The sequence below is a fragment of the Apteryx mantelli genome, chromosome 1 (assembly GCF_036417845.1).
Source record: "Apteryx mantelli isolate bAptMan1 chromosome 1, bAptMan1.hap1, whole genome shotgun sequence".
NCBI classification, from domain to species: Eukaryota; Metazoa; Chordata; class Aves; order Apterygiformes; family Apterygidae; genus Apteryx; species Apteryx mantelli.
Window position 1 is genome coordinate 11,445,219 of NC_089978.1, and position 72,089 is coordinate 11,517,307.

The 72,089-nt window shown below is 39.8% G+C and overlaps 1 long non-coding RNA gene across 1 annotated transcript; it reads left to right on the top strand.

Annotated features, from left to right (window-relative positions):
* Positions 1–8,723: 8,723 nt before the first annotated feature.
* LOC106495513 (uncharacterized) lies at positions 8,724–52,168 on the top strand. Its single transcript, XR_001294464.1, has 3 exons — positions 8,724–8,758; positions 36,375–36,425; positions 52,052–52,168. It is a non-coding gene; the product is annotated as an uncharacterized lncRNA (long non-coding RNA).
* Positions 52,169–72,089: the final 19,921 nt, after the last annotated feature.

Here is a 72,089-nt window from a genome sequence, read left to right on the forward strand (position 1 = left end):
ATTCTTTGCATAAGGAGTTGTTTGCCTTAGACTTTATTTGGCTTTTGAATAATATGCTATGAAATTTCACAGAAAAGGAAGACTTGTGTGTCCCATGTAAAACATCAGGTTAGAAACATGAGCCCAGACACTGTGGCAAAACACACTATTGGGGGCAATGTTTGTAGGTCCATGAAATTCCAAAGAACTCAGCAGAACTTTTTGCAGATAATGAACTTTTTGCCTATGGAAAACAGCCAGCAGGAAAAACAGCTAGAAAAACAATAGGTCTGGGAATGGAAAGTGGCCCATTTTTCTTGCCTCCCAGCAAGAGCTAGATTCAGATGTGCCTATTTCATTTCTGGAACTGCAAGTCAAAGCCATATGTCCACTGGCTGCTTTAGAAAGCTTATTCTAGCTGAAACTTTGCCTTTTTTATGTTTAATTTTGAAGACAGAGCTCAATAACAAGTTCTTAAATATGTTAAGGATAGCCTGGGTGTTGAAGAATTAGCAAAGACCAGGCTTTATCATGCCATTTCATTCTGGCAATTCCTATTTGTGTTGCTCATCCTGTCAAACAACAAAGGGTCATCAGTTCAAATAAGACCATGACTTATATTTACATTTATACAGCAGCTCTTAGCCTGTAGGAATTGCAAGCACAACACACACACACACACACACACACACACACACACACACACAGATAGCATGGACTTTTACTATAACATCTTTAGTTGTCAAAGATGTTACAGTCAAACAGATAAAACAAAAGACAATATTTTATACCAGGACAGGGAAGAATTCAGAGAGAAATGGATGTCCTGGAAAAATGGGTTAAAGCTGGGTATCCAAAACAACCAGCTCAAGTAGTCAATCATCTTTGTTTTGCATAGCAGCAAAACAGTTTTAAAGAGTGAAACATCTGCATGACTTTCTTCAAAAACCATGCTTATGAGACTGCCTTATTTACTCTATTCAAACAGAGAGCCTGTGTTTTAAGCATATTTGCTTTGATCTAAAACAAGCAGCTAAAAAGAAAGGGAATTTTTTTGGCCCATTCAGACCCCTCAGCCTTTCATCCAAAATTGCCATTGACTGAAATGAGATTTTACATTAAAATCTATTTGAATATAGTTTTCTTTTAGTATGAATGATTTATCCATTGTATTTCTGGAACACAGCAGTGAAGTGCTGTAAAAGCCATAACTCTTCTCATAGCAAGGGCACTATTATCTTATATACTCATTCTACAACTACAAATCATGACATCAGCTTTATTTAGACAGGTACTGTATGCTCATGAACACCTCAAGGTCTCAGGGTCTCAGGGGGAAATGTAACACTTGCCAGCTGCTGGGCACAAGTACTTCCTTTTCCAGACAGAATCAGCTTGGTTGCAAGATCCTTAACACAGCGAAAAGCCTCTGATACGTGAGAAGCACTTAGCATCCAGTTGACCTTCAAGGTCGCCGAAAAAGCTTCAGTCGGAATCTGCTTGTCTTCTCATCAGTAGAGCGGTTTCTTGACCTAACTGCTTTGGAAATGCAGCCTAAACTTCAGACATCCCCCTGGAAGAAAATGCAATGAAAATATACTACTACTATGAGATAGATGCAAACTCCCACTCATCAACACCGACCACTTAACCAGCCACTGGAGGGCATTAAGTTTTTACACATCCACCACATCCCTATTGCCTTCAAGGTTAAAACGATGTGACTTTTTTTTACTACCTTAGTTTATAGGTAATATAAAACTTAGCATTGCAGTACACTAATTCATAAAAAGCCTCTCCTTTCTTGAACAAAAAGAGGGAAAAAATGCCTGAGTGCTATGTCATCTGAAAAAAAAAAAGTTTTGCTCAGGCAGTTGCAGCTTTTACTAACACAGATACAGTAAGCATAATAAATCCTTGTAAAAATGCAAATTCCCATGCTCTCTCATCCATTGCAGTCCATTTGTTATTACCCTTTTAATCCATAATTTATTCAACTGCGTCTCCCCAATCTCTTCTTTCCCCCTCAAGAAGACCTTCTTCTGCAAAGGATTTGTTATTATATTGTAGTATAAATTTATATAATACATATAACTATTAATTTAAATGTTCATATTAATATATAATAATATTTAAACTAGTTTATATTGGATTAGATTAGATTAGATTAGATTAACAGAAATGTTGAATTCAAAGGTCATTCTCCTGAAAGCACTGGGGTGTCATAGCAATGTCAAGTACAGACACAAAGGATGGGGGCAGATGAAGCAGGTATACTCCATAGGTCCACCATTTTAGCTGGGATAAAACGGGTGTTAAGAGGTGCCTGAAATTCTGTGGAAGCTGAAGAGCTGAGAAGCTGTGTCTGTCCTTGTGCAGATAGGAGAGGTATAAAGAGCTCTGGGCAGAAAAGGAGATGAGCTGCACTAAGTAGATGTAGGCTTGGCCAAAACACAGTGCAGTGAAAGCAAGAGAGCGGAGGAGCCGGAGCAGTGCTGTTGGATTCTGCTTCAAGAAACAGGTGCAGAGCCTCCTCTTACCCAAGCAGTAACAGTGATAAGAGAAAAATCACTGATGCTTGGCCAGAAATACGAATTTTTCTTGGTCGAGACAGGATGCACATCCAAGAAGGCAGCTGCCTACTCAGATCAGCATGCCAGAGTGCAAGTTAAAGACATGTAGTTAGGCATGGTATGGTCACACACTCCTCTCGAGGGTCACCCCATCTTGGAGGGCTCCCGGTTAGGCATGACACTTTTCATAGCCACAGCATGCAGTGCTGCAGCATGGGCAGCACCATGCCCAGGCACCTTTAGGTCCATTCACAGTGAAATGGATACTCAGTTCAGCCGGGGCCTAGAGGCAAATTTAAATTCTTCTCCTTAGACCGATAATAAGGCACCATGCAAGTGCTGCATGTGCTGTGTACCCAAAGTAGATATATTTTCCCTATTACTTTCTGGGCCACTGCCTTTTGGAGTAAACCCTTATCAATGCCAGTGGTTCCTAGACTTTAAAACCAGGCTGTCATTATCTAGTATGACATTTTATATAACACCGGCATAGTTTATCTCTGAATGAATGACTGCCTAAAATATTAGCATACATTGTAAAGTCCAGTCTTATTTTAAAAATGTTTAGCAATGGAAAGTCTCTAGCATGCAAGAACTTTTCCACCTACATAGTATTGGAAATTACTTTTTCTGGACCTTATTTCTAGTCTGAGCTTGCTTAACTTACAATTTTTAAGTACTAGATCTTGTCATATCTCTTTCTGCTGAGCTGAAGAGCTTCTTGTCATCACACTTTTCTTCTATATATAGGTTTTAATAGACAGAAGTCTCCCATCATCTTCTCTTTGTTAAGCTAAAGAAACTGATGTCCTTGAGTAGAGGATTATTTTCCAGAACTGTAATTATTCTTGTGCCTCCTCTCTAAACCTCTCCAACTTAGCCTTGACAAGAATTCATCAACAGCACTGGCATACTTGTTCTCCATGGGCACAGGTGATGCAAGCAAATAGCTTTTTGTAAAATTGCCAGCTGTTTTTTTTTTTTTCCTCTCTCTCTCTGATAATTCCAATTCCTCGCTAGCTGTTATTTCCTCCTTGGCCTATGAATGTTCTCTGTAGCAACCAGCTTCATCTTGTTATTTAACCCACTCGTCTGTGTAGCTTCTTTAGCTTTTGACTGCTTTCCCTTAGTCCAATCTCAAACCAGTGTCTGAGTAGTTTTGTGAAGAATGATATAATGTCCCCCCTCTAAATGTGGATCCCTGAGGTCACACACAGTACTGGCAAACCTCTGTGGATTCACAGGGAATGATGGGATGTGGTGAAATACACACAAAGATACTGGAGCTCCAGGCGCCTTTGCCAATGCCCAGGGAACATCTCCAAGATACACTGGAAGCTTTCTTAGCATGCTCTGGATCCTACCTGTGCCACCTCTTTGGTGGGTTCAGTCAGGGCATGAGAAAGTTTGAAGGTAAATACAGGTGGGCCACAAGAGACAGCTCTAACCATAGCAGCAGAACTGTGTTTACAGTTTATCTATGCTTGCATGGAGGAAGGTTTACTGTCTTAATACAAAAGAATGGTTTTATCATCATAGCAGCATCCACACTAGAAGCGTTTTGCAGTCTGCAATGCAGAGATGCCTCACTTAAGAGCACTGGGCAACCGCAACTCTAAGGAAAGATCATGGTCCTTCAGCCAGGAGTCATGGCTTCTCTTTAGTGTCATCATTTTCCTTCAGAATGACCTTGAATAAAGCACTTCATCCCTTTTTTACCTTTTATCAAAGAAAGTTTTCTTTAAAAGTTCACTGCATTTATGGCTTTGCTTCAGACGGTGCCCTTGATCTAAGTGAAACACTGTTGTCTCAGTATTCTTGATTGTTGCTAATATATCATCAGCTGAGACAGCCTCCAAACGACCACTGCAGAATACAGTGCCTTGAAAGGAGCTCTAAGGTACCTGCCTTGCTGTGCAGAAATTGCTCCTATTTTACACCTGGAAGTATAGAGTGAGTTTGATGAGTTTGATTGACTTTGTAACCTCAATAGCAATCAAGCTATACTGAAGCAATAGCATACCCCAACTGGTGTAAGACGATGTGTATACTCAGCAGGTGTTCAGCTCATGAAAATAATAGCTGTGGATGATTTTCCTCTGGTTTCCTAGATGCAAGGTCTCTCCAAGACAACCAGGGATACATCATATTTGATTCGGATGAGTGTACAAAAAGTTCAACTTCCTGCAATATTCCTTTTCAAATAAAATAGGTCATTAACCTGTCATTATTTCTGAGAACTGTTCTGTGGAAGCTCAGTTCACAGAATTGCTCCCAATCTCATCAAATATCTGTAGCTTACAATGCTTTCAGAATTGGTCTTCATTCAGGGACAATTCTGTGAGTGGTTTTCAATTTCTTTGGCTGAATGTAAGAGGTAAGAAGCACAGAAACTGTCCTTCCTGTGAGAAATGACAATCTTTAAGCCAAACTACAAGTTTAGATGAGATCTAAAACTGTTACCTTTTTATAAGTATTGAAAAAAAAAAAAATCCAGTTTGTTCCACCTGTACTTTGTGAGAAAGTGGAATAGCTTAATACATTGTTCCTTTTATGTTTGGTTATATTTCCACAGCAGGTAGATTCACATCAGTGGGCATCTCTGGCGTTCAACTGTGAAACTGATATCATACAACAGAGGCAGTGACAGAGTAGACATGTCTGACTAGAGGAAGCATTTCCAAAGTCTGGTTTACTGTTTTTACTGATTCAGTGCCAGCTTTGAAACCTAGGTGACTTGTTTCTCTTTGCATGGCAGCTGGTGTCTGACTTTGGAGCTTGTCTCAGAAGCCAAAAGTTTGTCAGGAGGAGGGTATGAATCAAAAGGGCAAATTCGACAATGGTAAGCTACAGCTACACGGCCTCTGGTTTCTACAATATGGTTAGATAATTGCAGATGATTCAGTTATGACCAGTTGATAAATTACTGATGTTCATATCTATCCTTTTAACTCTAGGTTTGTGCAATCACTAGGTTAGCATAAGCCACCTGTAACACTGGAGCCGCTAAAATGAGGAGTCAATGTGAAGGATGGAGGGAGACCAGAAAAAGTCACTTGTCAAATCTGTCTCCTGTATTGTTGATGCATCACGTATGGACTCTGTACCAAAGATCATAAGCTTAGCAAAATAGTAGAATAATTTATTTTACATAGAAGAAACATATGAAATATGGTAAAGCCATAGAAAATTTTAGGAACATGCTATAAACACTGGAACAGTGGGGATATAGGCAGAACTGAAAAAAGAAAACAACCCACCAAAGGACATCTCACAAGGGAAACGAGATATGCAGGAAGTGTCATAAATCCCAGGAAATGCTTTGACTGGCAAAGTAACAACTGTTACTTTTCATATGCTTCAATACCTGATTCACCTTGAAAATAAGTCAGAAGCTCTGCTCATATAATTGAGGGTTCAGCGCTGACAGAAATATTTCAGATCTGGGGGTACGACCCAAAAAGTAGGATTTTTCTAAATCTTATAATGGATTCCTAATAATATTTTAGGATTGAAGGTGAGTGGGGGTGAGGATGAAAATGTGTAATCTATGTCATTGGGTGGAGTAAATCTGAATAACATAGGTAGTAAAGTCTGTCCTAAGGTGGCCTGGAGCCTGGCATACCTTGGTGTGAAATTCCCTCTTCCTGATAAAAGCTAAGACACCTCTTCCTAAAGGAGTAAGCAGAAAAAAGAAACTGCTCTGCTCTTGGCAAACCTCCAGAGGGTCTGAGTATTCAAAAAATACATATTCTTTAAAACTGGGAAAGAGATTGTGATGTGTATCCTGTTAGTTGTCTGATGGCTATTTCCAGTAGGTATGATATATAAATTATCTTGCTCTGCCTTTATTCCAAGAGAAATGTGAAGCAAAGAAACCGCTTTAAACTCTCTTTCTACGATCGTACAAGGGCTGGCACATAACCAGGAGCTCCTGGCTGGGTACTGGATGACATTACCATCTGGGTCAGAAGGTGGGTGATGTTGAGACTTGAACAAGCTCAGCTCAAGTGCCCTGACTTTCAAGCAAAGGTCATCACCTCGATTGCCCTCCCACTATGAGGCTTTCCACTGGTAGGACAACAAAAGTGAGTTCCAAGGAAAGGGTGTTTACGGAAGACAAGAGAGTGACTTTGTACAATTTGACTGCAGTTTCTCCCAAGTAGGGCACACCAGATGGAGAATAACTTTTTCTTCATAAAACAAAACTGTCAAAACAAATGAGATCCATCACTTTCCACATCCATAAAGATAAAACACTACAAGAACTCATCCTTGTTTCCTGAGATTCCCATAACCCGCAGGGGAAAACAATTGTCCTCCCTCAAGCTTCAAGATACTCTTTTTCGTCCCCAAAGATTAAATAACTGCTCCTGTACTTATGTGCTAACTTGTCATTATTTAAGACATCATGTTATATAGTATAATATTGTGGATACATCTTTAATGAACCTAAAAACAAAGAAAACCAGTTTCCCTATTAGAAGAGATTAATTGCCTGAGACATCTTTAAAGATACACTTTTACGGTCCACTTTTTTCCTTTCATTTCCTGGAATGCCAGGTTCATTAAACTTCAGAGGTGACACATACTGTCCCTTACTGTGACTATAAAAATAAAGAAACTATTCATAGGTACTGCACACACATAACACACTGTGCCACTGTCTATCATAAGAAACTCCTGTGTCTTTTTAAACCTGATTTTCTCTTTTGCTGATCCTGTTGCTTTAGAAAATTCTGTTTCCTTTAAAAAAAAAAAAAAAAATCAGATGGCTATGAACTTTAAGTATGAATGACAGCTCAGGTACTGGGTTAGACCAAAGGTGCAAATAGCCTCATGTGGGACAGACAGTAAAGGATGATTAAGAAATGACTTTAAAAACAGATAATGAAATGACTGGAGATTTACTGACTTTCTGAGCCAGAAGCTGCTTCTGGACCATCCTATTTAATAGTCTCTGCTGGACCCATTCTTCAGGAAGATCTCTAATACTTTTTAAAGCCCATTTCTATTTTTGATCTCTGCAACATCCTGTGGCGATGAGTTTCACACTTATTTTTGCTGTATTTGAAAAAAATGCTTCTTTTGTTTTTTTTTAGCCTGATACCTAATAATTTAATAGGGAGTCTCCTAATTCTTTTATCACGAGAAGGGCAAATAAACCCTCTTCATCTTTTTGCTCAAGGGTTCTAGTCTAGTTACCTTTTCCACTGAAGGTGATGTTTCATGCATATCTAGAAATAAAGAGCTCTAAAGCTGAAATGGGGCACCAAGGTTCACTCATGATCTTAAAATTCAGAGCCGTGGCAGACAGAGTCCACCCTGAAACAGTGGTGAGTGAGGGGAGGACCTGCACTAATGCCCTGCAGCTGTGGTCACATCCTATGGTGGGCCAATGTATGGTGCAGGGGCTGATGATAACAGGGAATCAAAGGTTGCCTTCATCCTTTAGGTGATATTGAATCTGCCTCCCACTGGCCCAAACCACTGCTACTACTATTACTACTACTGCTAGTACTACTACTACTACTACTAATAATAATAATGTTCTTCAGGGAGGCAGGATTAAGCAGACACTCATTGATGTTCTTAACCTGGCAGAGATAAAACCTTAACATACAGGACAATCTGATGATCTTTGTGAGACCTTTCATATACAGCCCCTCAGTTAGCATGGCTTGCATAAAATGCACTGCAGGAAAAGACCAGCAGCTGTCTAGCTCAGGGATTAGTATCACGGAAAAAGAAGAGGGCTTGGGGACTGTTGTTCCCTGAACTCCAGATAAATGGTCCCAGGCTGTAGCACCTTAACCTGGGAAAGGTGTTTCAGATACTTGGCCTTTTTTGTTTTGCTTTTCATATTATATTCAACTCATTTCATTATTTATTAAGTAGGTTGTCTAGGTCTTTGAAAATCCTACCACGAAATTCTATTGCCTTTTAAAATACTTGAGGACATCTTGAAATCTTTTCTACTTGGGATCATCTTCCTTTTTTTTTTTTTTTTTTTTTTAAGGTGCTTTGATTATTTTCATCCTGCCAGTTTCGGTTTCCAGAGACCATGCTTTCTTTTGGCAAACCTTGCTCCTGTGTGAGGCCTTTTTACTGCATTCCATTTGTATTACAAAATTGTTGGAAAGACTGAAAGAAGATGAAAGCCATGCCCTTCTCATCTACACATCTCAAAACACTTAACAAAGAAGGTCAGTATCATTTATTCCCTTTTTATAAATAAGAAAGCTGAAATAGAGGGCAAATGATTAATTTCACTCACCAAGGAAATTAATGGCATAGCCAATGCCAGTGCTCAGACCCAGGTGATAGTTCTAGATGCTGAGCTCATGCTGGCTGGGGGAATGTAATCCTGAGTAGCAGCACAGCAATTGCAGACAATGGCTGCTGGGTTTTGCAAAGGATTTTAGGATTTTGGCGTTTGGCTTTCTTCCAAACTGAAACACACTTGAAAGTTTTCCAAGAACAAATAAGGGTTTTTTTGTCCTGTTTTGAAATGTTTCATGTCAACAGAACAGAATTTTTTGTTTTGTTTTGATCATGAGTCTGAAAAGCTACCTTATATTGCAATACATCATAACTGGAAATAATAAAACAAAGGAAAATGAAAAGCAGTAATTTCAAAATGAAAAATAAAATACACTGATCATTTGGATGTCTTGACTATTTTGTCTCCTTTAGAAAAATCTCTATCAAGAGACTTTCCAAAATGAAATTTGCATGAAATGACCTGACTTCACATACTTCTTGGGTTGCAATGGAACCACATGTTGGTTAGGGTATGATCCCACTGTGGTTTATCCCTTTGTCCCCAGTGATTATGCTTATGTACAAAAAAAGGTGTGGAATTACTCTGTGGACAGATATTGTTGCAGATTCTCTTTCCTGCTCTCCTAGCAAGCGACACTGCCATGATCAAGATCAGTAAGGCATTGTTCAGTGGCACTGGACAAATAGGACTTTCTCATTGTAGTCTTTATGGAATGGGAATATGTGCACTTCCCAGGAGTGCAACATGTCAGGAGCTGGCAACACAAATTTCAGTTACAGCTTTCTAAACTGATTTCACAGAAGGGAAGGAGGGCTACTAACTTTCAATAAGTCATACACTATTCATCTACAGCTGCACCTTTGCAGGGCAGATCCAGGATCTGGTAGCTTCTCACGGCTAGGCTGCTTTACTTTGTGCTCATTGCAATTCTGAGTTGGTTTGATATCCACACGCCAGCAAACTCATTTTTTTTGCAATTTCTCTCAAAATACAATTGAAATTGAAGCCAAAGAATGTGCTTCACCTAGTTAATCTAGCTAGTGAGATATTTCATTTTGTAATAAATGAAGAAAGAATCCCTAAGAACATGTGATTTGGTTTAATTTTCACCTGGTATTTATCACTGTGTATGCTCCAAATTTTGTTAGTATCTATAAATGTAACAGCAGGTATTTGGACCTTACACACATTTCTGCAGCCAGATCCAGAGAGAAATGCAGGGTAATGGAATGGCAGAAAACCAAGTTCTAAAATAGATGTAATCTGTCTACTGCTAATGAGAAACAAAACACCAGCTTCAAACTCTTCCAGAGGATGAAACCATCACTTGAATATTTGATCGTATGAAGAACTCGTTAAGTCCTAGCAATTGCATTTGAATATGCTACAACATTTCTGAATGCCATATATTGAAGTGAAGACAATTATAGACTGCTCTCACATGTTTTTATTTGTTTTACACTAGCAAGCAGGAAGCCCAGTGTGATCAGTGCCCTGCCACATGGGTGCCATGCAGACAGTCCTTCCCCTGACAAATATACTTCTAGAAAAAGATTGTAAGAGGAGAAAAAAACAATATTTGATGATGAAACAAATTGATTAAAAGCTTAGTGGCCAGTCAGGATACAAACTAAGAACTCCTGGATCTCAGCATAGTAGATGCTGCTACTTCCTTCAGGATGGTACAATATTTGCATTTAAAATAAGCCTATTTGCTATAATTGGTTCCCTTATTAACGGCCCCTGCTCTTCTGGCCCAATGGGACCAAGAAGCAGAAAGGCAAGGATTAATTTTTCTGTGTTTTGGGAAGAAGTGACATTGGAATCCTCCATACCTTCCCTTTAGAAATTGAAATTGATAATGCAGCCTAGGTTTGGGTTGAAGGAAATCTGAAAGGACAGCATTCCAGGAGGGAATAAACCTCACAAGAAAGAGAGATCCTGACAGCTCGCTTTGTCCATAAAAGGTAGCAGTTTTCCTGCTATGCTCGGTAGCAAGGAGATAAACTTTGAAATGACTTTAAAAGTAAAACAATGCATTTGAGAAGTGTCAGTCTTTTTCTGGATAGGATAGGATAGGATTATATGTGGAACTGATCTTAATCCCAGTGAGGAGCAATTTTGAAGGGATTCAGGCTTAACAGTCAGGCTAAAAGAAGTGTTTATCTGCAAACTATAGAAGGTGCTAACTCACAGCTAAAAGCCTTGACAAAATAGGGAGAAAACAAAGCAACATCTGGTATGGCTGTTATTACCAAAATAGATGTTAATAGGAAAATTGCATTATTATTATTAGAAATTAACATAATCAGGGAGCAATAAAGAAAGGGGAGTATTCTGAGAAATGTGATACTGAACATCCCAGAAATAAGTGTAGTCTGCAAGGGGGAATAATTGTGCAGAGATACACTCTCTATGTCAGGTCTGAATTTGTTGAATTAAAGCATAAATAGATTCAAGCTGTTTTATGATGATTGCATCCTTGACCAAATTCATCCCGCCTCAGTTCAGACACTGAAGAGAATTGCCTAAATTCTGCCTAGAGGAGCCTAAAGGAGTTCATTCCTTTGTCAGTGGGAGACATTAGGCATCTTTAGAGGTCTATTCAGCTCCTGTGAACTCCACTATCCTTTGGAATTTCCTGTCTCCTGATAGGCAATCTTTTGATTGATTTTAGAAAGACACTAGAGCATCCGCAATCCTAACTCAGCTTAGCGTCTGAAGTCAAGAACAGTGGATTATTTTACTTACTTACTAGTAAATGGCAGTAATGGCTCCTCCAGAGAGATAATTGTCTGAACTTTCTCAATGTCTCTCACACCCCAAAACCCTGAGGTTCTCAGACCCTTAGATGACAAGTCCAGACTTAGATGCATAAATTTTAGAGGCTAGAATCAGTCACTTGGTTGAATCTGGTAAATACTAAAAAGTGGTAAAACCTGTACAAATGCAGAGTGAGAAAGCCAGGGCCAAGAGAAAGGGGCTGCCTGTGCTAGAGAGTGCTGCACTGGTTGACCCTAGAACTCATAGTTCATTTCAAGTGGGTGTCTGTGCTACTTGATTTCATAATTACTTGCATCATTGACTACAAAACACACACTCTGGGGTCATAAACCCCCAGAGAGTCTATTTCTCTGTGCTAAGTGTAAGAGAAGCCTGAGTTACTGCCTCAGATGTAGATGTCTCCATTGTAGAAACATGTACTTGGTTAGATGAATCCCATTCAAACATAGTTGCAGACCTGGACCCTATTTTTCCCAAGTGCTGTGCAAATACATAAAAAACACAAAGTCCCCATTGAAAAGCACTTGCAAACAAAGATTAGACCAGATGAGAGAGGCAGCTCAGGAGAAAGGAGTGACAGCAAGACTGCATGGTTAACCATAATGCTTAGTGTACCTGAGGACTAATTCTTGTCCTGTTTGGAGGTGTTTTGTAGGCCCCATAGCAAAGATAAATTTAAGGAAGAATTTGAAACCTGGTAATGAAACACCTATGTAGCTACTTTATATATTCTTCCCAGGTGTGCTAGGCAGCATGGGAGAAAGTTTGGAGTTTCTTACTTGAGAGCTTAACTTGTGAGTAACGGAAGTTTTATTTGTCATCCAATGAAAGGTCCATATCTTACTAGGAGAGATTATGGAGAACACAGAAACAGGCACTGGAAAGCTCTAAAAGTAACCTGCAGTTATAATTGATGCCATAGGGAAAAAAGAACAATATCTCTCAGCCTCTAATCAATGTAATCTATTGAAGGAAATCCATGGTAAGCAGGGAGGAAGAGGAAATGTCTGGCTTGATTTTTGGTATATATTTATTGCTTGTTTTTATGTGGCTGCAATTGAATTGCTCGAAGATCTCCGAATGGAGATGGACAACACTGTCCTGTGGCCAGCACTGGCTTTCTTGAAATGCAGAGGAACCCACTGTGCTAGGCACTATATAAACACAGAAGAAAAAGATGATCTCTGACAACCAAGTAACTCATCAAATAAATGCCTCATATGCATTGATTTTTTTGAATGTTATTTGTATATATTATAATAAAGCTGTGACCTTTAACACCAGGTGAAGTTCCGTGTGTACAGTATAAGCAAGCTGTCAGATGTCTTCATTACTTTTTCCTATCCTCTATGATTTTATTGCAATCTAGCTGTCTTCCTTTAAATTAAACAAATTTTAACAGATGGCTAAGCAGATACCACACTTTGTGATTTCATGAAGAATATAGTTACAGAAATGTTGTCCACAGGCATGTCTATGTTAAAATGAGGCAAACTCATTAAAACTCATTCTATTAAGCTAGTCTGATTCTCACAATAAGCCAATGTGAGAAAAAAAATCTTAAGTGATGAAGTGATACTGTGTGGATCTTGAAATGATGTGTCCTTCAGGAGGCGGTCAAAACACACAGAAAAGCAGGGAAAATTGAGGGTTACTATATTCAGGTCTCTCAGCTGCAGAAAAAAATACCCTGGTCTGTATTTATTTAGATTAGGGAATCTAAAGCACTCATCCTTACCCTTCATGTTCCCTTTAATACTATATTTAATACTCATGTTCCCTTTAATACTTATATTCAGGGTGCAGTTTTCAAAGGCAGTGACATAATTGTGCTCATACAAAAATAAGTATCTTGAGAAAGGAGTTGGCTGTGTGCTGAACAGTGGAAGTGGAATCCTTCTCTGTCAAGTAAATAGAGAGATCTACACACATACAAACATAACCTGCCTATTGTCTGCAATGATATCACAGTAAGATATGCAAAATGTGATTTTCAGGTAGCCTCAAACAGATAGGAGTCTACTATTTTAAAAAATAACAGGTCTCAGTCCACTTCCCAAATACTTCTGGTTTCCCTGACATGGATATACAATTTATCTTCCTGGAAGTAGAAAATGTGATTAAGTAAATTGACTAATTATAAGCCAAAAACACGAGCTGGTTAGGCAAACAGAAAATTATTCAAGTGTATACACAAAATCAAATAAAAATAAAAAATAAAATAAAGAAGCTGCTACATTTACCCAGAGCCTTCCCCATCAGCCTGCTTGGTCATTAAATCTGAAGTCAGCCTCCAAATGCAAAAGCAGTGCCTTAACATAAGGAAGGAAAAGGGTTCAAATAAAACGGGAGAACAATATTTGTGAGAGGTTTAGATACATAATTATATATATATATATAAATATATAAATATAAATATATATATATATATATAAACAGCCAGATGCCATTTTTCTCCCACTTCCCAGTTCACCACTGTGCAATATATGGGCTGATTTGCAAACTCTATTGTTGTTGCTCAGTAACCACAATGATTACTGCAAACTGAAGATGTATAACAAGAATTCTTATTTCCTCTATTAAGTTACCTTTAGAAAGAAGAAATCCTAAGCTAATTGTTTGCAAAAAATGTGAAAATAACCAAAAGCTTTTTTATTTTTTTGAGCTTATGAAAGGAATAAACACTGCCACTATTCTTATTCATATGACCTTTTCCCTCTTCTGTTCAGATGGAAAGCTAGTTTGATCAGAGAAAATCTCTTCTAAGGTGTATTTCTAGTCAGAGGAAATATGAAGTTAGTGAAATTCTCACAAATTGACTTGTTCTCCCAGCTGATTGCTCATTAGGAATGAGTTGGGGTCCTGTACACTGCTATTTCATAGAAAGTTGAATTGAAAACCAAGACTTAGCTCCAGCCTTGTGCTGCTGGGCACAAGTTCCATTTTTCTCCTGGGTAGATAGGAATAAGCAATGTTTACACTGCAATCCTGTACCAGGACCACTAGACCTGGTATGGATGTAGCAGCAGCTTCCAGTCTGTCTCATCCCCCGTTTCTCATCATTCCCACTTCTGGGGTTGCTCCCCTCCTTGGAACAGAAACAAATCAGTTTCTTGCCTCCACGCTAAAGTGTGGCACTTAGGGATGAGACCAGTATAGACTCAATTTCACTGGGGCAGGAAAAAGAAACCCATGAAGATACCATTGCATAACAGAAAGCAGTCAGGCTAATTCGGAAAGAACAGACCAGCTGATGGCTATTAAACAACAAGAATTTGGCTACATATTCCAGCTTACAAAGTCTCTAATGAGGTGTTTAGTTTACCTAAAGCATTTATTATTAATCACTGTCTAAAATCGGATATGAGCTAGTTACATCCTGGTCATTGCTACATCATGGTGATGGATGGCTTTAGATGTGAAATTCACTTACTATTTTCTTTAGAAGGGGAGAGAAGCAGGTTTGGACATAGCACATCGGTTACCAACCAGTACCATAAGAAACAGTTTTGATTTTTCACTTGTTACGAAGCCTGTCTGAAAGTGAACCAACTCTTGGCTCCCGGCAAGCTCGCTTTGAGAGAGAGCCTCTGCACAGCTGCAGCTTGGGATGAAAGTGGTCCTCACAGTTCCTCATTTCTCCCATTTCCATGATACAGCCTGGGGCAGGCTAGCTCTATCACTTGCACTGTAAGGGAATCATCCCTCAGTTTCAATCCTTTACATGACTTCTGTGAGCTCTTCTAAGTAGGTCATGTCATATGCAATAATACTTCTCCTTTCTTTAGATCCTGAAAAGAAAACAGGAGAAACAAAGACAGAAGAAGAGTGAGAAAGACATCTGGAAAACATATTAGTGGGCCCTGATGACTCATCCAGCATTAAAACACTGCTAGTGTTATGACTTGCCATAATAGTACTGGTATGTCATTGCATGTTTAGGGAAGGACAACATTGAAGGCTATCTCACAGTGGATTTTCCCACAACAGCCCAATCACAGTAATGAAATCCATACATAAACAGTGAAAGTTCCCAAAGCACTGAAAAGGTTAATTTCTCATTTTCTTAGGGGAAAAAAGATAGTGATGGTCATTCAGAGAAGGGGATTGATGCCAGAGGGGTTAAGGTGTCAGCTTCAGGGGTCCAAGACCAGGCTGTACTCTTGATTTTTGCTGAAAGGTGCCCCAGCAGTCATTTCAGCTGTGAACAGAAGAGTACCTGCTCCTGCAGGTTAGAGCCAGAGGCCATTGAACATAAAAACTGGCCATGCTACCCCCATGTACCACCAGCTACTGAAGTTGGTATGACTTGTCTAGATTGGCCCAGAGAGTCTCCTTGGCTCAGAGAGAACATGATGGGATTTAGTGTAATACAGCACTTCACCATCACTTCTACGGAGGGCTAAAAGAAACTAGCTGCCCCTAGGATGGCTTAGGTTGTTCAGGACAGAGATCATTTGATGTGGTGACTGGAATAGCAAGTTGCTGTACTAAGTGACAGGGAAGTTCATCCCAGTTCTACGCTTCTATCATTATTGTCATAAATAACTACTACTACAACTGCCTAGCCCATATTAATTTATATCTGGTTTTCAACAAGAAAATTCAGAGCAATTTTTTATTCATCCTGTCTGCTAACAGAAGGGGAAACTATTCTCATCTAAAGACAGGACAAAAAGTCAATATACTAACATTTTTCATGAATTATTGATTTAAAAAAGGCAAAGCAGTTTGCTTCTATTTGTTGAATGAAGCTGTAATGCTTTCCTCTGAATCAGTTCAAAAATGAGGCATCATTTCTGATGCCTGTTGTAGAGTAGTGCCTTATAGATGACACAGTTTGGGCACCTTACACTCCCATTCTAGTATGTGGGCTCAGCTGTCCATCCCAAGGTACATCTGAAATCCTGTGGCACCCCCTGTGTATCGCGGATGTTTGCTAGGAGAGAGATCAAGTTGCTTCTTAGTACCAGAGGAAAAGCAGGGAAGAGTAAGAAAACCAGGACAGATCCTCACCAGCAAGCTCATTTTATTGCTAAGCTGACTCGAAACTAAATATTTAGATTTTGGTCAAAGTGACCTTAGTGAAGATATTTTTTTGTCTTTTTGATACCGGCCATGGAAATTTTTGATTTATTGGATCATCTTTTACACTGAAACTTTGGCATGAATTATTTTCTGAGGGAATATGGAAACTCTTTAAACTCTGATTACTTTGTCAAAGGTGGCAAAATGGTAGGCTTTTACAATTCTTTTTTAAATTTTCATTCTTTAATTTTACCCATTGTTTATTTTTGCTTTGTAGCATGTGTTCTGATCAAAGTCAACTGAAATAAATTGGGCAGTTTTTCGTAAGCTTCAGTGGGCTCTGGATCTGTTGAAAGCCACTGCTGTTCAGTGACTGCTCAATGGTCAGCGTGAAGCACAGAGCTGGTCTCAGTCCTTCTCCCAAAAGCTTTGCCTGTTTTTCAGAGAAATCCTGCTGCTTGATAGTGGTAGATCTTAGGAGCACAGCTAGACAGAAAATGTTTAGCAAAACTCTTTTAATAATTTTCTAAATCTATGTCTAAGTGTATTTAGATGCTTTTATAAATATCTAAAAGTTCTTAAAAGAGTGACCTTGAAACATTTTTATGAAAATCAGAAACTTCCTCTTTTCACTTTTTCATGTGGAATTTTGCATTTTGATTCAGGATGACTGGTTAAATTAAAAAATATAAAATATTAAAAAGCTTTAAAAAGTTTAAAATATAAATCAAAATACTTAGCTTTTATTGTGAAAAATATTTTGTTCCTGAAAAGGCCTTTTTATGTTTTTTCTTGATGATTGAATTTTTGCTTCTTTTTTCTTTTTCCATTTTGGATCAAAAGAGAATGTGGAATCACAGGTTTTCTTACAATACTGCTTATTCACATGCACATCAACATACACAAAGTTCATACCTCAAAAGCTGTCTAAAAACCCCATTCCCACCAGTAATGAATTTTAATTAGAAAATGTTTTTTTTTTGAAATGCTATTTTCTCATTCAGTAATGGGCAAGTGCAGTAGAACCACATGCATGAAGAATTCAAAAGATGAGTGTGACTCAGAATCCTTGAATAACCCAGGTATTTATTCCAAGCTGTGCTGCATTTAGTGTTGTGGTTTGTTTCCTCATAAGGTGCGTGCTCAATAACAAGAGTCGGTAGTGCGCAGCAGAATTGGCAAGGGAACTGGTTCAGACTGTATGATTAGTGTGTCTGGGGATCAGAACAGAAAAGGTGAACGAGAGAAGGATGATTGATAGAAGATCTAAAATGTTTTATAATTGGAATTACTTTATAACACTTAATGCAGCTCCATCAATTATAAATGTCCTGATGATCATCCTCTTCCTCCTTGTTTAGGCCCTAATGAGCATTATAGCCAGTTTCAATTATTGGCAGAAAGAAACGCCTTATGACACCACCCCCTCCCCTGCCCAGAAATGCAGGAGCATTAAAAATAGCTTAAGAAACATTTTAAATGGCAGGTTCTGAGCAATTGCTCTGTGTTGCCTTTCCCAGAGTCAACATATATTTCCTTTGGCTTTATTAAGTCTCCTCTGAATGATTTCCAGTCAACGGTGAGAAAGGGAAGAAGGATGATGTAGCCTGGCGATTAGTGATCAATGCTCCAGAGTCAGGCCTTGGACAGCACGTAGGTGCCACACAGCTGAGTCCACACTGATCCCCTTCTCCTCTATCTTGAGACACCTATCGGAGTCCCCCAGAGGCATCCTTGCCCACACACCTTGATTTTTTTCCTATAGGATGGTGCACTCCCTGGCCTTGTTTCACGATGCCGTCCGATGGGGCCGAGGCGCACACCAGAAAGATAGGTCTGCGGAATGTGCCCACCCCATGGCTGTTGAGTGCCACCAAGACTCAGCGCTCCTGCCTCGCAGAGAAGAAAAATACAGCTGACAAAGCAAATGCAGCAGGATCTTTGAGGGGCAGCACCAGCCTGCTCCCACTGATTTTTTTCTGGCATGCTAAGTTCTGTCTTGAGGAAGCAGAGTCTGAAACACAACCCATGAATGCAATACTTTGCTTGCGTTCGACATGGCCTGGTGTATTGGGACCAAGTGACAGCGGGCAAGAAATTTCACCCACTGAATTGCAGCTCCACACCCAGAAAAAGTAGACAGTGTTTCCAACTGCTCTGGGTTGTTGTGAAGGAAGCATTAATTAAGGATCAGGAGACACTTGGCTTTTTAGGAGACAAAAAGAATAAGTTGCTTTTCATCTGCTATCAGTTTTTGAAGATTTAGAAAAGAAAAAAAAGAAAAGGAAAAGCAGCAATTGACCAGCTGAATATCTGATAATTACAATCTTGTGTGCATTTTTCTGTTGAGACTTAAAACGATAATTGCTTTGGACAAGACAAGCAGCATCCAGACAGGGAGTGGAGGACTGCATTCTGAGTTCTGCACTTTGCAGGAAGCCAAAAAAGGATTCAATTCCTACATGCAGTTAAGTCCCCCCACCCACCCCCCCCTTTTTTTTTTTTTTTGCCACTAACAATTACCTTGAAGCAATGGCAAAAAAAGGAGGCTTAACTGTACCTAGAAATCTCACTGAAGTGAAAGATAGCTCTTCTGCCAGATTTAGACCAATTACTTTATCCGTGTGATCTATGAGATGTCTGAAAGTTGGGCACATGCAAAAAAAGGTGACTATTGAAATTGCCTAGTATTAAGGGTGAAAATCGCCTACGTGTCTGACAGCAATGGGAACTGCACTCATCCTCAATTAGTTGTGTTATACTACAGAAGGGGAGTCTGTGGCTATTAGACCCAGCTATGTTTCCTGAGACACAGATTCGGGTCTCTGATACAGATTTACAGTCTTGTGAAGAGAAATAATCTGGTATCTGTGAGACTCCTGGATTGCAAATCTCTTTCACTTCTTTTTTTTTTTTTTTCCATTTGAGTGAATGACCCAACCGGTTGCTGCAGTTTTACAGCTTCCAGCCTGTATAGATGCTCAGCTGATGTGTGTTAGTTCTTTGTGTAGCAGAACACAATTATGTGTCTGTTTTTATTAACTGTCACACTTTTCTTAATGCAGATTTAAGATTGAGCAGCCACAGATTTGGATTTCTTTGATTTTTTTTAAATGGACACATTTTGAATGTTAAAATATATATATATCTGTTGTGGATTTTTTGTGTTTTCCACTTAAGACGTTTCATACAAAAACAAAATAAGATGAATATTGCCAGAGATTAAATAGGGCCATTCTCATGCAGAGGTAAATTGCACTGAAACAGAGAATCTCTGATTATCCCTTTTCATTGGAAACTTAATGCTACTCACAGAAAAGATAAGAGCAAAGGGCTATGATAACTGCTGACAAGAAAATATATTCAGAGGAAATAATATGAAAGAGCGGGGGAAAATATTTAAGGTGCTTAAACCAGGAGTAATGGTCTAAAACAAGGAAAAGAGAAATATTAAAAGCAAGCATTAGGAAAAATGTTCTAACATCTATGCCAATTAGAGAGGACATTAAGTGAGGTCAATGAAGCATTGATGAAGAAGCTGTTAAATGAAGTCTAGGTGGGTGCTCAGAGGACTAAAGTACCTACAGGTTCATCAAAAAAGAGACCATCACGCCCCTGCCTTTCCTTTCCCAGCTAATCTGTCACCTCACATAAGCGGAATTCCTCAATACCAATACCAAGTTTAAATATGGAGAGGTAGAGAGGAAAATATAGATGGCAGCACCTATACTCCTTTTAAGGATTTTTGTCCTCACTTGAGGACACTTCTGAAATGCAGAGTTCTTGTGCACCTTCAGGGCTTTGGGATCATTGAGGGGACTCCAGCGTTAGAGACTGGACAAGGGTTGGCACCTAGTACAGGCTCAGGGGTACGAATACCCCAGTGCAGGTGGGATGCCGTACTGGGACTGCCCTTTCCACCTCTGTGTGTCTCATCTGTCCTTGCAGCAACCTTATTCCCAGATCAGCAGGTCTCAGCTTTGTCCTACCTCAGAAGAGGGTAGGACTTAAGGTCAACCTGAAAGTGGACTGCCTACAGGTAATTCAAACACTGGCAACCCAGTTATGAGCAGCGATCTGGAAATGTAGAGGGGGGGATCAGGGGATGCATTGGGCTTAAGCTACTTTCTGACCTATTGCCTTAAGTTAAGAATAAATACATTATACTGCTCCCCAGCAAAGGAGCATTCTTTGAGGGCAAATAGACAACAACACATCAAAAAGTAAAAAATCATGTAAATCCATCCTCAATGCAATCAATTTGTATTCTCACTTTTCAAAATGCTGGATAACTTTCTGCTAGTGTGTGGGAGTCATTTTTATATAGAAGTAATTAAAAAGCAATTAAATTACATTCCTCTTATTTACAAAGGGTAATACATTAAAGATATTTCTGTTTCTTGGAAACTAAGACTGACTGAGATAACCAGGACATTCCCTCAACTCCAACATCATTTCAATGTTTTTTAGGTTAAAAAAAATATATATATATATATATAAATCTTTTTCCCAAAAATGGAATAATATCTCTTTAAATAAAGGAGGCATCCTGTGGGAAGCCAATTGTGTGCTAATTCATTTTTCAATTTCCCCATCCATGTTTCTCATTTCAAGCTTTTTCATATCTCCTTACCCTTTTATTAATATCAACAAATCCAGCAATGAGAAAAAAAATGTTTCTTTTCTTTAAATATTTGCTGTAGCTTGTGTAATTACTGTGCTTGGCAAGAAACATGAAGCACTATTGAATTTTCCAACCTATTTCTTTTGAAGAGTAAAATACTTCTGCCTCCCTCTTAAGAAACCTTCAGAGAAAGGTAGTGATAAATGTTGTTCAAAAAATAAGGAAAGAAAAAGAAGAGTATATAAACCTGAAAATGCAGCTGAGTTTTTCAGTGTCCAAATTTGAAAGATATTTGCACAAACAAGCCCCTTTAAGGACCACAGTGTCTCAGTTGACCCAGATCCCTCTAGCTCCCAAGCCCACTTGTTTGGAAAATATGCACAGCAAACACAGCCTGTATAAAAGCCTCAGTTTTGTTGGCGGGACTTCTGGCATTGAGGAACAAGAGAGAGGTTATTGAAAATCTTTCTGTTGCTTTCTCTTTCCTACTGAAACTACAAATAGATGACTACAGTAATAAGATTAAACCTCCTGTTTAATCCAGAGCTTGATTAAGATGTGGATGAGTATGCCATGGCTTGTCCTTGTTCTGTCTATCACAATATATAAGATTTTATTCTAGACTGAGGCTTTGGATCTCTCAAGGTATTTTCAGCCAAATATCTGTTAGTGATGTGGAGAAGCTATTTCAGCTAACCGATATGACAAATAAAAGGCAGTTATAGACCAGCTATCTAGTTGTGTTGCTATGTGGTGGAATACGAAATTTTATGGCATTCCTTGCATTACTAATGCTAAGTACTGGTGACACTTGTCCTCATTTTACTGAATGTCTCTGTTCGTGGAACTGACGCGTCCTGGGAAAAATCTTCAGCACAGAAGCACAGAGCAGCCTGAATAACAGCGCTGCAGCCACTGCACATCCAAGGGCCAGCTCAAAAGGAGTGAGAGGTCAGCCAGCTTCCATGCTGTCTCAGGGCTTCACAGCCTCTCCTGTCCAAAGGCTACGGGGCTCTTTCTGGTACACTTATTTCAACCATATATCAGAGATCCTTTGTATTTAAGCAGGTAAATGCACGAAAATCAATTGAATGCCTCTCTCACACAGGCTGGTTTCAAGCTATGTTGAAATTCATTTGTTCTACTGGGAGCAGGTGTGGGCATACCAGTTAAAAAAGTTCAAAAGTGCCCAAATGAATTAGGTATCTACAGCCCAGTGAATTGTTATGAGAATCAAAGGTCTTGTCCCTCCCTTTAAGGAGTCTGACTCTCCCTCCACCCTCACAACAGAGACAACTCAGCCATTTTAAACTGTAGCTATTGGATCACCATAATTTACTGTCCAGGAAACCAGAACTGGGTGGGTGTTATCTTTGCATGTTGTGCTGCAAACCATAGAGCAGTCCAGCAGCTGCTGCGTGAGCAGCTGAGGCGTCCCTGCAGCACAGGCTGGAAGCGGGATCCTGTGGGCAGCCTTGGGACAGCAGGAAGAAACACTGCAGCCTTTCCATGCCAAGTCCTACTGTCCCCTCCATCAGCAGGTGTGACGGTCACCACAGAAAGGCTAACAACAAAATCACATCACTCAGACAGCAGAGCAGAAGAAGCCCCACAGCCTAAAATGCTCTTAGTTATCCTGGGAAAACCCTGGGTGTACATACAACTGTGCTGAGAGAAGCCTGCTTGTGCCTGCTCAAGACATTTCCAGCCATGGTGTAGCTATACTGATGAAAAAGGTTCTGCCGAATCACACAGCTTCTACAGTTAATGGCTCCGCCAAAGTTGTGCTGTACTAAAGAAATGCTTTTCAGACCCTAAGTATAGCAGGAAAAGGGAACTTACTTGCATGTGGTTTTAAAGCTTGCATCCATAGCATATATTCCTATCAATCAATCAATGAGCTGGAGCAAGATTTTCTGACATTTTTTGTCCTCAGTGGAAGAAAGGAGATTGACTGATTTCCTCATTTTCCTAGCCTGGCAAAGTTTACTGTTCTTAATCCACAGAGAGACACCCTCTTCTGAGTCTGGTTGAGCTGGCTGAAGGTTGTGCTCAGATAGCTCAGTTAAAGATGAGGGAGTGCTCAGAGGAGAAGCTGTCATGTTCAGAATGGCATTGTCATTGTCATGTGAGAGTGGCATTGTCAAGTGCCATAGGTAGTTCTGTAAATAACCTTATTGTCCAGGGGCCCCACCAAATTAAGCTTGAACTGTATACATTATCACATAACATACATAATAACTATGTGTAGACAAACTAGCTGCTTCAAAGGTTCCCACTCTGTACTCGAAGGACACATTTTTGTATCATGGCAACAAAGAGAGAGTGTTCACCTGTGACATATTTGAGAGAAAAGAACATGCATTACTGACATTGCCAATCATACTTCATATAAACAACAAAATCTCCAAATATATCATGTGTCATCCTTAAAAAGAATTACAAAGAGAGAATAACTCCCTCCTGCACCTCTCCTGATTCTGATCTAGAAGTACAGGTCAGACCTGAGGAACTGCGATGTGCAGGCCACAATCACTGATTGCTTTGTTAAAATCTGTGTTTAAGACTAGAGCTAGAACTTTCTAAGCTGTTTTTTTTTTTTCCCCATAAATATTTGAAACTGCATGTTCTTATGGGAAAGAGTCATTTTGGTTAAAATTCTCAGCTGTTTGAACACGTTAAGAAATCCTTCTTCAATACTTCCTAATTGAAAATATAATTTGACCCATTTTCTTCAGGCTCAGAATAACTTCTCATGCAGAGAGAGATAATTTTTTATTGAACTGAACTATTGATAACTAATAATAATACAAAAGGGGGTACTGGTTACAAACTCAGGACCCAGGTAGTAGGGTTTGTGCATGAGCACATGGCTGCACATATGCCTGTGTGTGTTGCAGCTGAGGGAAGGATTTTAGGCTGTGCTATTTACTAGTAAGAGCCATGAAATGCCTGGAAGGAAGAGATCACCTGTCTAACACTTGGCTGCACCCAACCGTGTGTCAAACATCAGCTCTATGTCTACTGCATGTATGACTAACTGTGTGTAGCCCTGCAGAAAAATGATGATAAATGTGGGACTTCATTTTAGCTTTAAGCAAGAATGTGCTATGGATGAGTGCCATGTGAGTGACGTGGCACTTTGAAGCACTGCCAACAGTCGTCAGTAATTTTTTGACAAATTTCCTAATGAGGTGTGTAGTTTTCTTTTATGAGAAACAAGAGCTGCAGTGCCCTATTCTTAAAACTGAATGGGATGAACGTTTCCATGAGACTTCAGTGAGCCAAAATATTTTACAGGGGTACATGGATTTTGACAACAGTTTTGACAGTAAGGTTTCTAAGGTCCACTTAGAACCCGGTGTAAAACAAAAGAGAGAGAGAGAGAGAATGAGAAAGAGAAAGGTAAAAAAAGAAAAAAAAAGGCTGCTCCTTTCAACTGAGTCTTTTACACAACTCAGTTAAGAAGTTTTCTTTCATTCCAGTGAAGAAAACAAGTCTCCAATTCAATCACGATTTAAGGATTTCAGAAATTAACAGGCCCATTGCTTTCCTTAGTCATTCATTCACCTTGTTGAAAATATACTTTATTTGCTTGGGAACCGCTTTCTCTTCTAGTAGGGTTTGATATCCCCAAATGCTCTAAAACATGAGTTTACTTGAAGAAATGCGTAGGGGGTATAGATCAATTTTTTGTTTGTTTTGTTTTTGTACAGAATTTGGGCTCGTTTCATGCAGGAATCCTGAGTGACAGTCCCAAGAAATCTGAAAAAGCTATTATTCTAACAAAAAACCCCAGATTTTTGTGAATTAGATTCTACTGGTTTTATTTTATTTTATTTTATTTTATTTTATTTTTTGTATATTTCTGCCTATGATCATGATCCAGATGGTCTGAATCAGTCTGTATATTTATCAGAGAGTTTGGATACCCATTTTCCCTATGAGAAAGCTCTCTTAAGGCAGTTTCTGCCCATGTCCCATGAAACACATGGTGCATTAGGAGCACTATTGGTGGCAGCTAACCCCTGCTACCACCTTTCCCAGGTTGTCCTCACTCAGACAAGGAGCAAGGTGCTTGAAGAGCTACTGCACACAAATAGCAAGTTGTTTGCTTCAAAGGTGTGCCAGACATTTTGCCTATTCCTCCAGCTTCCAACTTCTCCATATGTTTCCTGCAAAGTAGTTAATCAGCAGTAGGTGCTCAGTGTTTGCTGGGAAGAAGAAAGAAGGGCAGAAGGGTTACTGTTGTGTCAAAAGGGGAATAGAGGAAGGGATAGCTATTCAATAGCAGTAGCAATTCACCTGCTTTTCAGGATTCTGGAACAGGCAAAGCACACAGTGCCATTTTACCACATTTGGACATCAGTTATACACTGTGGCTGGATAGACTGATAAACAATGAAGGAGGAGAATGGATGGAAGAGGACATTTTACAGGCCCTGTTTTCTCAGATTCCTTTGGGGCATGGCTATGATCTCTCATTTATTCCATGCATTTGTGCTCATGCCACCAGCAGAATCCAACTTGCTTCTCTAAGTGCATCTTCTGTGCCCTACTCACATGAGCCTAAATGCAGGGGGGCTCCTCCCACAGTCTCGTAAGTTGGATTCGTAACCACAGAAGTACACCTGGACGACTCAGTGTCCTCATGTTCTCCCTGAAACATGTCTCCTAGTAGCTAAATTAAAATTAAAGACCTCTGTCTTCAGCTAAGTATTTCAGTGCTTTCTCACACTACTCAATGCTCTTCTGACTGTTTAATTTGTCATCAATATTCTTGTTCCCTCTCTTTCATTCTCTGGCACTTTGTGATGTGTTTTGCATAGAAAGTGCTTCCTAAACAAAAAAATGACTTGATTGATGTTCATTGTAGAACTGCACATGAACAAAAAGGCCAAAAAGTGACAGCTAGAACCTTGCTCTCATATCTAGATTGAAAGATGCCTTCTTCAGTGTTGCTATGTGTCCACTACCACAAGAGGGATAAATTGAGGACATGGTTCACTGAGTCAGTTGCATTGACATCCAGGATAGTACCATTCAATATTCCTTTTTACTTGTAACTTTATAAACACTTTTGCATTAATGTCCTGCATCATTTCCAATTTTCTTTGCTAAACATACATTTCAGTGGAGTTTGAGCTTTGGTAAAAGGATCATGTACATTTTCTCTGAAAGTAAGTGGTATTTATTTTTCTTTATTGTTCAAATAAGTGTTTCAACAGAGGAAATAAAGAAATTATTTTCAACAGTAGAAAAAATTTTTTTCAACTGTAAAATCAACTTGCATTGTTGATCTAATGAGCTATCAGTCAAGCCGCTCTTGCTTTGAATAGCAAGTATAGGAGATTTCGAATAGCTGATGATATTAAAGAACAGATATTCTTCCCTCAAACTTAAATATATGAGCTGGAGTGGAACACAAACTGCTGGCTAATATCCTTCCATGTAGAGCAAAGGCACTTTTTCGCTCATGAAATTACGTCATGCAATTGATTAAATCATTTAAACCCAAAACAAGCAAATAAACAAAGTAGTTGCTGGGTAGCATGAGTATCATAGATGCGATATGAAGATTGAGTGTCCATGAGTGCCTATCTCTCTCCACTGACTGCAGATGAATACCTTAAGCAAACACTTAGTCTCAGGTGGCAAAGGCAGATGCAATGGATCCCTCACTTCCACAGGTTCTTTTTAAAATCCCAGTCTTACTGCATAGACTGAGAACAGTTAGGCCAGGGTCAAGCGCTTCTGCTAATCTGCTTGTGTTTTAAAAACAAATCAGTTAACACAGCCATTAAATCAACTGAATACATTTGGCACTCTGGCCTCTTTTTCTGGATAGACTTTCTTGTGCTTTTTAGTGAAGTTATGTCCACATTTTAGCTACCTTCTGCATAGACTTCTGGCAAAAATGGCTTGAAAAATGTTGTGATGATTTACTGGTTTTGTGGATAAGGCAACTGCTAAATGGTGTGAAGGCATACCCTGCTGATCCGTGAGCGGCAGGTTGGACTTACTTACAGCTCTGCCATTCTCTTGTGTGAATGACAGAGACCAGCGCACTGGTGCAGTGCAACCAGACTGTGTCATATTCAGTAGTGCTACAGAACTCAGTTTTAACTAGAAATTCAAGCCTTTGAAACCTTGTGGTAACAGCAAAACACAAGCCTTCTGAATGAAAACTTTGAGCACAATCAAAATGTGTTTAAGTGACTTGAGGAACTGACAAGGGAAGAATAAGAAGAGAATAGCTGTACTTTTGACAGGTTTTTCCATTGGACCGTTTTTCTTTTGTACTCCTTTGAAAGAAAAATTTATTGCACTTTGTCCTCCTTGTTAGTTATGTACTCAGTGCTTGAGTAATAGATCCTGGTGATGTCTGAGCAGAGAGTTTTCTGCAACATTCAGATACAAAGGAAAATATATTCTCTAGCTACACCTGTGGAATTTTAATATCATGATAGATCTGCCACTATGCAAAGGACGCCATTCAAATTCGAGGGCAAATCTTGTGTTAGGAAAAAACAAACAAACAAACAAATGCAAAGAGGAAGAAGGAGGCTTTCAGCAAATACTCTTATATTCCACAGAAACAGGAAAGAAGAAAACAGATCTCACTCCTAACTGCTGTTAAAATCCTTATCTATTTTACTGCTATTATTACTGAGTAAGGTCATAAATCTAACACAGAAGGCAGTTTAGAAGGAAGCTAGTGAGCTTAAAATGATATAACAGAGAGTTTGCACAGAGTCAGACCAAGGATTCAGAGCTAACGGGCTAATAAGTCAGACCCCAATTTATCTCCACTTCCATCTTGCTTTTTAGGATAACTACATCAGTTTGGACAATTCAGTTCCCCAGGCTGTGCACATCATACATCCCCCTGAGAGCCAAGAATAGAATTGGGATTCTTTATGATCAGCTCCCCGCTGTGTACTAACAAGCAGCTGTGTAACATGTTGGGAAGGTGTGTGTGTGTGTCAAGCTCTTTCCCCAGCTGGATATAAAAATAGGAAATGAGCACCAAGACAAAATCATAACAAAGGTATCAGCAGTAGCAGAACAGAATAGTTTCTCAAATATGTGGGATACACGACACTTGCAGGACTGCCTTGCCAGTTTGAGGACACAGTGGAAGCTCCAGCACTGGGGAAGTTAGTTAGTCTGATAGCCTGACTGCAGGATACGTGTTAGAAATGGAGTAAAGGCTTACAGGAAATTTGAGTGTGTTATATACTTCATTTCCATCATTGAGGAGTAAGAGTCTCTCCCCTCATTTCTTATTTCCATTCTTTTAGATGAAGGATAGGTGGCACATCTTCTTCCACATTGTTTGCAGCCATTAATTATAGTTTTTTGTTTGCTAACTTTATCCCCTTGCATAGGTTCCCAGCTCTGTCCATATTTATCAGAATGGTCCCAGGAGAAAGATTCTAGTTCTGATGTTCATTTTTGTTTCTTGACACATTGCATAAATATTTGGAAGTGCAGATTGTATCTTATGTTCTTCATGATTTTGAAATAAAGCTCTTATTTTAGTCAGATATAATTGTTAGATAGTTTTTATGATTTTTTTTTAACACATCTGCCAAAAGTTCTTTGTGACTGTTTGATATTCAAGCATTTGTTTGGATAGATGTATGGTTTACAGGGCTTGTTCCCTGATGGAAACAATGTGAGTTTTCCAGTTATGTCTGCCATGAATGCTCATGATTCTGTATTTGAATGCTATTTGCTTTGAATATTCTACAGATAATCTGACACTAAACTTGCTTCTTAGAGCATCAGATAAAACACAGACCAGAAGGACTTCCAATATGGACACAGAGAATTCATTTAAAAGGTCAGCATATATTTAGCATGCTTATTTTGTTATTTTACTTAGCTTTGGGAACTATCAAACATACGAGCTTAAACTGTTCTGGAAATGACAAATTTCTTTTTTTTTTCCTTGAAGATAACCCAACCAAGATAATCTTATCAAAAATTGGTTATCCAACCAATTAATAATTCATTTCTCTATTTTTAAACAGAAGTTGTACCGTATAGCAGTGGGAAAGATCTGTCTGTTCAGTTATTGCTTGTAACCATTCATTTTCAAAAGAAAGAATACTATTTTTGTCTAAAGCATTATTTAGTTAACCCATAATCTACGAACTGCAGAATTTAGCCAACAGTCCTACATAATCTTTCTCACAATATACACAGAAGAGATGTCTAGAGTAGATTTGTACCTGAAAAGAAAGCCCCAGACTATTTTTCACTGAACAGTGCAATCATAGATATTCAGTGACCACTATCTGACCGTTAATTCTCTTTAAAGAAAAAAACTTGGGACACCATTATTATCTCATATCTTTATAAAGAAAAAGATAACAAACATCAGAAAAACTTGTGCCTCTAGAGGAGCAGAATTTCTCCTTCTGAGTTTCAAGCCATTTCCTAGCATCCAAGAGACTGAAAATTCACAACTCTGATGTCTCTGTGACCTTGGTGGACTTTAAAGACATAGATGTCAGACTTTCAGCTATGGAATGTAAAAGCAAACTGTTCAACGAGCCATATGAGTCAATGTCTCTGAACAGTGGCTCAAGAATCAAGACTTGCTGTTTTCCTGTTGAATGATTTATCAAAGTGGTAGAAAATATTGAACTACTGCTTAAGCAATGCCAGAGGACACTGGACCTAGGAAGGATACATGCATAATTCATTAAACTGATCAACAATATTCATAGGGAACAGCAGCTACTTACTTTTCCCACTTGTTCAGTAGACACATTTTATAAAAGGAAATTGCACAGTCACTCATCTTTATTCATAAATTCTCGGCCGACAATTTCTCGAACCCATCAGAAGAAATATACGCAAAGGTATGTTTTCTACGTATCGGTTTCCAAGACCACGTGTACTCTAAATAACTGGGAGACACTAAACAAAGGGAGGAATCTGCCAGTTCACACAGGCATTTTGGGTCTGTACCACCTGCTGTCTGTCACCATAACTCAAAAGTAGGTTTCTGCTCTCAGCTATCAGGCTTGCAATATAAAAAAAAAAGTTCATAACAGTGTCACTTAAAACAAGAAGAAAATTCTAGACGACCGAGTGGTTATTCTCTGTAAGTAAAGCCTTTATTAGTGTGGTCATCATATATTATTTATTTTGTTTGGCAGAGTAAAGGCAGAGGCCAGATTTAGGAAAATAAACCTTGGTATTAGTAGGCTGGATTCGAAGTTCTGGTTTTGACTTCCTTTCTCTCCATAGCTAGTTATAATGGGTGAGCCACTGAGCAGGTTACCATGTTTTAGCTGACTTACGTGAAGTTATTGTGGGGATGACCTTAGCCCCTTAGTTAAGCTGAAATGCCCTCTATGCCTGCTGCAAGGGAACACCATGCATGCATGTGCATGCATGCGCACAGACACACATAGACACACAGACACACACACACACACACACACACGCAAAGTTATTGAACATCAGCTGTTGTCAGGAAAATAACTAAATTCAGTCACTTGACTATGAGGAAGCAATTAATATGTCTAAGCACAGGTATCTAGTGCCACTGCAGAGACAATAGGATAGCTTACCTGACTTCTGTCTTTAGTAGGTCTGGTGTCATGTTTGCCAGTCTTATACTGATGTTTTGGGCATCTGAAGGTGTCTGAGATAGTACTAGATATGTAGGTTTAGGTACCTGAATTGCTCCCTCCTTTTGTCTTTGCATCAGTTCCTTGCTTGTATAATTGGAATAATAGCTGCACCTCAAGGGCATGAAGTACTGAAATATCAGATTACTGAAGAAAATGTATGTACCTTAGATGATGTCATATGCAGCTCTTGGAGAACCATATCTACACTTAAAAAGGTTATCCTACTAATACTCCCCCCCCCCAAAGGATTAATGTTAATGCTTCAATAATGCATCAAAAACAGTTTAAATAAATAATAAACTGTAAAACTAAACAGCTAATCACCCATCTGCTGATTCCTGTGACTCACTGTTTATTACCTTTTCAAAAAATTCATTTGCGTGACTTACCCAGCTAAATGCTTAAGAATAAAAAGGTTAATTGAAGAGTGGAGTAGGATACATTATTGACTAGTTGACATATTGCCTTGACGTTATGAATAATCTGGAAGTAGTTCAATAGAGTTGCAGCCATTTTTCCCAGGTCTGAACTTGACCTGCAGTCTTTCTTCTGGAAACATTGTCACTTCTTTATGTCTAACAGGGCTTTGAGTAATTTCTTTTTTTTTTCTCCCTTCTTAAGAAAATGAATTATTAATGTCATGAAGAATACAGATTAAGGGAAGAAAAAGACAGAGCATATCACAGCTCCCCAAACCTATAAGATTTTGAAAAAGGAGAGAACAAAAAAAGTTAAACATCCATACCTGAGGTTGCTCGTTTGCATGCCAGCAAAAGGTAGGAAAGAAACTACAAAGAGGCTTTGAAATGGAGAGGATTATTAGAACAAGAAGAATTTTGAATTAATCAGGACAAGCTTGTATAAGCAGATCCAAGATGCCAGAGGGTCTGGAAACCCTTTTTCTGTAAATCACTTCCTATCACAGACACTCTTCGTGAAAGGAGGATGAGGAGGTGAGCTTAGGGGGGCAGGTGGGGAGGATGCCATCCCATCTCTGACATGATCTGAATTAATGTAGATGTCAGGCAGGAGCTGAGTGTGTGAAAATGGTACTGCGTATTAGAATAAAGATTTTGCAGCTACCATGCTAAAGATGAGGGACAGATCTTCAGCAGGTGCTGTTTGTCACAGGACCAACAGAGCGAGTGCAAATAGCACCAGCTGAAGGTCTATTCCTCCATTTTGTGCTATTTCTCCTCCTCACCCAGCCCTAACTCCTTTATTTTTATGATAAACAGGACTTGAACTCTGCTGAGCCTCACAATTCTGCATCTCATTGATGACTCATTAAGATTTTATCATTCCAGTGACATGTTACTGAACCCAGTTTCCTTAGGGGGCTGGTCTGGTGATTACAGGAGTAACCAGTGACTGCTTAATCAGCTACTTCATTATATTCATATCAATAATAAATACCAGGAGGTAGACAGTTATAATTACATTGCTAGTTTAGGAAGACATTAGGCCATAAAAGTTGGCAACACTGAAATACAAATTCAGTCTGAAATATCTCATGAATAGATATGACTTGGAAGGTGTAGAGAAGGGTAAGAGAGCATAAACATTGTTATCTTAAAGACAGTTATTGTCTCAGCAATCATAATGCTGTTTAATTAAGCAGAAGAAAAATATTTCCTAGAGCAATAAGCAGCTTGGGAAAGATGAGGCAATGATGTATTGTCATGTCTGGCTGGGAAGCATCTTGCATCAAGAAAACAGGCCCCGAGGATCCCTCTGCACCCAATAAAAGTTATAGCAGTCTCATCTGTTGGTTGTCTTTGGATCAAGAAGTCATAGTTTTGTATGTCCATGAAGTCCATAAAGTATGGCCCAAGACTCTGCTGTTAAACTCGAACATCTTTTATCAGCAGGTATTTTGCAGATCATGGATTGTCAGCTGAAAGCTTCACAACACAGCACTCCCCCATCCACAGCAGTGGTGCTGAGCAGAGAGTCCACTCTGACTCCGTGCTGTGGTAATTGCTCTGGAGGTTTGATACAATATGATTCATCACAAAGTGGGAAAAATGCTGAGCTGGGTGTGTGCTGAACTGCAGACAAAGTTTTTGGTCAGATATCATTCTCTGAAATATGTATTTGTATAACAATGAAAAATTATGGCAAAATAATTAAAATGACACTTTTGCAAGAAGAAAAGGACAAAAGGGAAGGCAAGGCAAGGCCAGGAAAAGAGAAAAAAAAGGAAAGAGACAAGAGACAAGACGAGAGACAAGAGATGAGAGACAAGAGACAAGAGAAAAGGCTGGAACCAACATTAGCTCTGGACTGGATTCTGACTTGTTTATACTCACCTGCAGATAAGTCTGAGCTACTCATCTTTCGCTTCCTGCATTGTCAATGGGAAAAAAAAATTGGTACTTCCAGAGGGAGATTCTTCTGATTTACCATGTATGTCTATCTTAAAATTAGATGAACTGCCATCCGGAGGTGCTTGCTTATAACTGAAGCATAGGGTGACTATCTGACTTTCAGACATCTAAGTTAGAGCAGATGTTGAGTGAGGGCTTGTGAGGGAACATATTGGCCAGCGGAGTCATGAATAGCAGTAATATTTCTCCCAGAGCAAGATAATGCTTTCACAGCCGAGGATTTCTGAAAGCTGCAGGTTTTGAAACAAACCGGATTTTTCTGAAAGTTCAAAAACTATGTTTTCATTCCTCGTTATGCTTAAAGTGATATTTGGAAGTTCTTTGGCTTTACTTTATTTTGAACAGATCAAGTTTTTGTTGCAAATTTATTTTCACATAACTGAATATTTTTTTTGCACAGTGCAGCTAAAATAGCAGTCAAACCTAAAGTGAAGGTACCATTGCATCCTAAATAGGGCTGAGAAAATCTTGCCTGAGTTCACAAGATGGATACTCAGCATTGTTCAGCCCTTAACTTCCAGCAGCTTATCACTCAATTCATTACCTTGAGCTGCATGTATTTATGTATCACATCAAAAGTCAAACAGCTCTAATGAGCAGAAGCTGGAAATGTTACTTCAAGTTTCTTCAGCTACGGAAAGGGATTTAGTGCTCCCATCTGCTAGCTATTTCAAAAACTGGAGGTTCATAATTGTGCCAAGCCTTGTAAACAGTTAAATGTGGTCTGAGTAATCTGTGAGTTTGTTTTGTAAGTAAAATAACCAGAGCAAATACTAACTGGGCCGAGGTTAACCATTAGTATCAATAATTTTGTGCTTTGGTGACTGTGTGTTAACCTTGAAGCGTAATCTGAAGTGTGTCCGGGATTTCAGAGTTGGACGTTTAGGTGCTAGGGTGGTTTGATATCAACAGGATTGAACAAAGGGTCTGGCAACGCTAGCAGTGCCTGTGTACTTGGCTTAGGTTCTCATGAGGCATCTTAGTCCCTCAAGGTCCTTGTCAAGCTATCCCTCCAAGTGTGCGCCTCCAGGGGGAATCTGATTACGTACTGTTTCTAGGTAGTGCGATGCCTCAGTTTATACGGAGCTCACCGTTACTTGCCAGGGTCATGTTTCTTCCAGTGAAGAAACACTCTATTAAGCTATTTAAGCTTCAATAATTTCCTTTAAAATGAAAGCACCTGATGGGAGGGAGAGAGGTAGGGAAGTGGATCCAACTTAAAAAAAGAAAATAATTAGGAAAAATAATCTTGATGATTTGAAGAAGAAGGTCGCATTGTTCTTGGTCTTCTTGAAATTCTGTGCATTAGAACAGAAAACCATTGAAGGGATTGAGGAAACCAAGACTGGGAGATATGGAGAAATGTTTTTATAAACATGCAGTCTTTAGGTAGACAACAGCACATAGGGATGGTTTTGAGCTCTCTCATTTAGTCCTGCATGCCTGAAGAGAAGAAGTGTTAGCTCATTGCTCACAAGAAGGGTATAGGATAGCACAGGAAAACTGGGGCATAGGGCTCCTTCCTTATTGAAATGGAACAGACAAAGGATCTGGCACCAGAAAATATACTAGGTAGATCAAGAAAAGGAACAGAGCTATAATCAGGCAATTATAAATTTAAAATACATTTATAATATTAGATTTAAACTTTGCTAATATGCATTTTGATTGGCTATCCATTCTTGTCTCACTTCCATTGCTCCCTCAGGCTCCACTTCCCTCATTAGGCAAATAGTTGGCCTATACAACATGACATTACATTGAATTTACTATCTCAGTTACAATTAGATAAAGCACTCAGTTTTGATCCTCTATTCTTCTGAGTTACTGGAAAGAAGAGATAAAACCCTTATAGCATTGGCTCCTGAGGCTTCCCACACACTACATTCACAATAGCAGATTGCCTTGCCACAGTGAAATATGCAAAAGCGAGTAGACTCTTCACTAAAGATACAGTTGATACCTCAAATTCTGAGTTCTCTTATTGCAAACAGTGGCAGATATTACAAAACCTTGCCTCACAATTTTTTCCTTATTTTCAGAATTTTTTTGGTTTGAACAGGAAGAAATGTGAGAAATATCTGCTTATAAACAGTCAAAGTAGAAAGGCAATGTCAGCCTGGACAAGGAGAAAGTGCAGGGAATTTTATAGTGTTCAGTGGAAATGTCCACAGGAGAGAGACCAGGGAAGAGATTTTCAAGAGCAGAAACATGAGGTGAAAATGGTCAGAACACTTCAGCAACTGGTATTTTGACTAAAGGCAGAAGAAAATTAATCCTAATCTCAACAGTGGTTAAATCTTACTTGTACACTCATCAGTCTTCTCACTGGTAGCTTATACCCTTTCTGTTCATATCTATTCTGCCTATCAGTTTCTTCTGTTCATCCATTGGAAGCTCTCTGAAGGATAGATTATCTTTCTGTTATCTATCTTCACTGCACTGCCACAGAGGAGCCCAAAATAGGATCTTTAGTCATAACAATAATATAATTAAAAATACTATAAGTATAAAATAGACCCTGAGGTGTCTGAACTAGAATATGTTGTTTATTGTTTGGTTTTGCTCTGCTTGAGGAGATTTACTACAGGATATAAAGTACTCTGTTATAGTGTTCAGCTGATAAATAAGTTTGTTATCAAATTGTTTTGTAGGATGTCATTCCATATTAAAGGTCTTAAATAAGCATGCAATTGCAGGGAAGTCCCAAATCAAGCAGTATTGTGTTACTTCCCATGGAACTGTATACTCAAGCTGATACATCTACTTGCATCCCATACATTTAAACAATTTCCATAATCCCTAGAAAGTGCAGGCTGCCTGTTCATTAGCAGACTGATCTTTGGCACTGAATTACCAAAGTAGAAGGCAGAAATTTCAGTTCAGCGGGAGTCACTCAGGTGAAACCCTCCCCCCATCAGCTTTAGCAGATAACCCCCTCAGCACAACAGAAATGAGGACAAGGCAGAAATGATGAAGGATTTGTGATCAGATTTCAAATTGTCATTATGCAATTATTTCATGCCTCAAGTGTCTCTCCCCTCTTGCTTGCAGGAGCTATAATCACTGACACTAGAGCAGTGCAGAACCAGAGGAGCTTTGCTGGTGAGTGGCAGTATCCTATAACGCACAACCTTCTCCTGTTGTCAAATCCAGGTCTTGTCTTTCAATGTCATGTATGCATCCATCCCTATTAAACAGAGATTTCTATGCCGCTTAACAAGCAGTCATTTTTTTCCTACAGTTTTGGCACTGTAGCAGCGAATGAAAGTAAGCTGCACAGAAATCTTTGACTCCACATGTAGAATGAAACTTTCTTTTGTGGCAGGTGCAGGATAGACTGAGCATTTCAGAGCATTAACATTAAGTAAGTTATCAGCTCCAAATCAAGCACAACTCCCAGGAAGGCTGATAATTACCTCTCATTGAATTCCAGAGCTGTTGGATACCTTTGGATATCCTTTGAATCACCGGACTACAGGGAGCTCACTTTATTTGTGAATTTCATGTAGATAATATGGATTTTGAACGTCTTAGATTTTCAGACTGCTTCATTTTTTCATGACAGTTCAAATCTCAGCATTGCAATTTGAGCTTACTGACTCTTGGTTTGCTCAGTTATCTTGAAAAAGTCTATGGGCAGACCAGAAGTGGGAAACCACTGGAAGAGAGTAGGAGGGGAAAACCCACCATGTATGTTTTGGTGATATCAGTTCAACACAGTCACTTCACTCAGTATGTCATTATTTTCTTGAAAGTACTGCTGTCTTCCTCCCAACTAGGATTCTGGATGTGAAATCTTCATGACAGCCCAGTGCATGTGAATAACGTAACCTCTGCCGTTCACTTTGGAAACAAAAGCCGTTTCATGTAGCTGTGTTTCAGTACCATCTGTTTAAGATACTGCATTGGGTTTCACTGCAGTGTCATCGCAACATGTGATAACAGTTTGTAAACTGGTGTCATTTAACAAAGTGAAGAGGTTTGTGGCCACAGGTTAGGTTTTTAGAAGTGCCTGGGAGGCTTGTTACATCACACGGTGATGTAGGTGTGATGTGATACAAGCCACATACACACATACAGGTGTGGCTTCACAAGGTCATTAAGCCAACCTAATGGACAGCTTCCTCTGAGAACACTGTGTTTACTGCTACTGCTTCCCTTGACTTGTCACTGCACTCAAAAAAAAAGTTACCAGTTTTCTGCCAGTTTAGCTCTCTGAACAGACACACCTCTAGATGATTAGACTAAGGTGCAGAAGTGGTCAGGCAGCCCTTTTCGCTGTTGAATCGCCTTTCATTTGTCTAAGCTGTGTCATTAAACTTCATTCATAGAAGACAGTAAATAATTCAGCTTATTTTGGGGGTTGCCCCTTATTGTGGGGGTGACTGAGATAAAGACTTATTTTTTAACTAAACTTAATTCTGTGATTTCTCCGCAATTATGACCTATAACCCAGCTTCTGTGACCTTCACATTCTTTTTTTGTCCTGCTGTTGTCTGTACAAATCTTTCGTCCATTTTCTTTACCACAAAGGAAATGCACAAGTTTATCTGTATCTCATAAATGAGAGAGGGAGAGAGGAATTAGTTGTCAGAGTAGGATCCTTCATTTCTAGATCTTCTTTGTTTAAATACTATAACAAGCAAATTTCTGAAGACAAATATTCACCTCTCATTTAACACCATCATAACTGTTACAAGAGATTTTGCTCCTCTGTCAAAGTTGGTGTAAGCTTGGCACCTGACATGGGCAACTACAGTCATGTGTTCCACGTTTCCACTGTAATATTTAATTTTTATGACCTACAAACAGTACAGCAATTTATAACTCTCTTTTCTGTCTCCAAGTGGAGACTGAGGAATTATATTAAGATCTGTGTTGTTGATCAGTCATTGATGTAAAGAATTGTAGGTTCACAGAAGTAAGGGTAAAAGCACCAAGGTATATCTGAGAATCTGTCAAATTTTCAGTGACTTTTCTAGATGATACAATGTTTCTAGGCTCAATACAATGATGAATTTAAATGGAGCTAGAGCAGAATAAATCTCTAACATGAATCTGCTACATCAAAACTTTCACAGAGTTTGATTTACACTAGACTTTATCTTTTTGCATGCCCCATTTTATTCAGATGCTGTATATCTGCATTGGAGATTGCTATTGGAAAAATATTAAAAAAATGCACACAACAGAAAAATCCAGAAAAAAATATAAAAACTTAATCCATCAATAGTTAATAATTTGCCTTTACTTTCTTTCAGATATGGATCTCAAAAGGTTTTGCAAATATGAATGCCTTCCTCATTGTTTTGTACATTTGTATGGCCTCTCACAACTTTTAATAAGTATATTGAACATCACAACACCCCAGTGATATAGGGGGGTGCCGTTAGCTCAATTTCAAGAGAAACTCAGCCGCAGGAGAAATCTATAGTCCCTCAAGAAATCTAGGGTCATGACAGGTCAGGGTACCCAAATCTATCTGGTCAGAGAGTTAATGTTCAGTACAGATTTTCTCAACAATTCTATTAAAAAAGAAAGGGTTTTGTTTGCCTTCTGCATAACAGTTCAATTCATTTGCTGAGATTAACTGACTCAGTTTACACTGTAGAGACTTGGAAAGAACACTCTCACTTCATGCTTATGTTCTCCTCAGCCCTCACTTCGTATTTGTTGCACTGAATTACCACCCGCCTTTTAAACTCTGCAGCTATCACACATTCTGGATGATAATCAAATCATGTAAAAGATCAAAATGCTGATATTGCCTATGTCCTTACCAGTCTGTGTAACACAGATCAAACATGAGACTGTTCTAAGCTTTGCTTTGGGTTTACCTGTCCGCTATGGGGGAATGAGCACAGCTAACAGAGGCAGCGAACAGACGCAGCAGTTTGCGCAGCAGTGTTTGGGCTCTGACTAGAACTTGAGGATCTTGTTGGAAGTTGTGGGCTTCCTGAGGACCCCCAAGGAACTAGAAGGTGATTGCTGTGAACAGGAAAGGGGAAGCTAGGCAAGGACAACTGCAGGAGGCCTTGACTTCTCCTGGGAAAAGCTCCTGGGAAAAGCTCTAGCTAGGAGTGGCTGCTGCTAATGAGCTCTCTTGGTTGCCCCTGACCAGAGGGGGTTGGGGCCTTTGATCCCAGTGGCCCTTGATTGGGCAGGTCAAGCACCCTCTTAGCCAGTGCTAGGGAGAGGCCTATATAAGAGTCAGGCCCAGAGCGCAGCTAACAGAGGCAGCAAACAGATGCAGCAGTTTGCGCAGAAGGGCGCACGAAGGGCCCTTCATTTCTGTTCCCGGTGGTGTAGGTTTCCTCAAGTATGGTCATGACATGCCGCACAGCGCGTTCCCCAGTGGCTGTTGGAGTTGCTGTGTCAGAGGCTGGGACCCAGACCGACCCTCTGACAGTAGATGCAGCCCTACAGGTCTCAGGCTGCAGGGAGTGCTTGGGGCCTCTCCGGGAGGCCTGGGCTGGCAGCCAGCTCTCCTGCAGGAGGTGTGCTGCTGTTGGCGAGCTGTGTCATCAGGTAAGGGAGTTACAGGAGGAGGTCAGTAGGCTGCGCAGCATCCGAGAAGCAGAGCAAGAGATAGACAGGGTATTCTTGGAGACTGTGCAGCTCCAGGAGTCCCAACCCCCCGCAGCAGTGGAGTTGCCAGAGGGCTCTGTGCCATGTGAAACGGTACATCATAACATCATTGAAGAAGGCTGGAAACTGGTCGCTGCTCGTGGGAGGAGAAAGGCTCCTACTCCTCCTGAAGACTTGCAGCTGAAGAACAGGTTCAGTGCCCTCCAGGATGAGGAGGAGATGGGCATGGCTGCAAGGGAAGTACCTGGGACAACAGACCCTGTGCCTTGCCGGAACGCCCGGAAAAAGCGGCGGGTGATTGTTGTGGGGGACTCCCTGCTGCAGGGGACGGAGGCATCTATCTGCCGACCTGACCTCATGTCTAGAGAGGTTTGTGGCCTGCCAGGGGCTCGTGTGAGAGATGTCATGGAAAGACTGCCAAGGCTTGTCCACGCTTCGGACTATTACCCACTGCTGCTCTTCCATGTGGGCGCCAATGACACCAAGGGCAAACTGGAGACCATCAAGCAGGATTTCAGAGCTCTGGGGATGGTGGTCAAGGGTCTGGGAGCCCAGGTCATCTTCTCCTCAATCCTGCCAGGGAGGGGGATGGATGAGAGGAGGAGGAGACGGACTTTCCAGGTTAACGACTGGCTGCGCCGCTGGTGTTGGCAACAGGGTTTTGGTTTCTACGACCATGGGACCCTGTTTGAAGATCGACAACTGATGGCGAGAGATGGGATCCACCTCACGAGGCGGGGCACGCGGGTCTTTGCCAACAGGTTGGCCAACCTGGTAAGGAGGGCTTTAAACTAGGAAAGATGGGGGAAGGGGAGAGTTATAGTGACAGGGTAGTTGGCAAAAGACTGCTCAAGTCAGGATGCCTCCAGCAGGTGAATGCAGCCAGGGAAGTGCGCATGGGATGTGGCTATGGAGGACCCTCTTTTAGCCCTCCTGGGAAACCTGCATGCTCGAGCACCTCCCTGAAATGCCTGTACACCAATGCACGCAGCATGGGGAACAAACAGGAAGAACTAGAGATATGTGTGCGGTCACAGGGCCATGATCTCATTGCCATTACAGAGACATGGTGGGATAGCTCGCATGACTGGAGTGCTGTCATGGATGGCTACGTGCTTTTTAGGAAAGACAGGCCAGGAAGGCAAGGTGGTGGAGTTGCTCTTTATGTGAGAGAGCAACTGGAATGTATTGAGCTGTGCCTAGGGGTGGATGAAGAGCGAGTGGAGAGCTTATGGGTAAGGATCAAAGGGCAGGCTAACAGAGGTGACACTGTTGTGGGTGTTTACTACAGGCCACCTGATCAGGAAGAGGAAGTCGATGAGGCCTTCTACAGACAGCTGGAAGTAGCCTCACGATCCCAGGCCCTGGTTCTCATGGGGGACTTCAGCCACCCTGATATCTGCTGGAAAGACAACACAGCTAGGCACAAACAGTCCTGGAGGTTCCTGCAGAGCATTGGTGACAACTTCTTGACACAGGTGGTGGAGGAGCCAACAAGGAGAGGTGTGCTGCTGGACCTCGTACTAATAAACAAAGAAGGACTGGTGGAAGATGTGAAGGTCGGGGGCAGCCTTGGCTGCAGTGACCATGAGATGGTGGAGTTTAGTATCCTGCGAGGAGGCAGCAGGGCACCAAGTAGGATCACAACCCTGGACTTCAGGAGAGCAAACTTTGGCTTCTTCAGGGACCTACTTGGAGGAATCCCATGGGTGAGGGCCCTAGAAGGAAGGGGTGTTCAAGAGAGCTGGTTAATATTCAAACATCACTTCCTCCAGGCTCAAGAGCGGTGCGTCCCTATGAGTAGGAAGTCAAGCAAAGGAGGCAGGAGACCTGCATGGATGAGCAAGGAGCTCCTGGCAAAACTCAGCCAGAAGAAGGAAGTATACAGAAAGTGGAAAGGGGGACAGGCCACTTGGGAGGAATATAGGAATGTTGTGAGAGTATGCAGGGATGCGATGAGGAAGGCCAAGGCCCATTTGGAATTAAATGTGGCGAGAGATGTCAAGGACAGCAAGAAGGGCTTCTTCAAATACATCAGTGGCAAGAGGAAGACTAGGGAAAATGTGGGGCCTTTGTTGAATGGGGTGGGTGCCCTGGTGACAAAGGATGCAGAGAAGGCAGAGTTACTGAATGCCGCCTTTGCTTCAGTCTTTACTGCTCAGGCCAGCCCTCAGGAGCCCCAGACCCTGGAGGCAAGAGAGAAAGTCTGGAGAGAGGAAGACTTTCCCTTGGTGGAGGAGGAATGGGTTAGAGATCATTTAAGCAAACTGGACACCCACAAATCCATGGGCCCTGATGGGATGCACCCACGAGTGCAAGAAAAAGTCTACAGTAAAGGACCTTGCTTTTGAAAGGACGAAAACCAAGGCAACTAGTTACAGCAGTGAACTGGAATGAGAAGACTAGGTTCCCAGAAGCCAAAGACATCTGAGAATTCTGTGTGGTTAAGGGATTGTACTGTCAAAAACCTATTCCTAACAAAAGGAGGAAAGCTTGTAATTAGAGACCATTAATTCCTAAATGGACAAATGGATGAAAGATGATAGGAAATAAGGAAGACATATATAGGAAAAGGAGAAAAAAAAGTTTAGCTAAGAAGGCTGTACTAGATATTAAGGAAAGAGAGAACTGACAAAACCTGGTCTGTATTCATCTTTGCAAGACATATTAAAAGAAATAGCAAAAGACTATTCAGCTAAATTAAAAGTTAGTCTGTTAATGAAATTTGCTGGTGACCCAATTTTGGGGGGTATTATTAATATATAGGACAGTCAGAATGTCACATCAAAAGATCCAGATGATCTTCAAGACTAAAAAAAGGAAGAAAATATATAGTAGAGAAAGGAAGCTCACCCAAATTACTATCAACTGGGAGATTCTCAGCTGGAAACAGCTGAGGAAGAGAGGAAAATAGAGGTTTTAACTGATCATAGGATGGGAATGAATCACCAGAGTTTTTCCCATAGAGAAGAGAGACTATTCATACAGTTCTGCACAGAACTGAGATCTCCCCTGGAATCCTGGGTACCATCCTAGTGTTTCAGGTTCAAGAAAGATTTACTCAAACAGAAAAATAAGTAAAGAAGGGCTTCTAAAATGATCAAGGAATGAGAGAAGAGCGAGCTTTGTTTGATCAAACTCTACTACTAGTAGTAGTAATTGGTACAAAACGTAGAATAATTTTGAAGAACAGCCTGCTAGATGTATTAGCCAGGTCACCTGAGGTGGTTATCCTCAATAGGAGAATGCTGGATTGATTTGATGATTTAAGACCTTATTTCTGTTCCTATGTTCTTATTGTTACAAAATTGTCTCTCTGTTGTCCTACTGTTTGTGGGCCGTGACTTTTTCTCTTCAGGTTTTAGGATACAAGCTCTCCCAAAGTTTGCTTATATGCTTTAAAATATTTTAAACTATACCTTTCTGTATGTAGGGAACACAGAAACACTATTCATTTTTAAAGGGAAATATGAAATGTAAAACCATCTTGATTTTTATTTTCTGCTAGTATCAAGACCTTTTAAACTTACATAATGTAATCTCCACTGCTACTTGAGCATAAACTTGAATGCCAGAATCAAAGGTATCTTAACAAAAATAAGACGGAAATTGGGATGCAAGTTACAAGTGCAATGGCTCATCAGTAATCTTTTTGTTCTTTTGTAAGGATAGGTCCTTCGACAAACACATGCAATTGCTTGAACACACCTGAGGGATTATTTTGAAGTACAGTATACAGAGACTCTTTCACAAATTGAAAAGAAAAAATTATCTCAATTGTTGGATGTTCATAGTGCTTTCAAAAACCTACAAAATTGATTTAGCTTCTTAAATAGTGCATTTATTTTGTACCAGTATAATCACCAGCACTTATGTTATTAGTGCTATTTTTGGCTGCTGGGCTGATGCAAAATGTTAGTAAATTTAACCCAATGAGCTGTATTTTTATAACTGTTAGGAACTATCAGACATGCCAGCATAAGTCATTTCAGACAGCTCCACTCTGTGATCACACACAGAGCCATTTTGAATATTTTACTAATTCATTTATCAAGCACTAAGTTCCCAGCAGTAAAATACTAAGCAATTGTCTAGGCGTCTCTCTGGGTATCTTGTCATTTTGTTTTCTACGCCAAATAAATTATTGCTGTCTTGTGATTATGAATTCATGAAAGCTCAGAGGAAACTTAATTATAATCTCTGCTTAGGAGGCTAACGTGTTCTCTGTATAGCTGATTTAGGAGAATTGCACACAATATTGATTCTGGAGAATAAGCATTTTCACATAGAGAAGGTATCATTATATTCAATGGCATCACTACATTTCCGTTCTCCTTCAACAATGTTTTTATTCAGGAAATCTATAGCACCTATGGGCTGTCACAGAAACATGTTACACTGCCTTTGCTTTACTGTGAATCTATTTTATTCTCTGCCACAATTAATCCACTTCTGAATAATGGCAAAACAGTGACATTCTTTTATTAATAAATAAGCAGATTTTTCTGGTGCCAGTAAATTAGATTTCGAAGTGTGGCATTGACTGCTGAAGGCTCAGAGGGCTGTACATTGTACTCTGTGCTGAATTTTTCTTTGCTTAGTATTTCCAGTGAAGGCTACAGGAGACAAGCAGGTTCAGTAACAGTACTCCTCCTTGGTATCTGTTACTGCTTATTGGCATAACTATCCATCATTGTCTATCAGCATAACTTCGGTAAGCCAATCCAGCAAAGCCACTTTGCACCAGAGTTTGTTTTCCAAGGGCATACAGAGCATGCTGGAGCCTTCAGGTGGGTGCAGGCACGTTCAGCGCCTGCTCTAAGGAGGTGGGCACCAGGCACCACTGGTCCTGAGCTGCGTGGCTGTGTTAGCACAGTGCTCAGGCAAGCTAAAAAGCTCTAATGAGGGCTCCTGTCTAATGAGGGCTCACAACTCAGAGCGTGAGCGAAGCAGGTACGTGACCTCCTGCATCTGACTATGAAGACATGACCACAGAATGTGAACAATAGAATTAGGAGTAAATTCTGAGTCCTGTCCCAGTTTTGTAGGAAAGGCCATAAGCTACCTTATATAAACAGAACTAATTCTCTACTCCATCACACCAGTGTTATCAAAGTATAATGCTATTAAAATAAATGAAATTACCTTAGAATAAAATGGGTGTCATGCACTGGAGAATCAGATCCACAAACCTGAGACTAGCAAGAAAGGAAGCGAAAGATTTTCTTTATATAAGGACACTTTCTGAGGCATAACAGATTAGTAAATGCAACTGATGATGTACTTCCTTCTCACATATTATAATAGGTTCTTATTATTTGTGCTATTTTTAACCAAGCATAGAATTAGTCTTGTAATTTTTTACAATAAACTGAGAATCTCAGTGAGCAAGATATACTATAAACCTTTAATCCTGTGTATTACAGCCTGGCATATGCCAGACACCACACAGAAATGCAGTAAGAGCATATTATGACTGTTTGGCATTGCTTTCTGTTTTGTAAAATTATATTTTGTCTGCTACAGATTTCAAAAAAATATTCTGCAGATCTCTACAGGCTATTAAAAGTGGCTGGAGTGAAAAACAAAGTACTTCTAAAGGTTTCCTTCCACCTACCATATGTTGTTAGAAAATTGCTTACATATACAGGTAGCACATATTAGAACTCCGCAAAACTGCTAAATATGCTTCAGGTAAATTTCCTGCACATACATAAAAAGTGCCAGATTTTGAAAAAAAGGTAAATGGAGCATACATGAATTTTTCATCTCATAAGCCATTGGTACTGCCTGAGTAGCCTCTAGCAAATTTTGTCCAAGAAAGAGAAAGAAAGCGTATATTTTTGCAGAGCAAGGGATATATGAACAAATGAGGGAACCACAGGGCAGAAAATATGTTTCAATACAATATGTATGAAATCTGGTAGGCCTTGGCCAAGCTACTGGAAAATGTGTGTGCTGTAGGTTGACCAGTAAGAGTGTTTGAATAACATCTTCAAAAGAACCAAAATATGATGCTTTATTAAAAGCCAATAAGTTTTATGGTATTAGCTTACTGAGGAAATTTTGAGAATTGAACACTAAAGGAAATAATTTTAACAAAATTTTACTTCTGGTTTAGTGTTTGATAAACCTCAAAAACTCCATAGCTAAGTAAAACAGGCCTAGGGATTCTCCAGTTTTCAATTTGGATAACCTTTTTAAAATTATTGACAATTAGGAGAATATCACTGTAAAGCAAATAGATAGAAAGTACATGAATTTTTGCTCCATATTTTAAAGTAATCCTTAACAGAGGTCTTTTATATACTCTCCCTTCAATTTTGCAAACCCAGCTGACATGTCACCAAAGTCAATGACCAAAATAAAGCAGACAGTTTATAAATGGAGATTCCTAGAAGCTTCTGTGGTTCATCAGAAATTACAAGTGTGCTTTTACAAAATCAGTGGGAGGCACTGTTATGCAGATGGTGTTCTAGGTCCCTAAAACCACTTGACTAAATAAGCTGGCCAGCAGGGAACTGGTGGAAGGCTGACCTTGTAACAGAGAATGTGTTAGCTGCCTGAAACCTAACTAGGTTACCATACAAATTGGATGAGGCAGTCCCAAAGACAAGTAAGAAGGAATGTGAAGTGAGGGTTAAGTGTCCACAGTGGACACCATAAAGTCCAGCCTGGATGAAAGAAATTAGTTCTGCATAGCACCTAGGAGCTTATAAAGAGTGACTGACAGGTCAGGAGAATGAAGAGAAGAAAATGGAAAAGAAGGTCCTGATTGAATATCATCAAAAACAGCACCAAAGGGAGCAGCACCTGAGAAATAACACAAGACCCTGGGTGCCTCTGCAGTGATATGCATATATAAGATCGAATCAAATCTTGCTTAACTGTAGCTTTGCATATTCGCAGCAAGTGTAGAGTTAATTTGATATGCCTTGTAATTGTTGATGATGAAGTCGTACCTTAGGTGACAGAAAGTATTTGTGCTTTGAAGAGCTAGGATAAGCCAGAATAGCTATTTATCTTCACTCTAGGTGTTTCCTGGCCCATCTCCTTCAAGAACCAGTTGGTGAGTGGGCTGAGAGAATTTCCTCAGTTGGCTGGCCTGATTAGTGAGTGGCAGCAGTCTTCACTTGTGATGTGGCAGCTGATGCAGGATCCTAAACCTGCTGCCTGTTGGGAATAACTGTTAATGTATGTTGTCCCTCAAACCATGGCTGGATATTGGCTGGGGGGTGCTAGTTTGTATGGTCAAAACTGTGCCAGGGAACAAACTCATAATTAAACAGTGTTGGTAATCAGAATTTCAGCTCTTGAGATCACTCCTTGGCCCAGCTTTATTTAACAGTGGAGATGTAGTCAAACAGTTTTGTCTTCATAAGGACCTCACTAACACGAAATTTTGAGAAGCTTCTTCACAGATTAACCATATACTTATCAATTAACAATGTATTGAAGACAAACCTTCAGCTGAAGGTTGCTGATATTTTATAGAAATAAGAGCTATTTCAGACTGCAGATACAAAGTGTAATACACACCTAGGAATCTGGAGCCATAAAGAAAGGAGGAAAGAATACAGAAACCAATTTTCTTGCAAAATATTCAGATCCAGCTCAGGTCTGCAAGCTCTCCAGCCCATGAATCCTGGAGAGCTGATTATCAGTGAGTAGTTCTTTTGCCTCGTTGAGGTAAGCATCAAAAACAATTTCTGGGCCACTGCAGAAATGCTAATTAAATTAGAACAATGATCATTGGTGACAAGATTTGATCTGGAAAAATCTTCACCAAATCTGACCTTATTTAAAGTCTGCAACAGTTTGTTTGGGGTTATGGTTCAACTTATAGCAGAGTACAGAGAGCATCCTTGACATTCAGATCAGCATTTAGCTCCAGTGTTCAGTATGGTTATAGTAGCTCAACTATACCAACAAGGGAGGTGTTTCAAATAAAGCTGTGCCCTGTACCACACGTCTGTTTGCCCCTTTCTTATCCTCACTTTGTTTACAGTGCTCAGTGCTCAATCCTCTTTCCCACATCAGAGTAAAACAAGGCAGTGTGAGAACAGATTGGAGGTTCCCGTGAGTCAGATAGTGATACAGAAAACTCAGCTATGATAAACACTCATGAAATGAGACAGATGGATATCATCTCTAGACAGGGGAAGGGGGCAGTTAGGGATGTCCATAAGCCAAAACAATAACAAAGACACCTAGATACTCAAAAGTATTTGAACACTGCTCTACTCAATGTGGTGTGGCCCAGATCCCTTAGGCCAGATTTCTAATTGCATTTAGGTGCTTAAATTCCATTTGTAAATGAGTTAGGGTCATGTTCAGTCTACCTCTCTGCATGTATCTTCCACAGTTGCTAGAACTTCTGGGGTGCCTAAATTTAAGGGGTTTGATGACTGATTTGTATTGCTGACAGGAACTCAGTGGATGCAACACTTTTGATGGCATTCCCAGGAAGTCACTTTAGTGGTTTCCACTGTACATATCACTGAAGTAATGGTATCTGAGTTTCTATGCATTTTTAAAAATATTATTACCTTTGGAAACTGAGGCTGAAATCCATCTGAGATGACCTTACACACCTACAGTGCAACCACCCACCTTGAGATACAGTCACCCTAAACTTTTTGATAGTCAGTGGAGAAGAAGAGGCATGATTAGGTCAAGATTTATTTGATCTATGTCAAGTGTATAGGTATGCACTTTACAGTGAGATGAATCATTTGGTAGAAACGTCTTTTTTCACAATTGCTACAAAGGGAACCTTGGATAACCAGATTAGAAATAACTACTTATCACAACCATACATACATAACAATTTGAATCTAGCTGTTTCAGTTTCTAAAAGACTTATTGCTACAGGCAACATTAGCATGAAAAGTTTACACTATTAGCATGACTTGAAATAACTGACTATGTCTCTAATTGAATGCAGTTTAGATGCTACCTGTGGATCAATCCTTGCCTGTTAGTCTGCACCTAACATTACGTGGCAAGGAAAGTCTTAAAAGTGGGTTATCAGTTGCAGGCTGGAGCTAAGAACTTAGAAAGTAAGCTAGTCTGAACACATATGCAAGAGAGCCAGGCTTGAAGTGATACTGGGAAGACTCCACTGCTTAGTCTGTCAAAAGCCCGAAAGCTTATTAGTACACTGGCCTCTGATCTCAGCAGGAAGATGAGAAAGTTTCTGGAGAATGAAAAATGTAGCACTGTGGTTGATCTAATCTGTCTTTTCCCCTTTCTCCCAGCATTGCAAATATGGATTGTACTTCTCCCTTCCCCAAGATATCAACTGTTAATAATTCAGTATGATGATTTTGGACATTTTATATTTAAAGTCTGCATACAATCTACTGATTAAATTGCATTATGAATAGTTGGATGGATATCTTATTTAACAAATTACTTTCTTCTGCCACCACAAATTGTACTTTTGCAGCAAATGACTGGCCATTTTAATAAGAATGAATGTAATTATTTTACAGTCTGTGCTCTTTAGAGGCTGGCGTACTTCATTTTCATGTAAGAGTCAGTGAATATTATTGGAAAGGAGGATTTTTAAAGTTATAGATTGTGCCTATAATTTACACAAAATGACTGTGCTTGGAAAATAAATAAGACTTGTGGGGGGCTTTAGTGAAGTCATTGAACCTTAAAAGGCATGAATCACTGAGTATTCCTTCTCTTTGCCACACACCCCATGGTGATATTTCCTCTTGTTATTCTATCAACTAGATAGAAAAAAAGAAAAGAAAAGAAAAAAGCAAATATGGGCAAGGAAACCAAAACCAAAGCCAACACCGTGGACTTTATTCTTCCTAAAGACATGTGAAATCAGACTAGCAAACAACAACTTTTTTTGCAACTTTTTCTCAGCTTTGGTCTCAGATACTCATTTGATTTGGTATAAGTCACCCAAGCTGTGAGGGCTGCCCTGGATGCAGTGTTAGCCAACTGCAAGCGGTAAAGGATGGGAATTAGCTTAAGTTCATTTCACCTTGAATTTACCAAGGGGTTGTGTATTGATAGTTATAGGGCTCGGATGATGTATAATAACACGTTACATCAGAGTAATGATAAATGACAATTTAACTGACATATATAGATGTCAAAATCCCAAAGAAAAGCGATAGAATATAGGTACCTGTCACTTAAGCCCTGGAAAATCTTCCTTCAGCTTCTGTGTGTTAAAGCCTTTTTGAAAATGAAATTCAGATACCTAGGTTAAATATTTCTGAAAACACAAGCTCTCATGCAAGTATGATAACTGTCCTCTGTACTCTGCTAGTGACTTTTGGAAAAAGGTTTAAAAAAGAAAACGTGTTTTAGTTCTGCAGGTGATACCTGATCCCAGCCTAGAAGTCCATCAAACCCCAGCAAGGAAGAAAGCTACTGTATCCACGTATATCCACAAATTCAGAGTGCAAAAAGAAGGAAGCACAGAAACTACAGTTGTTCCTTAAGAAATATAATCTCAGCTTTATCATCCTGCTATGCTGGAAGGCATTGAACCTGAACCTGTTATGCCCCAATCTAGTACCTTAACCAGATTATTCTGGGTTATATATCCTCACTCTCTTCTTTTTACCTTTTCCCCAATGTAAAATGAATTATGTATTTCTTGAGGCAGAGAGAGAATGGATGCCAGAATCCAGTAGTTAGGTACACACCTGATATATAGAGACTCTCCAAATGAGAGCAGGGGGGAGATCATAGGTTTCCCACACCCTGCATCACTGTCGCAGTGACATTAACAAGGCTGTGGATGAGGATGGATGGGAGAGGTGGAACTTCAGCAATTCTTTAATTCTGGATTTGAGTGGGAATTCCATCTCACACTTTTTAGGCTTCCTAAAAAAAAAGAAGACTTAAACAAAACAGAGAGATTCCCACTATATAAGTATATACATACATACATATATAGAGAGCCATAATTTTGTTTTGCAGCACCATTTGCTTGAAGCAGAAGCAGGTGAAGATCCTTACATCATTTTTACCCATGAAGCTGATCCTATTCACTAAAAAAAAAATTGCTCTAGGAAAAAATAGTGATATCAAGAAAAAGTGTTTAGACAGGCTTGGACAAGGAGAATGAGATCTGGGGAGACAAGCTAACTGAGAATAACAAGCAAGCTCCTTGGAGAAGGGATTGTATTTTTGTTCTGTGAGTGTACAGCACAAGGCACAGCAGAGTGCAGGGCCATATGTTGGTTTCCCAGATGAATCCCCTAAAATGCAAATCATTAAGTGCTGAAGATACACCTAAATCTCAGTATCTGAATATGGCTTCTGAAGTCAATGAGATAATTTATTTCCTTTAAGGTGTGAAACTCCCAGTAGAGAAAGATCACTTACAGGTGATGCTCTCAAAAATGGCATTGAAAATAGTATGAAAGTAAAAGCATTGCCTGGTCGGGGATTTACCTTCATGGCTAGACGGAGGGGAAGGAAAGATTAAAGAGTCTTTAGTAGGTGTTGTGCTCTTCCACGTCACTGATGTAGTCACACTCACATGGCTGCTCAGTTCTAGTTCTTCTTCCTCCCTCCCTCTTTCTGCATATACTTCAGACATACCTTCCTTCCATGTCGTAAAAAGAAATTATACATTTGATGTGTGTGATCTATTGACAATGCATTGCCGATCTGTGCAAGTAAGCGCAGAAGAGCCCAGTAAATGTGCTGATTGCATGTGTCACAACAGGTTTTGTTTTAACGCATCAGTATTTTGATCATTAATAAAATTCTGGGGGTCAGATTTCCAAATAATTCAGCTTGCTTGAACAGATTACCTCACTCTTCAGCAGCTAGATTTTGCCCAATGTTATCTCTGAAATTGTTCTTAGGTTATGACCTTATTGAGTAAGTTTCAATCAAGAGTGAATTTTTATGACATTCTGTAAAGCTGTGAAAATGAGTATTTATAATGGGAAATGTGAAACACCTTTAACTATAACTACACTGCTAGGAGCTGAAATAATAAAAGAGCTTACTCTGTTTCATTTCACATTGTATAAGCTATTAGACAGAGGAGGTGGAAGTACAATTTAATTCTTCTCTCCCAGTACATTAAAGGTATACTTGTTTTTAGTTCCTTTCACTGACACTCTGTTTTACATTTTACCCTTTAGCATCCGATAAAAACAAAATAAAAAAGAAGAAGACAGAAGAAGGGAGAAATGAAACTGCTGTAGAAAATAACCTCAGAGAATAAGATAACTTCATTTACAATCTAATAAAATATTTCTTGTGAGTGTGGAGGGGTGGAAACTCCTCTGTAATACTAAGTAAGTCAAAGCTGTTGGTTTCGGAGGAAATGAAAAAGTCAGTAGTCACTGCACAAGGGGCCATGCATTATATAACTGAACTGTACCTGGTGACTGTGAACCATAATCAACGGCTTCTTAGGAAAAGAATGCACAGTAGCCAGTACGCTTGGTCTGCAAATCAATAAAGTTCTAGTAGGAGCTTCTGTCTGGCTTTTGTGCTGACTTTTTATTAGTCTTTTTCCTTTTTCCTTTTAAACTGACAACTCCCATGAGAACTGCAGTTCCTACCCTGCTCCGATCCAAGTCTGATGTCAGTCTGCCTAGCAACACTGATTCACCCAGCTAGTCCTAAAAGCCAAGAATTGCATTCCCTGCCCTATAAAGGTTCTTTCATGTTATCTGCACCCTCACAAAGTGAACTCCGATCTACTTAAAACTCATTTACTTCACAGCAGTTTCTTAGGTGCAGCTGAATTCTTCTTGGACAATATAATGATTTTTAATCAAAAGAAGCCTCTAAGAGATGGTAAGAGAAATGGTGGAATTTTCTGACTGTTTAATCATTTGTCACACACTTGAAATTTCATACAAGTGCACAAAGAACTTCCAAAGACAATTCTGTGGTGGTGCACGTACCGATTAAACTAAAAGTCACCAGTAGAATGAATCAACATGCAGAGTACATCATTTATAATGAAGACGGTGAATATACATGCTTACTAATCTTTTCATTTGTTGCAGTGTTGGAGTTTCCCTTTTATCCCTGTCTTCCACTGTAGGCCTAATTCTTTCCATAAAATAGCTACAAGGAAAGGTGATGGGAGACTGACAAGTTTTTTCTTTAAATTGAAGTTGTCCTAAAAAAAGAAAAAAAAAGATGTAAAAACAGCATTTGATTTTCTGTTATATTTGGAAATGTATTTCTTTATTTGTCAACTAAATTTATTGTTTATCTCTTTCTACCCTTGTGAGAGGGTACATACAGGTGAGGATACATGAATTGTGCTCTTGATCAAGCCTTGAACAATCCAAAACCAAAATCTTGTAGCATTAGGACTAGAAGGAATCCAGGCTGATTTTCAGAGACTAAATTTTTTAGGTTTACCTGCAAATTCTTCTTCTTTTTGACAGTGGTGATTTAATCCGTAATCATCAAAAGAGTAAAGAAGACTCCATGATGGTTACAGGCTCACATCTCTCTCAGCAGTTCTGTGAGTCACTGAATTCTGAACACATTTGTAATGAACTGAAGCTCAGCTGTTTTCCCAGTGGTCATACTTTTTGTAGATAAGTGGGTATGCCTTTGCAAAGACCAATATAATGTGGCCTTCACCTTTGTGGAGAGCCAATAAGTAATAATGTAAAAGAAATAAGTCGTGAGTTAATTTTGTCACATGAGTCTTCCAAGTTTATGTTTTCTGGAAAATCATTAATATCATTGGGGTATTAAGGGAGCTGCTCTTCCTGCAATGCCATTAAACAGCCCGCTACTGTTTGACTAAATATGAAGTAATCAGTCCCTAGACTTACAGGGCTATCTTCTGACGCTGAGTTTGGGAAAGTCACTGCCATGTCTTTCTTTCCAACCAGGCATGGTTTGTTCTGACCAGAACAAGGTCTGAAGAAGAGCTTACACCTGTGTTAGGAAACTGAGCACATTCAGGTTTTCAAGGTGATTTCAGAGCTTGCACTAAGTTTGCTCCAGGTCATGTCCTTACAAGGAAGCAATCCATGTAGTTCAGAGGTCTGCAGCTCAGTGTAATGTGAAATTCACTTTTCATTGACAGTACAGCTCCATTGGTGAGCAGTGATTACCTGAGGTCACCATTTACCTTTTTCTTTTCTCATTTCCGTGTCTTTCTTTTCTAATCACAGCTTTCAGAGCTCCCATATCTCTCCCATCTCTCCAGTTTCCTTGCTAAGTAGTGCGAATGTAACAAGGGTATGTGCATCTTGCCTCACAGCTTTTGAGAAGCAGAGCTTGGCTTCTTCTTGGCAGCCGCAAGATCCTCAGGGAGAAGGTTAGAGGCCACCCAGCATAACAGATGTGTGGCAGCAGCTGGGGAGTGCTGTTCCCAGCAGTTCTCCTAGCTGTATTTGTTACCCATTAGTGAGCAACAGCAACGTCTCTCCATCACTGTGGTGGATCCCACGGCAGGCCTTCTGCGTCCTTCCCAGGAATGATTCCTTATCTCCTGCAGGTCAGCTTCAGTCTTCTGCTTTATTAATTACAGGCTCAGCTGCGAGTCCTTCCACATGCCTGCTCAGGGAGTAATGGTGTGTGAGAAGTCTCATTAGTCTCCTGTGTGGGCTGCCCACACTGCCAGGTCACTCAGAGGGAAGAGAGCAACTGTTAGCTAAATGCTGCTCTCCTTTCCTATGTGGGTAAGCAATGACAGGGCAGGTAAGCATGGAGGACTGAATAGAATTGACCCCATCTCTTAATGGAGCAGTCCTTGTCAGACCCAGGTACACAGAGAGGCAGTAAACTGCACAGGTATGAGGGCTAGTTTAGGGTTCTTCTTGGAGCACCAGGTCTGTGTTCTTCCCTTTCTGTTTTCCTCCTTGGTATTCTGAGCAGTACCTGAAAACCCCATTCAGAATTGTGGCTGTGTTATCACAGGCGCAGTGTGAAACCATGCTAAGTCACAGCTCTCCCCTTCAAGGAGTGAGAAGTTTACAAACTAATATTGCAAAGATTTAGGTACTATGTCATGTTAGGCACACAGTGAATGCATTGTAAGTGTGCAGGGTGTTACTGCACATCAGATTAATTTGGTTCGTATGTCTCTGCAAGATTGTGACCTACAAGTTCGTTCATAAAGAACAATGATCTGTGATGAATAGCAGACAACAATATCACTGACAGGCATGCCTGTTTACTTACATCCTCAAGGTTTACCATGAGATTTATGCCTTTTCTTCATAGCTCACTAGCCTTGTTTCTAACATGACTGTGAATACTTATGTCCATGCACTAATAACATACACACACACACAATTCCACAGGCAGGAAAATGGGGCAGAATAGCATCATATAAGAACTTCTTTTTCTCCTACATTTCATATATCCACACCAAAATTTCTGAATTTCCATTTTAACTGTTTTATCTCTGCACATATGCATTCACACACACATGGATGATATTTTCCAAGACTGAAAATGACATTGATGAACAACACAATCCTGGAGGTGATGATATGGAGTATGTGGAATAACTACAATAAAATAGTCCATACAGTGTATTCTATTAAATTCTATAACTGAAACTTCCTTGCATTTCTGCCCAGGACTAACGCAGCATGAAGACTGAATTATCTCATGTCTATTTACAAACAACTCTTTAGGTCACTAAAGTGGGATAAGCCACAATGAAACAGTTACATTATGTTTAGCTTGAATACTAACAAACAGAAAGTTTGTATTTTGCACAAGCTTTAACCAGTGAAGATACCTCCTTCCTCCTTTGCCCTGAAACCCAGGCAGAGCCATGTGTACACGTGTGCACAGCAGCATGCACACACATAGAGCCATGAACCTGCAAAGAGCCATGAATGCATGAAGCTATGCACACACACATGGCATATGGATATGCACAAAGCCATCAGTGCACGCTCAGCAGTGCACACAGAGGCCTACACTTACACATAGGCATGCACACGCAGCAAAAATAAGGGAAACAAAATTCCTAGAGTTAGAAGGAATTGCCTATTCTCTTCATTCCAGTAGGAATGCATTTTATGTGTTGGGCATAACTGGTCTTAAACAAGGTTTTTTTGTTTTTGTTGTTTTTAATTGAGGTCAAGCCAGATGTAGGAAAATGACAAGTATATTAGTCTCACACTGAAAATAAAGGGACTGCTAAAAGGATGAAGTCTTGACCTCATTAATTTCAACAAAAATTTAATCCCTGACATCGTTAGGTTTAGAATTTCCCTCCCTCTGGGAAATTATGAGAATAGAATATCTCAGGGCTAGATCCTACTCCTAAACTTTCTCCATTGATCTCTTCCCATTCTATATTTCTTAAAAGAATAATCACACTGACATAGTCTCTTCAAGACAAGCTAAGAGAAGAGGAACATATTAAAAATATTCCTTCTGCCATACAGGATTTCCCTCACTGATCTTGATCTTAGAAGAATGCCAGCCTCCAGCCATTCTTTATTTATTGCTCAGTGACTTGAAGTCAAATAGGACTCTCTGAAATGCTTCACAGTGAATCTTTCGACTGATGGACAGATTCTTTGTGATAAATCTGTTTCATCATATTGCCAATGGTTATATGGAATACATAATTATCAAATGTATAATTCCCCTATCTCTCAATCTAGATGCAATATAATTGAGTGAATAATTTATAGCAAACAATTTATAATTTGTGCCCATTTTCTATTAGCAAATTATCCACAAATACATTAGAATTCTCTAAGATGAATTCCTCATTCAGAATGACTTACTATAATTATGAAAACCTGATATAAAGTCTATTAAGTCTGTAGAAAGTATTTCACCGAATTCTATGAACTCTGAATTAGACCTATAATTATTGGTCTGTAGATAAATCAGAAGAAGTTCAATAAAAGACCCATGGTCATCATTTTCTTTCTAATTCTTTTGATTGGAGATGTTTCATTTCTCTAACTGGATAAGCATGTAGGGAAATAGATACACAGTGGACATACAGACTTATGTTTAAATTTCCATGACTCAACTGCCTTTAAAGATCCCATGAGATGATTACTCATCTCTTTAAGCATCTAAATCTCTCTCTTAAATACTTCTTACAATAACTCTCCCTCCTATCGCACATTACTTGTTAGCTGTAAAGCCAGATTTCACAAGCTCTCAGCTTCTAATGCCTTAAGCATTGTAGTGATTTCTTTTTTCTTTCTTTCTTTCTTTCTTTTTTTTTTTTGCTTTCCATATTGAGGCATTAAGTATCCTGGAATAAAAGACCAAACAGTATAAGTAAATTAAAGAGACATTTTTTACTAACACTCTCATATTTTATTATTTTTAGCTAATTCCCATCCATTCCAAACACCAGAGCAAAGAGATTAATCTAACAGCACAACTAATGATTGACAATCTACTTCACTTCCAATAGTAAAAGTCAAAACTCTTATCTTGGCAATACAAATTGCTTGTTTCCAAACCAGCAAATACTACTAGGAAAAAAAAAATATATATATATTTTATATATATATATATCAATCAAAGCTTCTTTTTCTCTGTATAGTTTCTCACCTAGACTACTAGGTTTCACATTTCTTTGAATTAATAATTCTGCTTTCTTTTCATTGTGCCTTAAGCAGTCATCTGACTTCAAAGAAACACTGTTTACTTTAATTCCTCTGCAGTAGAAAATACCTTATTAAAGTAATGATCTAATGGTTCAAAACAGGGCACTTCTAAGCTTAATGGAGGCTTATTAAATATTCATTCATTAGACAATGCTGCTTGTAATAAAAATGCCATTAAGTCACTATAATGCATACTGTCAAATACTAGCATGTACTAAAACTGAAAGTCACACAGGTCAGTATCTATATGTACCATCTTGCCTTAAAAATTGCTATCCTATACTTTCACTTATTAAAATCTGTGACCTGTAATCTATGCAGGACGATGCTGCCTGGTGTCCAGTCCAGGTATTTAGCCCCTGTTAGACTGCTGTGAATAGTTGTGCTGGTTTTCCAGAATGGGGGTTATAGGCACACTTCATTACATAAAGCTAGACATTCAACTGAGGTGGGAACACCCCTGTAGAAAGGGAGACTATACACTATTTTATAGGCAAATCTTGAGACCAATGAAAACTGGGATGAATGGAGTTACCTGCCTTGGATCTGTGTATTCCAAAACCTGGCTGTGACAACATGTATTAAGAATCTGCACAGAGGAAACCATGTGCTGTGTGTAAACATGTAGCCCTGTAATATGGTATTGCTACTGATTGTAACAGGCCATAACAAAGCCATAAGCTTTGTACTGAGTTTTCAGGGCCTCAGGACTGAGGAATGCCAGGCCTGCTCTGTCTGAACTTTTCTTCACCCGCCTGCAGCTTTGTTTTCCTTGGTTTAGCTATGACAGCAGTTTCTCTAATTGATGAGGTGTTTATGGCTAATTTATTTTACCTTTGTTATCTTTGTAAGGTGAAATCATAGATAGGTTTTATATAGATAGTAGTAACAAGTTATTCTATATACAATGAGATAATTACAATTCTAACACAATGATACAGTATGTAAAGAAATACAGGCATGAAATGATACAAGAGGCCCTGCGAGGCAGAAACACACAACAATCATAGAGGGGCACATGCACGAGATGATAAAGATTGGGGCAAGAGCTGTCACAGGAGACACCACCACTGTAAACAAGGCACCAGTGGACAGTTAAAGAAATGGAGGCCTGGAGCTGGGAACAAAACATTTCCAGGGTTAACAGAGAGAACAAAGAAGGAGCAACTAACACGCGTAAAAGGCACCGCGTGTAGTCAATGCGGATGTCATGTGGCGTTGCAGAGCAGTGAAGAAAGAGCAAGGGGCAAGAGGGTGTTAGCAAACATACCAAAAGGATGCCACGGGGAACCTAGCATGAGGAAGAAACCATCAGCATGAACATCAGAATCCCGCTGTCAAAGGACTCCAGGTGATTCCTGGAGGGCGCTGTAATGCCCTCCACTCCAGCACCTCCAGACCGAAACCCAAGAACTTCAGAGCCAGAGCCCCTGCTTCCATCTTCTGTAAACTTCCTTCTTCTGCTTGAGTTTTGCCAGGAGCTCCTTCTTCATCCATGCAGGTTTCCTGCCCCCTTTCCTCAGCTTCTTGCTGTAACGCACCTCCCTTCACCACCTCCAGACTGAAACCCTTCACCTTCAGAGCCAGAGGAACAGGGGAAGGGGGAGAGGGAGAAGGGCTAGAAACTGAGCACTGTGTGGAGACCAGTTCTGAACTCTATTATTACTACATGATTATCATCACTGACGCTTTGGTCTCGACAGACCAACGCTGGGCCGCAGAAGGGCTTCCTCGTGCAATATGGGGAGAGCCCCCTTGACCTGGGCCCACTTGTCTTCCTCTTTCCAAATGTTCCCACCTCAACTCGAAGTGTCCAATGGAACAAGAGCAAATCAAAGTAACACAGGAGTGGATCTGCAAGATGTGATCCTTGGACCCAGAACAATGAGGAGACAAGGTCTGAAATAGCTGCGCAGGGTATTTTTGGAAAACATCCGCCTGAAAGGAAAGAAAGAGTGTGAGGTGCACAGGCAAAAACGGTGCAGTCCTTTGGGCAGAGGCGATTCCTTTGTTCTCTCTTTACTCAAGGGTTGCTGCTCAGTCTGGGAGGAGATCTTATGGAAAACCAACAGTTTTGGCTGCCTGCTTCTCCTCAGGAACTGCTTGAGTGGCCAAATGTGGGCATAAGGCTGGTAAAGCAGGCGCTAGCTGTGTGCTGGATTTTCCGGAAGAGGGCCAAAAAGGGTTCTTTGTCCAACTTCTGTGTCAGCAGGATAAGGAGAGGGTTGACCCAAGGGAAGAAGTGGCAAGTACCTCCCCCTGGGGGGGAGCCAAGGCCTTTGTTTCCAGCCTTTTGTCCTCCCTGGGAGCGGCAGTAGTGGGTCACAGTGATGGTCTGTGTCACCGTGGCAGCAGTGCAGGCATGTCACAGTGATCACAGAATCACAGAATCACAGAATCGCTGAGGCTGGAAGGGACCTCTGGAGATCATCTAGTCCAACCCCCCTGCTCAAGCAGGGTCACCTAGAGCACCTTGCACAGGATTGCATCCAGGCGCGTTTTGAATATCTCCAGAGAAGGAGACTCCACAACCTCTCTGGGCAACCTGTTCCAGTGCTCTGTCACCCTCACAGTGAAAAAGTTTTTCCTCATGTTCAGATGGAATTGTCTGTCTTTCAGTTTGTGCCCGTTGCCTCGCGTCCTGTCGCTGGGCACCACTGAAAAGAGTCTGGTCCCATCCTCTCGACACCCTCCCTTCAGATACTTGTACACGTTGATAAGATCCCCTCTCAGCCTTCTCTTCTCCAGGCTAAACAGGCCCAGCTCTCTCAGCCTTTCCTCATAAGAGAGATGCTCCAGTCCCCTAATCATCTTTGTGGCCCTTCGCTGGACTTGCTCCAGTAGTGCCACATCCCTCTTGTCCTGGGGAGCCCAGAACTGGACGCAGTACTCCAGGTGTGGCCTCACCAGGGCTGAGTAGAGGGGAAGGATCACCTCCCTCGACCTGCTGGCAACACTCTTCCTGATGCACCCCAGGATACCATTGGCCTTCTTGGCCACAAGGGCACATTGCTGCCTCATGCTTAACTTGGTGTCCACCAGCACTCCCAGGTCCTTCTCCGCAGAGCTGCTTTCTAGCAGGTCAACCCCCAACCTGTACTGGTGCATGGGGTTATTCCTCCCCAGGTGCAGGACCCTGCACTTGCCTTTGTTGAACTTCATGAGGTTCCTCTCCGCCCACCTCTCCAGCCTGTCCAGGTCTCTCTGAATGGCAGCACAGCCCTCTAGTGTATCGGCCACTCCTCCCAGTTTTGTATCATCAGCAAACTTGCTGAGGGTGCACTCTGTGCCTTCATCCAGGTCTTTGATGAAGAAGTTGAACAAGACTGGACCCAGGACTGACCCCTGGGGGACACCGCTAGCTACAGGCCTCCAACTAGACTCTGTGCCACTGATCACAACCCTCTGAGCTCTGCCATTCAGCCAGTTCTCAATCCACCTCACTGTCCACTCATCTAGCCCACACTTCCTGAGTTTGTCTACGAGGATGTTATGGGAGACAGTGTCAAAAGCCTTGCTGAAGTCTAGGTAGACAACATCCACTGCTCTCCCCTCATCTACCCAGCCAGTCATTCCATCATAGAAGGCTATCAGGTTGGTTAGGCATGATTTCCCCTTGGTGAAGCCATGCTGACTACTCCTGATCACCTTCTTGTCCTCCACATGCTTGGAGATGGCCTCCAGGATGAGCTGCTCCATCACCTTTCCAGGGATGCAGGTGAGGCTGACTGGCCTGTAGTTCCCTGGGTCCTCCTTCTTGCCCTTTTTGAAGACTGGGGTGACATTGGCTTTCTTCCAGTCTTCAGGCACCTCTCCTGTTCTCCATGACCTTTCCAAGATGATGGAGAGTGGCTTAGCAATGACATCCGCCAGCTCTCTCAGCACTTGTGGGTGCATCCCATCAGGTCCCATGGATTTGTGGGTGTCAAGTTTGCTTAAATGATCTCTAACGCGATCCTCCTCAACCAAGGGAAAGTCTTCCTTTGTCCGGACTTTCTCCCTGGTCTCCAGGGTCTGGGGTTCCTGAGGGCTGGCCTGACCAGTAAAGACTGAAGCAAAGAAGGCATTCAGTAACTCTGCCTTCTCTGCATCCTTTGTCACCAGGGCACCCACTCCATTCAGCAAAGGGCCCACGTTTTCCCTAGTCTTCCTCTTGCTACTGATGTATTTGAAGAAGCCCTTCTTGTTGTCCTTGACATCTCTAGCCAGATTTAATTCCAAATGGGCCTTAGCCTTCCTCATCGCATCCCTGCATACTCTGACAACGTTCCTATATTCCTCCCAAGTGGCCTGTCCCCCTTTCCACTTTCTGTATACTTCCTTCTTCTGGTTGAGTTTTGCCAGGAGCTCCTTGCTCATCCATACAGGTCTCCTACCTCCTTTGCCATATCACTGTAAAACCCTATCCTTACCTCCAGAATGAAACCCCTGACCTTCAGAGCTAGAAGAGGAATGGGAGGATGATCGTAACTTTAGGAAAAGTAGTAATTAAGAAATGTGTTTATAACAATTTTAACATTATTATTATTAGTTTTAGTATTATTACTTCATTGAAACATTTTCTCCATAGACATATATATATTTTTTTCTTTTTGTAATAATTATTTCTGGACTAATAATGATTCTTGGATTAGACTTAATATTTCAACTATACTAACAAGAATTTCTGGGCTTTACATACAAGGAATTTTCCCTCTTTGCCCATAAACAAGATTTTTGAACAAGTGCAGTACCAGTAGGAATGTCAGTGGTCCCTCAATGCCTTGATTTTCTTATTTTGTACCCCATCTCCTAGGACCTATCATTTAGTTGGGAAGTACCCAGTTCCATGTAGACAGGCATTCATGCTTTGTAGACCAGTTTACTTGCAGCCGATGGGACTGGGACCTTCACAGCTATGGGCAAGGGCTTAGTCAATATTTCTTCAGCATCCTGTGTGCCAGCAATGCTCTCAGACTTCAAACTGTTCACTGGGGCATAAGTCTCAACACTGAAGTCATGCATTATCAAAATCAATCATGTAACTATAAAAAAAGGACTGACCTCTTTTTCATATGAGTTACATAGACTCTATCTGAATAGAAAAGTGCTATTTCTTCTAAAGACTGTAGTTTTTCTGATGTCAATTTAACTTACAGCTGGACCTCATTCTTGATGCCTAACCTTCTGCTCATCTACAGTGCACTGAGGCCAGCTCACACTCTGAATAAAATCTGGAGTGAGACACGGATGTAAACTGGGTTCTTTATATGCCACAGCAAAAGTTATTATAATAAATCCGCTTGCCTTACCTCTCCTCTGCCTTGTTCTTGCTACTCCAGCCAGGCTCCAGTGCAACTAGCACAGCTCTATGGCTCTTTTCTGCCTCTCACATAGCCTCTTCCTGAAGGCTGTGTAAGGTGCTGCAATTTGCATATCCACCTCTGCTCTCTACCAGAAGGAATCTATCAGAAAGGGCCACAGGCCCTGTATGCATTACACATGGTCATCTTTAACTCAGGTACAATGGGGTAATGCTCCTGGGAGCAAGGGGCTCAGAGGTTTCTCCCTTCTGCTTCTGTGCAGCTCCCAATGGTTTAGACAAACATATCTGGCAACTCCAGAGGAATTACACTTTCTTTGTTTGCATCAAATCTATCCCTTTGGAACCAAGATAAGGATTTTCAAAAACATGTATGGGAGATGAAATTGCTGAATAACAGGGATGCATGTGTTATAATGCTACTTGGAAATCTTTAAGTTCAGGCAAGAAAAAGTCAAACAGGCAAGCAAAATGCTATAGAATTAACCAAAATTAGTCTGAAATTTAATTCTTTCTTCTGGTTGACTTCTTACAACTGCTGTTCAACTCGGTGTTGTCCTTGGCTTTATCTAGCTGCTATTAGGAAATATTCATGAACTACTTCCATGATTAGTTAAGCAGGTACATCAGTCTTGTTTGGTAAGCAAACAGATTTCACAAGTAAATTCTTTCTTCTTTTTTTGAGAATAAGAAGACTTAAGGGTCAGATTTTGCATTATCTCTGTCCCTGTAAAATGGACAACAAACCCAGGTACTGGCAGTAGGGATCAGAGAAAAGAAGTGGTAAAGACCAATATCTCCTTCTCTGGGAGCTTTCTCACCAGAGTTAAGAAGCACTTTCCCAGGAATGAATTAATTCTTACCTCAGAACCATTCAATTTCATTGTTTGATGCATTTCAGCCTCTCTAACTGCATCTCTTTCTGTGACTACTTCTTATCCATCAACCAGCTTTAAACTTAATCGATCCAGAAGCAAATGAATTTATTACAGCTTCATGGTTGTCTTATCCTAAAGCACCCTGAGAAAACTCCACTATGTAGATTTTTTCTGAGATCAGATTCTGCAACTGGTTGATGTAACAGCTGATCCAAACTGAGGATCTCTGCTATTGCCTGTAATGTACAGCACACCTCATGAGATGAATTATATGACTGAAGCTACTTTTTCCCACTGTTTTCCATTCTCTTTGCATTACTATGGTTTGTGCTTTTACTCTTTGTTCCTTCTTTTTTTCTTTCTTTTTCTTAAACTCACATACCTTCTTGCAACTGATTGTTTTTCCTAGTGTCTCTTCTGTGGATAAAATATTGACATATTTTGAAAATCAATAGAAAGAGAATTAAATAGAAAACAAACCAGGCACCTCAATCATATAAGTCTGTTGCTGCACAACCTTTCCTTTCAGCATATATATGTCATGTGCCTAAGGCCACAAACCAAGCTTCTCTCTTTATTTCCCTGTCTGTCAAGTCAGCACAAGGATTATAGCATGCATGGAGTCTTATTTATATCTAATGGATATCCAATGGATAATCCAGTGGATATTTATATCCAATTATATAGTATGTGGAGGTCTTATGATAAAGGACTCAAGTGAAATAATTAAAACTATGTCAATTAGGACTAATGCTGAATCCAAACTGATATCCCAAAAGCAAGGGGCTTGCCTAAAAAGGAAAAAGAGAAACTGTTCTCTATAAAATAGAGCCTAAGTAAAATCAAATCCAGCATAATCCTCTTATTAAGTAGTATTTGACAGTTCAGTCATGTACATTTCTGCTGAAATATGAGACTTGCTTATTTTAATCTCCCTAAAAGTGAATCTACATAAGGGTGATCTTCTCATACAACCAGATTGATTTCCCATTTATATAGAAGTATCTCCTTAAATAGTGCTTGAAACAGGTGTTTACATGCTTATTTCCAGAATCTCTTAAGACTTATAAGGCCTAATGGGACAAGCTCCTGCCCTTTCTAGACCTGTGCCCTGATTTGTCTGTTCTCATTCTCTAGCCACAGTTTGGACTCTGTCTTGGCAGACTTTTGCCCGCCATCAGTCATATTACATCTATTGCTGAGAGTCTCTAGAGATGACAACAGCCTGATAGATTTTGGCTAAGAAGAGAGAAATGTTGAATTTTCTTCATAAAAGAATCACACTTGAGTCTTGCTCTACTTCTACAGTAATATGAATTCAATATTAATATAATGGTGGCTATGGAATTTAAATGTTACTTAATTGCTACTTCATCCATAAAAGAAAAGAAATTAGAGAGAAGAGGTGGTGGTAGGAAAAGAAGGAAGGAAGATTAAAGCTTCAATGACATAGTCATAGGAATTATACATGGGAAAACTGATTGCATCTAATTACACATTTCTTTCAGTAGAAATTTATTTAATGGAGTATATACTATAATTCTTTATTTAGGCTTAGTAAGAGCCTGCAACCAGCTTGACTTGTGAACTAGAATTAGCTTTAGAGTTACTTACACAAAGGCTTGTCAGCAAGGCCTCCCAGTCTCTGTAGTCGTATGCATTTGAACGCACTAGAGGTCATTCAACATTGTAGTAGAACACCTCAGCAAGGAGTGGGAAAAGCTCTGTGGTTCGCACATCTCGTGCCTCCATGCACACACTGGTTTCATGCTCCCTCAACAGCAGCCCTCAAATCAGAAGACAGTCCTTGTCAGATGGGGAAGGAAAGGGGAAGGAACAGATCTGCTTCACAGCTTTTTCCTCATCTGCCTGAGCATTTATATGAATTGACCCATGGTCATCTTACTTAGTCTGGCATCAATTTGTTTATGTCTTTTCTTCATTTGCTCAGTTTCTGCCTGCATAAAGACAAGAATGGGTCATCCTGGCATCTATTTTATTAGATATGCATCAGAGTTCTGCACTAACTTAAATTTAAGCCAGCTTTGCCCAAATCTTCAGCTTCTCCCAAGGTCTTACTAGACCCTATTTCTTCCTGAAACACTGCTATTCTGCTATTCTGCTGAAACATCTGCATTAAGCAGTGTTTCATAAATTCTCCTATAAAAGACAGTTTCAGCTAGATGTTCTTACCTGACTGGCACAGGGATATGTTTTCCAGGTCTTCTCTGATCTTGATCTTTATTATTGCCTTCCTGGGTCAAACATATCTCTTTTGCTGTGATTGGCAATTTTTCTGAACAAATATTTGTCCTACAAGGCTACCACCCATCTCTTGTCCTCAGAGTCATCAATAGTGAGACAAATAACTGGCATTACCTCATTAATACTGAAACTGACTTCAAATCACAGGAAAAATCTTTTCACCTTCTGACAGGGACTGTACCAGCCCTTAAACTTGCTGAAATCAAACCAGCTCCCCTTGGCATTCCCTTCAGATCCCATACCAGTGCTGAATGAATTCCTTTGCTAGGGTATCCAAGTCCTACACTTGCAGTTGCAAGCATACATACACTCCAAACAGATACCCAGAGTTATGTGGGTTGAACAGGTATTACCCATGATAAATTTGTGTCTGGAATCACATTTCTTTGGCAAGGCCCCTAACCATTGTTCCTGCTGAACAAGATGGCTGTGTGACCTGTGCTAGTGACATAATGTTCATCAATGGTCATCTCTGGAATTTAGGAGTTATTACTGTAGGCACTTGGGACAGATAAAGGATAGCTGTTTTTTTTACCTTGCCTCAGAGCATGAAAGTTAAGATCTTAAAAATGTCAGTGCTCATGATTCCAGTTGCATGCAGTGCTGAGGAATTACCAGACTTTTTGTTGGCTGTGCATTGAGACTTGTTGACCTCCTAGTCTCTGCTACTTAACTATGCTACATGGGGTAATAGTGGTTCTATGCCATTCTTCCCTGTGCTCAAGGAAGTTGTTACTCTTATAATAATAATAATAAAAGAAAAGGTATTTCCAGTTGCTTTCATGTGTTGGCATTGCAGACACTATCATTTAGCCATGGTACATCTGTGAGTGCATGTGTGTGTGTGTGTGTATGTTTGCAGCTGCCTGTTTGCGTATAGTGCTGGCATGATAAGGCCTTTCTACTCCACGTTCTAGAGCTGGTTCTGCGACACTACATACACACCATTTCAGAAATGAAATTTTGGAAATGAGAAATTTTGTGTCTGGGCAGCAAATTATAGTTTCTCCTTCTCACCTGATACATTTCAGTGGCCTTTAACATAGATGGCCATATCCCAAACCTGAAGGGAAGAATTAAGATCCTATCAAGACATAGTCAGTGATACCTATATCACTGACAATCTCTTTTGAGAACTCTCAAATTGCCTCAGGGGATGCCTCACTGCCAGGATATTGTCTTCCTTGACAGTTCAAAACCACTCCAAAGCCAGAACTTTTTTTTTCAAGGGAAAAATTCCACTCAGAATAAGACCTAGTCTAGTTATGTCATACATTCCATCAGCTTATATTTAACAGTATGACATGCATGTTAGCAGCAAAGTGAGTCTGACAAAATTGTTCTACTTGACATAGAAAGAACTATTTAGTTCTGCACATAAACTACCAATTTGCTTTAGAATTGTTATTTTGAAAAATAAATATTGTAAAGAAAATTGATTTTTTTTTCTCCTAGAGGAGTACAAGGACATAATCTCCATAGTACTTCATAAACCTGATTTGATTTTGTAAAAGATCTCTCCAATGTATATCTCTCAGCCAGAAAAGGATTTTAGTCCTTTTGATTGCAATATATTCTCTGCTTAAAAACAAAAATAAAAATAAATATCTAATGTATAGCAGGAGATGGAAATGTATTATCTTCTCTTCAGAAAAAGACCCTGAAAATATGATAGCAATTTCCAACTGGAAAAAAACATTTTAAAAATCATCATTTTAGCTCAGCTTCCATGGCTTAGACAACTTTATATATGGATTGAAAAAGGCACAGTAGTTAAAAAAAAAGTGCCATGTGAGAGGGAGAATTAATAGGAGATGTTGAGTTAGCAGATGCTTTTGGAGTATATCAGCCACCAATATGTGATATTATGCTAATGTAATGTGATCCACATTATTAGGAGGGTCTGAAAGTTTCCACTTAGATTTATATTGCTAGGCATGGATAAACTATTTAAGAAGGCTTGTCTATTTTGGAAGGCTTGTCTCTGTATCCGATTCCAGAGCTCCTACCCAAATACTTGAAAAAAGATCAGTTTGCTTTTTGCTATGGTAGTGTTACTTTCATTCAGTTCTGCTCTGCTCACTATTCACTTTCTGTCTGGCTATAATAGTAATGTATGACAACCATCCCGAATCGGACTTTTCATGAGATTATGATTTCTGTAATCAGCAATGGATCAGATCCAATAAAGGACATATAAATCTAAAAAACAGTCCATCTTTATATACTTTTTATAGGACTATTTAGATACAGACAAGGCTTAGATTCATCACACCTAATTCAAGTACCTAAGAGGATGAGTCATTCCTCCTAAAACCTGTATTGTTTTTTGAGTGCATATATCTTGCTCAGCTGACTACATAGAGAGCTTAGGGCAACTGCTCTCCCAGGTTCAGCATCTTTATTGGATACATAAATGAAATGTGATAGATCCAGGCCTTGATGTTTCAGAAGGAGAATCTTAAAAAAAAAAAAAAAAAAAAAAAGCGCCTAAGAAGGTAGATGCTTAATAGTAAACACTAGAAACAGGTGTGGAGAACCATCTGTGGATCCTTAACTTGCTACCCATGGCTGAGGAAACTCTGTGGAAGAACTGAGTGGTAATCATTTTCCCTCAGATTCAGGACAAGAACTCACGGTATCTAGGGGAGTACTCCTTCTGACCGTTAAAAAAATCTTTTTCACAGAAGATTTTTTTTTCTTTTTATTTATTAAGATGTTTCAGAATAGAAGAAATTATTGATACTGAAAGATTTACAAAGCAAGCAGAAAGTGGAAATATTCTTGTATCTTTAACAGGGAAGGTGAGAGAGGATACCATACGTTATTTGTCACACGCTAGTTATATGGACATAAGGCCTATATGATATTCCTGGATCTTTTTCATTGCAGCTTATGAAAACGTATTATTTATTCAGAGAAAATTAAACTGTAACACAAGTCTTAATGATGAAGATGACTGAGCTCATGTATGAACATAAATATATGTATGCTGTTGCTTGACAAAAGTCCTTGCAAAGCAAAGACCAAGAAAAAATAAACCTCTGACCTTGTATAAAATACTGAAGAAATAAAAAGCATCCACAACAACAGTTTTCTGAAAGACAGATTTAAATTGAAAGATCAATGGTGAATTTGTATTAAATGTGGAAGATTCTTTCAAGTATATTAGACATCATGAAAATATAAAGCCAACAATATGATCAGACAAAAGGAATAATAGAAAAGGAGAATTAGGAGAAGTGTAGGGAATAGGTGTGAATAGAGACATACATCAGCTAAGTAAAAGATTATGCCTGACTCTGAAAGAGAGCATGAAGAGCTTACATACAATGCAACGGAAGATGTAAAGCTGGAGGAAGAAGTTTTAGAAGCAGACAAGAGAGCCAAAGGAGAGATGCACACACATGACTCTTGCAGTGTGGTTAGGACTGAGCAGGTGATATCACACAGGGAAGAAGTGGTAAAATCTAGTGAGGGGTTAAAAAAGAGCATGAGGAACTAGGATCTGAAACAGTATACAAAACAAAGGGCAGTCAGGGCGTGAGTGCTGTCAGTTGTGTTGGATGCTAGAAGAAGGCACAATGGAGATGGTAGCTCTAGTAAGACTATTATACATACTGCGACAATTCTGATGAGTGCACCTTGGAAGGTTGAAAAAGTGAATTGTGACTTCAATCCTTGTGGAATTACGGTGACTTGAAGGTGAAGGCTTGAAGAGCAATGCCTAAGATGTAGCCATGTTTCCCAAATTAATTATTTTGTTATGGATTTATTTTTTTGAGAGAAATGACATCAAGATGTTGTTGTTTTCTCTATGGTAAGCTACTTTCATCCCAAGATATATACTTATTTAGAGTTTCTTCTTCTTCTTCTTAAGAAATATATGTATTCTTTGTGGCATCACTCAACAATATATGGCAATGAACCATCATTTATCACTGCACCTCTTCTAGTACAGTCTTCTGCCAAAGAACTGAGTTTTGCAGATATGTGTCCTTGCTTTCGGATGCAAGTGAGATAGATGAATGACTACAGTATTTATCTTCGTAACATGACTGATCGCATTACTACAGCTAACGTCAAAAGTGGCAATATAAACCATTAAATGCATTAGATGTCAGAACTGTTGTTGTTATTGTTCTTGTTTTTATGAACTATGTTCTTGTTATTATGAATGATGCAGAAAGACCATATTTGTTCACCCAGATAATTATAAAATAGCGTGTCTTCACAACATTGTCACAATGACTGTATGAAGTTTTCAGATCAACTTCACCCATGCTGTATCATCTCCTCAAGTATATGGTCATAATGTGAAGTGATATTTCACACGAGGTTCACACTGTGTCTTCATACAAAAATTAAAGTTGGTTAATTTGCCAGGAAAGTAGTTCATCCTTCATTCAGTCACCCTTCCAATAGCTGATCTCTTACATCCATATCTTACCAGTTATGCCATGTTTTCAAGAAGAATTTGACACAACTAAAGCCAGATTAAGCAAATAAATAAAAAATCTCACGAACCTAAAGCCCCTTTCAGTTTAATGAGTGCTTGGAAGTTACAGAATTGTGCCCTACTTCTTCTTTCTTCTAATGTCACTTGAAAATACTATACTATTTATCAAAAGGTGCCTACCACATTGGCAGTAAGTATATAATATCTAGTTCAGTCTTTGACAGAGGATAGGCAGAGGTCCGATATGAACATCCTGATGTTGATTTCAAAAACATTTAAAGCGTCGCTTTTAGCATCTGCTTCTCATTTTTATGCTGCTGGAGTCACTTGGGCGAGAAGGGTCGCACACCAGACTTCTTCAGGACAGGATGAAGGAAATCAGTTTCAATCCCCAAAAGCTCAAACCAAAGGTGTGAATCAATAATTATTACCATTTGGATTTTTGGCAGTATAAGTGAAAATCCTACTGAAAGATCTGTGCTTTATGTAACACAATCCCGTACTCCCTTGATACTCTAACACACTAAAACTAAGGATTTTTATATTGCTTTCATGGGCTGTAATAACTGTATATTTTTCCCAGTAAAATACATACAGGATGTTAAATAGGTACATGGGCAGACAAGACATTTGTTCATCAGCATTTGCTCTGGTATAAATCATAATAAAACGGATAAAGGGCATCCTTATGTTAATATTGCCCTGTTTCATACTGTTAAGGTCAATATTTGTATGGTTTCTCTATTTCATGAATACTACACATGCCAATTAAAACTGTCTGTAGCCAGCTTTTGCCTGTGCACCTGATAGAAAATCAAAATTACTTTCATCATACAAATGAATTGGTGCATTTTCTTTAATTTTTATTAGCAATTTCCACTTATGGACTTTGAGACCTCTCCAGAGCTTACCAAACAAAAGTTTCCCTGTGTCTACAACACCCCAGAGTTATTGAATACTGATTTCTGTTGGATTACACATTGTAATCATGCATGTTCAGGCAACCTCTGAAGCAACTGGTTTGTTTATGGTTTTCTGGACTTCAGTCCTGAGGCTATGCTCATATATATGCAAGCCTTTGTAACTTGGGGAAGATCAATTTCATACAGTTTATATTTAGGCATCCAGTCACTTTAGACAGAAGAATAATCATCATCCATACCTTCTAAAGTCAGCAGAGAGGAGCATGCTTCTCTAGCATTCAGAGCAGAAGTCTAACTTTGACTCATCTTCTAAAAGACCTGTCTCTCCCTGTTCGCTACAGAGGGAATATAGAAAGACCAGCTTTCTAATTTTGACTCCTAAATTATGTACCTAAAATAAGGTGATGTGATTATCCTCTAAAGCCTTCATCTTCCATAAATTAGCCATCTGGCGGTTTTAAGTGATTAAGTATTAATCCATGATTCATCATGCCTATCCTCAGCCCTCAGTCAACATCAGCATCTGCTATTCATCTAGATTTAGGCATTTGAAAGACCATAGTTGTTTAAACTGTCTATTTTGTTCATCTGCAGAACGTTCCCAGCCCTGCCCAAATTAGACATCTAGCTCTCACTGAAGTCCTGTGTGATTAATCTCTCTGAGGGCAGCTGTCAAAATCCTAAAACTCTCTGAATACTAGACAGCTCTCAATTCAAGCTGAGTCTTAGACCCACATAAACAGGTGGTATTGGATTATCAAACTGC